We start from the raw sequence: 61,752 nt of genomic DNA, 5'->3' as shown, positions 1-61,752 counted from the left end.
TCCAAAATTTGTTGAACATTTTGTTGTTTTAACATATATATCTATGTTGCATATCGAAAGTTGATAGTGAGTTCTGTTGAACCTGTTGAAGATAGGCTTCATCTGCCTCTATGCTAGTACTTCCTCCGTTCACTTTTACTTATCCACTTTTGACTTTTCACGTTGTTTAAGAAATAATAAATAAAGTGTGTATTTTACCATGATGTCCATATTAATTGGTATATAATGTTATTGTTTTGAAAAATGATTTGAAATGAGTAATTAATGTTAAGGGTAAAATAGGAAAAAAGAATTTGTCTTATATTGATATGTGAAAAATGACAAGTAAAAATAAAAATCTATTTTAAGAATAGTGGACACGTAAAAGTGAACAAGGGAGTATCATGTAACCATTCGGCAAAATTTAACTAGTTGATTTAACATATCCTTTGGATTTCAATATATTTATTTGCAACTAACGCCGTAGTAAGCCCTAGTTAGAGTAAAGAGAGTGAAAACAATTTACTATTAGGCTTCTTGTTCTTTTCTCTACGATATGATCTTTTACCTCAGTTTTTTTTTTTTTTTTTTTTTCATAACGTTTCGCCGTAAAATTATCATGTCTAAAATTAATACTTTGTTGTTTTTTGAAAAAAATATGATGCAGGGTTTATGGATGGGCTTGATATGTGGTCTAGCTTGCCAAGCTTCTGGCTTATTGCTACTGACATTGTGGATCAGATGGGAAAAAGCAGAGGTATAAACACAGAGAAATCTAGAAAATGAACTTCTAGCTTAAGCATGACTTCATAAGAATCACTTTCTTATTGGGGACACTAGTTATTATTATTAATTATGTGCATGGTCTTTTCTTTTTAGATTTCAGCATGTGGTATTACTTTACTTTACTTTGCTTTTTCACTTTACTTACTTTACTAGTATTACTTTACTTTAACTTTATTACTTTACTATTACTACTACTCTCTTATGGGGAGTTACCTTGCAGCACTCCGTCAACATGCCGTTTAGGCAAAAATGATTGGACAACTTCCTCTGATTATGTGGGCCCCACCTAAACATGTGTGCTTGCATTAGGGTTATTTTTGAAATTACAGGTTTATCTTGCTGAGCTGTATTGCAGCGTTTTGTTGTAGGGACTTAGTGGTCGTTTAGTAGATAGTCAAAATTATCCCGGAATTATAATTTCGGGACTAATTTATCTCATCTCTTGAGGTTATTTTATACCATCTTTTAGATGGTATAAAATAATTCCGGGATAAGTGGGATAAGAAGAGATATCTCATCTTTTAAGTTGGGATAAATTTATACCTTCTATTAAATATGATATAAAAAATTAATGTTTGGATATCTCAGCTTATACCATGCACCAAACAACCCCTTAACGTTTTTCTGACTGAAAAATCAGGGATTTTTCGTGTTATTTCCATTGCACCCTTATACTGTTGATTGACTAGCAAGCTTTTTTCTAAAGTTTCATTTTGTTCCTACTTTTGCACTTTTTTACAATAAATACATCTGTACATTTTTGTAAATCCAACAAAAGTTTGAGCCTTCTTTCAATTCCCAAAAGGCACAATAGCTGCTGATGTCACATGAAAGTGATGGCTGCTCAGACAAATTCACACTGCTTTCAATTTTCTTCTACTTAACGTGGACTTCCTCTTCATATGGAGTAGTATCTAACAAAAAAGGCTCCTTTCTAAAGAAAAATTAAAATACATCTAACTTTACCATATTCATTTGTAAAATCTTAAATAAAAATAATAGTAAAGTCCTTTTTTGAGTTAACAAGAGAAGCTCATTTTTGTATATTAAAATTCATCTTTACATTAAAGTTGATCTAATTTCAATTTTTTTCCACCTACAGGAAATTTCAAGGCAATAAGTCAAAAGTAAAAGAATTTAAACTATACATTATCTCTGACCTAAACAATTATGAACTATAGTATAATTGCATATTGAAGTGTTGATATTTGGAATAACCATATCTCCAAAAGATAAAATTGTTCCAAATAACACTCAAGTCATGCAATGCATTGAGGAAGTTGTTCCAAATAACGCTCCAATTCATGTAATAATGCATTATTGTTGTCTTGATTTTTTTGTTTTTTCTTTAACCATTTCTCCAAAGTGTTAAAAGTTATAATAATATTTAGCATAGTGTTATTGGAGCACGGGCTATTTTTTTACTAGTACTACCATATAAGAGAGAGTTTCAGGTGGTTCCCGTTGTCCTGATTGCCGACTAAAAGGGCAATCTGGGATTTTGTATATTTAAGGCAAAGGCTGCTATTTTACAACCAGCTTAGAATGGAGGACATCACATATTATTTGACCAAAAAACACAATAACTTTCCTTTCATCAACTGCGCCAAACCTTCGAGGTTTGTGCCAGGCAGAGACATAATTGTTCTTACTTTTTCTCAGTGTCTAGCTTATCTGAGGGGTAGCAATCTGACGTGGCAGTTAAAAATTATTTCTTACTGTTATTTTCCATGTCATCCCATCTTTGTCTTCACCTTGCTTACAAATAAAGAGCATTATGTTTTCCATTCACAAATTGCTTCCTTTTCACATGCAAAATAAACTTACACGTAGGGATATCCTAAACATTACAATTCCACAAGAAAGTGACGGACAGAATTTAAAATCTTTCGTCCCTTTTCTTTAGTTTAATTGTTAGCTGTACTTCTACTCTTCCCATAACTCTAATCAGGTTTCAGGACTTTTGAAACCTCAAATGGTCTGATGTCAAGTATAAAACATCGTTAAATAAATAACTCTGATTTTCGAAATAGTAAAAAAGCCACATAAATTAAAGTTAATATTTTGCTATTTACTGTAGAATTCTATACGAAGTAAGATATCTTCGGAAGTGTCTCTTATGGTTAAGCCATTAAACAACTTTGATGTTTAATTTAAGAATTAAAAGAATGGTCATTTATTTTAATTGATTATAAAAATATATTTTAATAGTCATTTCTACATATCTCACAACCCACAATATACCATTGTCAATTATTATTAATTTAATAAAGTTGTTGTTAGCCTACTTAGTATATTCAGCTCCTAATGGCTTCACGGAATGCTCTGTGGTACACAATCAAACATGTTTAATAGGATCTTAAAATTATGGGTTGGCACTCTATTATAATGATTTTTGGATTACAGATTATTCTTTATATTTATTTAGTAAGTTTCTAACACATATATAGAATTTGAGTAAATATTATTAAATTCGGATGAACTCATAAATTATTTATTGCATCTATCCATGTTGAAAATAAAAGGGAAGAAAAAATTATCTCGAGCTTAAAATCAAAATAGTAAGTAATAAATTCAGTAGGCGTTTGGCCATAGAAACCCAAAACAATTTCACTTTTTTTGGAATTTTTGAAATTGGCGTTGGAGTTGGAGTTGCTTTTGGCCATAGCTTTTGCAAATAATATTTGGTTGTTGAAATGTATTTTTCCTAAAAAACATGAAATATGATTTATACCCCCAATTTCTAAAACTAACAAAACCACCCAAAGCAATTAATAAACATAACCAGTGCGAGAAATATAGCAATTATCCTTGAGATCAGCTTATGGAGTGCTCAAAACTAATGGTTTCTTTCCATCAAAAGGCTGCAATTGGGAGGCTTACTGGTGTGCACAAAAAATATAGTATATCTAAATATGATTTTGTTACAAAATTCCCACCTGTTTCTTTTCTTTTAGAGGCTTTTTAGCACATGACGTTCAATGTTGTTGGAGTGAAGACAACATAAGTTGCCTCTGACCAGTGGAAAAAGTTGTATGACTTTTAGGGTAAAAATGAGCAACATAAAAACTTTTGGCTAAAAATTGAAAGAAAAAAAATAAAAGTAAAGGCCCAAGACTGAAAATGGAAAATTGAAACAAATGAAAAACAAGGTTTTGGTTGTTTTCCAAATTTAAAAAACAGTATTTGAAATTTTTATGACCAAACACCATAAAGTGAAAGAATATTTCGGAAAAAGTGAATAATTATCATGGCCAAATGGGTCCTTAGTTTTTTGTGTAAGCTTGAGCACGGGCACCTCACCACTAGTCGTCTAATAAGTTCAAGTCCAAACTTTTTCTAAAAAAATAATGAATAAATTTTGTGTGTTCCGTCGTTACTGGATGAATGTATTGGGTCAAGTTGAAATAATTACTACTTCCTAAAGAAGATATATGTTGGTCGAATTTCTGTAAAACTTCTACAAAGTATTATTTTCATTTAATAATAACTTCCTAACATATGCGGTGGTGAGATGGAGATCGTAATTTTTTAACTAAGTTGTGAAATATTTGCAACCATAACCGACACTGCTCATATTCACTTTTAAATTATGTTGCTGAAATATCTAAAAACAAGGAAGTAGTTAGGCTGAATATTCGGTCGAACATTTCCTTGTTGCATTGAGTTTTATCTTCAACACTATATATATATACACACACACATATATAATGGTAAACTAAAAAAAATTAACCAAGTGAGGAATATAATAGCAACTCAATTGATTGTGTACTGCTATAGCTATAACGCTAACTAAAGTGGAAAATAGTACTTTCAAAAGAATCATTTCTTTCTCCCTATATTTAAAGAATCATTTCTTTCTCCCTATATTTAAAGTTTGATTATTCATCTTTGTAAGTTTAGACGATATACAATCAATTTTGGCCTCAATAAACAATTCACTGTATGATGATTCTCATCGTTCACTCACAAAAATTTATACTTTATTTTTTCATGTATAACTCATTATTTATTTGCTTATAATTTTTTTTAATAATATTAATATCATTTTACAGTACCTTATACTACAAGACTTGGTATACATGTATAACGGAAATGCCGAAAAATTAGTTTATTGAAAAAAACTTTTATTAGATCCTAAAGGTGGTCCAAGTCCAGCCTATCTGACATGGACTAGGTTAGGCCCATAATCCAGCTTGTATCTAGTCCACTAGGCTGATAGACAGCTCCAAAATACGGGCAATTCGTTGCTCGTTTTGTGAGCTTGATCATACCCCCCCAAAATATCGGGGGACTATACAACCGGAGGAGGTGGTTGACCATGAAAGGCTCGTTCATGTTAGTTGTAAAATAACAGAGGAGTACAATGATCCTCTAAAACGAGGGGTGGATCTGACCGAGACAGATCTCGTACCTCTTCCAAAAGTCCACGACCACCGGGTCGAGTGGACCAAATGTGAAGGGGTATGTATAAACACTCAGATACCCCTCCACATGGGTCGTTATGGCTTCTGCGTGCTCGGGAATAATGACCTCCATGTCTTTCCAACTGCAGTCCTCCTTGATCTGCTCTAGTTTATTCCGGGAATCGTGCATATGTAGTCTGATATTTCAGTACCCTGATCCCCTTGCTGAGAAGGCCTCTCGACCTTGAAATTTCTAGTCGTTACGTAGTCAGATGGGACAAAATCTGACAACTTCGGTTCCCATTTTGGAGCCAAAGAAGTCTCACCAATTTTTGGTTTCGAAGACTTAGTCATTGTTCTGGAACTAGCAAGATTTGAAGGTTTGGTATGAATGTTATGAATGTTTGAAGGTCTGGGAAGATTTGTTGATGATATGACGTTGGATATATGAATTTATGGACGTATGAATGTATAAAGGTATGCGCATTCAAAGGCACGATGGTAAAATTTTGAGAGTAAAAATTCTGAAAGTAAAAAATGAAAGGAAAAATTTGGCTTTTATAGAGAGAGGCCGAGACGGTTGACATTCCGTAACCGACTTCTCACCCAATCGGGTCATGACGCGTGGCTGGTGTCAGAGCAACGTGACGGATGGGACTCTGATCTTATCCATTCATATGAAGCTTACAGGGGAAGGAATCGGACCTATTTCCACTTCCTGCCGCTTCAAGCTACCTACACACTCGTATACGGATGAGGTCAAAGCCAAAGCTGCCCTCGATTCCCAGTTATGTTATTAAAAAAAAATCTGTGGGTTGAAGGCCCCATAGTCGAGATTTCAACATGACGAAGGATAAGCATCGATATTGATTCAACCGAGATCGGGTATTGTTGAGTAAACCCAGTGTCGATCATAGCCAATTGTGGTTCGAACGGGCCAAAAACGTCGAGATGGAACGAGAAGCAGATGAATATGAGGGTCGATAGCAAGACATTTTGATTTTCCCCATGTCACTTCAAAATTTACTGGTTGAAATAACCGTGAATCCAACATTACAAAAGCATAAACGAGGGTAAAAAGTTCAAACGGAAGATAGAAGTCGAATGCATTTAATAAAGCCCGGTATAAGGCCGGTCAACGAAGTTCTACTAATTTATTTCATATAATGAATTCCCGATTTTCTCAGGTACATCAGTCCAACAAAAGGAAAAAAGTCCTAACTTATGGCCCTAAACTAGGACAAAAGAGATTCCCAAACAGGTATAGTGGGCCAAAGGTTGAGAACTTCGGCCTATACCTTTGGGCACTAATATAATATGAAACATCGACTAGACGATCCCGGGACGGTCCTTGGGAGCAGCCAAAATAGGGTTGTTTGGGTCCAGTAGATCTTCCTCATCGAGAACGATCGTCGAGGGTGGTCCACCATGGGGTATTTCCCGCCTAGTCTCCATGATATAGCGCGTTCTGACTCGAGAGCCTATCCCGGAGGGCATGGCCGAGGTGCTTGTAATGACTCGTCGGCTGGGCGTCCTCACCGACGCAGGTGAAATCTTTCTCCCCCGAATGGTATCCTTGACGCCCTCTTCGACCATGTTTTTTCCTTTTGATGACCTTTTTGTCGGGAGCCCTGAAAATCGAAGAATCGAGGTTAGAATATGAAATATAAAGCTAAAGAATCCCACAAACAGATTGAAAATTACCATGATTTTTGCCTTTCCACCCTTCGGGTGCCATTCTCCTCTAAGAAAGGCCCATTTGACGAGAAGTGACTAAAAGCGCAGCTACCCATTCAAAGATAGTGATTACAAGCTCCGGTTCGATCGAATTCGGGTAGGGTTCCACATATCTAGGAAATCTGCAGGTAAAGAGCGGTGAAGTTGGACCGTACGAATCATCACGAACCGATGCAGCCATCCCCGATCATAATCATCTTCTGAATTTATGAGACTTCAAGTTCCTCGAGGAAGCAGATGAACTATCCGTCTTCGAATTACTCGGGGCCGGGGTACATATATATGTAACAAATGATCGAAAATGAAGGGAACCCCGGCTATGTTAGCTAATATTTTGAAGCAGTACACAAGCCTCCAAATCTGCGGAGCGATTTGGCCAATACAAACACGATATCGGCGACAAAAGTCCTCGATCACTTGAGAAATGGGAAGATAAAACCCGATGGCAAAGGAATAGATATAGATCATCGAATAACCGACAACGATGATTGATCCTCACCCCGCTTTCAACATAGCGGACATCGACATTCGTACCAAGGTTGCAATCCTCCCTAATTACGGGAATGGTAGTGTCGTTGATGAAGGACCCGAACTATTCCAAAAAATTGAGGTGAGAAGATATTTTACAGTCATTCGCGTATCTGAAGCTGGCAAGAAGAATGTCCGCAGCAAGAAATTTTAACTCCTCCTCAGGACCGATCGCCCCCATCGCTGACAGGGGCGATGAATGTGGTGGAGACGCAGAAAGGTCCTCACCTTAGGTTAACAGCGGTAGAGAAGCCATGTCTAAGACTGATGCGCAGTGTCAAGCGAAGGAAGATAGTGTTCTAAGAGAAAAGATTCAGAACTCAAAAGAAGATATGGAACTTGGCAGAAGCAAACAAAGGATCTTTGAAAAAATAAGGTTTAGGGTTTAGGATCAAAAGTGCATGGCAAGAAGGGGATATATGGGCCTTATATAGTGGGCAGTGCAAAAGGTTTTTGAGGGGTTCAAGAATTCTGACAAGGAGCGGTTTCCCAAGAGTGAATTGGCGGTTGAAATAATTATGAGCTGACATTAGACAGAGTGCAAGGATTTGATGGGAATGTCTTTTCCTAAGCGGCTATATACGGCCTACTCGGCTTTATCCGGATCCATTTCCCGAATAATACTTCCCTTCGAAAAATGGGGGGACTATCTGTATACAGGTAAAATCGAGGACAATGGTATCTTCGATTTTCCGACATGGGAGTTAAGTTCATGATGATCCTTAGAGGGTCGAACTCGTCCCAGTCAGGTCTGAAGTCGGGCATCGGGTTAGAGCCAGATACTGAGATACGGAAAGAAGGCGGTTAATCACGATGGGTGAGGGATCGAAATATCAGCTATCAGCCAGATATTACGGCGCCGATCTCGCCCATCATTTACCAAAAGATTATGTACCTTATTTAGACTTATACTAGGATTATGACTCCTCTACTATATAAAGAGGAGGCACCCCTTTACTTTGGGCAGTTTTTTTTACACACACGCATAACCTAAAGAGCAATTCAATTAATAGCAAGTGTTCATCCATATTTCTAAGTTTTTTATCATTGTTCATTATTCATTGCACATTCACTCTAGCACAAACTGGGTTCCCAGAACTTGAGTCAACCGAACGGCTGCTTCTCAAGGGCAACCGTTGCTTTTTGGAGATGACGATGGTATTTGTGAGTATATTTTTTGTCAAAATCTTTTGAGTGTACATATATTCACTGTTTCATTCTTGTGAGTGTTCAAATATTCACCATTTCGCTAAGAGGATGTTTGGAAAGCCACCATGTAATTGGATTTGAATATAAATGAGTGTACTTTCAGCATTTTGGCATGTTTGTTTGACAAAGTAATTATTTGGTCAACATATAATTAGGTGATATTGAGGGGGAGTAATTACACACCTCAATTCTCAAAGCGAAGGTGAGAATTGTTGATCATTACATGGTGTAATAACACTGTTACATTTTATTTTTTTTCTTTAGTTTTTATTATAATTTCTTTTCTTTTTTCATTTATTCGTTATTTCTATTATTTTATTTCCTTTTTTTTTTTAAACTTTTTGATAGTTAATAAACTAAGGCTTCTTTCTTCCCACCGCATATATATTAAGAAGTTGTTATCGAATAGAGTTTCTTAACTAAGCCCTGAAATATTTGCAGGCATAGCAAGTATTGCTCGTATTCACATTTAAATTGTGTTGTTGAAATATCTAAAAACAAAAAAGTAGTCAAGCTGAATAGTTCATAGATGAAAAGAACTGCTACCGGTCTAGATGTTCAATTCCCATTAATAATTAACTAATTTAGTTAACAATTACTCAAAATTCAGATTATATAGAAAACCCCCAAATTTGGGTATAAACCCTAGCCTTTAATTCACAAATTAAGCTTTAGAAATGGAAGATTCAAGTTACTATAGCTATTATCCATCAATTCCATGCTTACCCAAGCTAAATTCTACAGCAAATCAAGGTTTTATAACCATAAGTTCATTATAGGAGAAAACCCTAAAACCCACTTAGCCTTCATACTCTTAGGAAGAATCTTAGCATAGATTAATGGTTAAGAGAAGTGAATAGATAATTCTAAGGTCAAGGATATTACCTTTGTGAAGAACTAGTGGAAACCCTCTCAAAATCGCCTCCCAAGCTTAGAGATATGAGAATGAAATAATGACTTAAGGTTGGGGCTTTTAAAACTTAATTTGGGTTTTATCTTCAACATACACACATATACATGCATAAATACATGCTTGAACTAGTAAAAAGAGGACACGATGGTTATTACAAAGGGAAAAGGGTCAAATTTTCCCTACAAGTATGGTTTATAGTTCAAATTTTCCCTCCGTCAAAGTTTGGGATCAAATTTGCCCTTTCCGTCAAAGTTTGGGATCAATTTTGCCCTCATTGTTAGGACACTTGATAAATTTGCCCTTATATGGATAAAAGTATGACTTGGACTCCACAACACAAAAAATTTAGCCACATCGAATCCACATAGGTTCCACGTAGACTCCCAAGCCCAATTCTCTTTTTAACCTATTTCCTAATCTCAATTCTCTTAACCCGTCTCCACAACCCTACTGGTGTTATGGTGTTTTCATGCCAATGGTGCTATGCTACTAGTGCTATGATAAATGGGGTTACTCATAGGCAAGGAACTCTTCTTGCGTAATATAAATGAACAATTCGACATTTTTTTATTGTTTCTATCTTTTGATTTCACAGACGACATAATATCTTGGCATCATGCATACCTGACAAGTTTATCTTTCCATTTCTTCTCTAACATACCCTACTCAGAAATGCACGGCTTCATCAACCATTTTGTAATACTTGCTAGTGATAGCTGCTCTATTTGGTCCTATAAAACATTCTATTATATTAGTATTTTCTATTATATTAGATATATTAGACTATTATATTAGATTAGTATTAGTTAGTGATCCCGACTTTCCCAAAAGCTCAACAAACATTTAACTAATTTGCCACATTTCAATTGAAAATATTCAGTAATCTATGTTATAATAAATGCATCGGTAAATAGATATCTTGGTCAATCTAAATATGCCATATTCACCATATTTTCATGTTGATACTAATTAGCAAAATGAAAAAAGATGTTCCAAGACTGCAAATTGACAACAATTTATAAACCAACTGATGACCCTTTTCGATGGAGAACTATATCGTTGATTGCCCTTCTGTTCTCTCTTGAGTTCCCCCTCTTTCTAAAATAAAATGAACTAGGGTTGTGGAGACAGGTTAAAAGAATTGGGATTAGGAAATGGGTTAAAAAGAGAATTGGGTTTAGGAGTCTATGTGCATGGAGCCTATGTGGATCCGACGTGGCTAATTTTTTCGTGTTGTAGAGTCCAAGTCAGACTTCCATCCATAGAAGGGCAAATTTATCAAGTATCCTAACGGGGAGGGCAAATTTGATCCCAAACTTTGACGGAGAGGGCAAATTTGATCCCAAACTTTGACGGAGGACAAATTTGAACTATAAACCATACTTGGAGGGTAAATTTGACCATTTTCCCTATTACAAATGGTTTTTAAGAAAATTGGTAACTTGAACTATTAAAAGGAGCACACGAATTTTTGGACTACTATTTATTTATTCTTATTGGTCTAATTTGCTGCCAGTTGATGGGGAAATACTCGACCAACGAAAAGAGTGCAACAAGTATTTTTGAATTTTTGTCCACTTCTACTGGGGATCGGTCGTCCTTCTAGCTAGTCTCAGTCCCAGTCCTTCAACCTAAGCGTTAATGGAAAATAATTAAAGAGATGGGTTGGAGGTTCATACCTGTATCTTTCAAGGTCGCACGGTGATAGCAAAGTCGTCCAAGAAACCCGGCAGTCCCTTCACATGTGTTGATGGGTGATGTTGATATGCCAGATCGTACTCACTTATCTCGACGGCCTATTTAGATAGCCGACTTGTGAGGTTCTCGCCTTGTAACGCTGCTTGCAACGATGCCATCGTAACTACTATTATCGGATGGCAACGAAATATGGATAAAGCTTTCTGGTGGCCAGGGCTAGTTTTTCTAGAGCCGGATATCTAGATTCTGCCTCATTCATCATTCTGCTGGCGTAGTATATGGATAGCAAATCTCCATTGGCTTCTCGCCCCAGCGCAACATTGATTGAAATTGCTGAAACTGTTAAATATGTCCTTAGGTCTCGCCATTACATGTTGTTCGGACAGATGGGCTTTAAGGTCTTTCAGGCTTTGGTGGCACTTTCACGTCCACCTGAATCCATTATCTTTTTTCATCAGACAGAAAAATACATGGAACCGATCTGAGGAGCGAGATACGAACCTTCCCAAGGCCTCGACTCTTCCTGTTAACTTTGCCCAACATGTCCAGCATTTCCTAAATAGCCATGACTTTATCCGGGTTCATTTCAATGCCCTGGTTGGAAACCGAAAAACCCAAGAATTTCCCCGACCTGACCCCGAAGGCACACTTCTTCGGGTTCAACTTCATGCCATGCTGATGGAGAATCTCAAAGGTCGTTTGTAAGGCGGATAAATGGTCTTCTTCTCTCTAGGATTTGACCAGGATTTTATCTATATACACTTCAATGGTCTTGCTGATCTATCCTTTGAACATTTTATTCACCAATCTTTGGTACGGCGCACCTGCATTTTTAAGACCAAAAGGTGTTACGTTATAACAGAAATTACCGTGATTGGTCATGAACGATGTCTTCTCTTGTTCCTCTAGGTGTAAACTAATTTGATTGTAACAGGAATATCATTTAAGAAGCTAAGTAATTCATGCCCTGCTGTAGCATCAATTGACTGATCGATGTGCGGCATTGGGAAAGAATCCTTTGGACAGGCCTCGATTAAGTCCTTGAAATCCACACACATCCTGAACTTGTTGAGTTTCTTGGGCACCAACACGTTGGCCAGCCCATTCGAATTCTCTACCCTTCGAACCGATCCTATATTGAGCAATCATGTCACCTCTTCCTTGATGAACTGGTCCCTAATGGCTGAGATCGGCTGTTTCCGTTGTCTTACAGGGGGATGGTCAGGATTGGAGCTCAGCCGATGCATGGCTATCTCTGGGGGAATTCCAGTTATGTCGAGGTGAGACCAAGCAAAGAAATTTGAGTTAGTTTTTAAAGAATTTAAAAATCCATTCCCGAGCCCTGGTGCACCTTCTTTTTGGAAAGTTCTTCAAAAAGCTCCACGTGCTCCATCTCTTTTAGGACCTGTGGTTAGATTATGTTTGCCAAGCTCCCTGGATCAATAAGCACACATTTAATTAAAGAATTAGCGATTTGAATATATATTACCAGGGCGTCATTGTGGGATCCGCTTTCACTTTCGGAAGGTTCCCAGGCGCGACTCATGGTTGTGATGGAGACTTTCGATTTTCTGAGCGACGTGTATGTTATTTAGTTTATCATATCACCTCCGAAAATCATGTTGATAGTGTGAGTTGGCTGCGGCATCTTATCTGGTTTTTATCTCGGAACTCGATTCAGGGTGAGCTTCGCCCTGTCACTAATGTACTCTTTCAGGTGCCCCGCTCATAATAGCTGGGCTACTTCAATTCTTAAGTTCGCACAATCCTTCGTAGCATGCCCATGGGTGTTATGAAAGTGGCAACAGATCCCCGCGTTCCTCTTATCCAGATTGGTCCGAATCTCATCAGGGAACCTTGCTTCCTTCGTAGTTCTTATTATCGCCACGAGCTCTGCTGCGTCAATATTAGAATTGTGATTTGCCAACTATAGGGGTCCAGTTCCTGTTGTCGCCGTTCCTTCAGAGTGTGGGGGCCCCCTCCGGATGAGGCCCCGATTTCTTCTATTAACCCCCTGGTTCGTGCTTTGGCTGGGGAATCCGCGAGCTCTGTAGGCTTGAATCGTCCTCTCTAATTCACAGTATTTGTGCCGAACCCCGAATCTGGTCTTTAAGCGGGGCTATTACCCCCCTCTATTGGTTCGGTTGCTCGCTGATCTTCCTCAATTTTTATTTTAGCCATGTACCTAAGGTTTATTTCACTCTATGTATTGGCAGAGAACTCGCTTAAGCTTTCCTTCAATTTTTTGGATGCGTCTGAGCTGTTCGGGTTTAGACTATATTCGAAAGCGGCCACGACCCAATCCTCTAGATCACAAGCAATAACATCCTTTCCCTTTGGAATCTGTCTACAAATTCTCTTAGCAGCTTCTCTCTTCTCTGCTTTATGGAAAATATATTTTGCTTATACTTCTTGCCCCTCCGGGCCCCCACGTGTGCTTTGACAAAAGCATCTGCCGTAGAAGCGAAAGAGTCAATGGAATTTTCGGGTAAATGAGTGTACCGAGAAAACACTCCTTTAACGAGTGTATGTTGGAATTTTTCCAGCATGACCGATTCAATTTCGTGTTGCTTGAGGTCGTGCCAGGCGATGGCATCTTCAAAGGTCATTATGTGCTCCTCTGGGTCTGTGGTCCCGTCGTATTTAGGCATGTCAGGCATTTTGAACCTTTTCGGAATAGAAGCCGGTGCTGCACTCTCCGAGTATGGTGATATCCCGTATTTTCGAGCTCCTACGCCCTTCACAATAAAGACCGCCCTCAGTACCTGATTTATCCTTTCATGTACCTCATTTTCAACCCTTACGAGCGCCTCATTGAACGCATCCAGTCGTTGTTCCGCACTGTCAGTTTCCCCTCTTTTGACCTGTAGTGTTGCGGAGGTTTTTTCTGCATTTCGGTTGGACGCCGGAGTCCCAGCCCTAGAATAGTTGATCATGGCGGCCATATCCATCTCCATTCGCTGCATTATCTAATTTTGTGACTTGAACGTGGCTACAACTTTGTCATTTGTCAGGGAGCCCTATTCTGATGGCCTCCCCTCCGCACAGATTTCTGCCTTCTTGCTCAGGACTTGGGCCGAGCCCTTTGTTTAAACAAGCACCTCCGAGGCCTTTCTGACTTCTCCGCACTTGAAATTCCTCCATTCCGCTCTTTACTATGTTGTCTTCGTGAAATCCCACCCCTGCCGTTTCTTTGCTCCCGAACAGACTTATCGTTATGTTTAGACACTAGCACTTCCACCAGGTTCGTCACAGCTCGCGTGTTCTCAGGTTCACTAAACTCGTAAGAACTACTGCTTACCCTCGACATGTTTGGTTCAGTATCACGATTACACCCGCTTTTCTACGGGTGAGCTCTTGCTGCAGATCAGGATGACACCACAACTGTCTATACCCACAAACGACACCAAACTGTTTTCCGATGAAATCAGATTTAACCAAAAAATCAGTTAGAGATTTGTTTTATAGGGTTTATAGACAAGTGGGACGTATCCAACGATAACTCTTTTTATGAGCCCGGTCCAGAGCAGTTTGGATCGTAATATAGTTTAGCAAGCAACAAAGATCATATAACAAGATTCAAGTAACTAAAATGACAAGAAAAGTGATGATTCCGTGTATATTGCTCGTTCTTAAAGATAAAAACAATGTTTACAAGAGTATGAGAGAGAAGGAAGAAGGTGCCTTCCCTCCACCCCAAGCTAAGTTTATATAAGCCAATCCTCCACTTTTTAAACCCTAAAGAACGAGTGATGTGACTTCACTGTAGCCCCAACATTCGTATGTAAAGTGGCATTCTGATCGAGGCGGACTGATGTGGCTTGAGTAGGTGAGAGTAGAAGCCAACTGGGTAACACCTCCGCGCTTCTCAAGTAACCGGTCACGAGTCTTCACCCCGGATCCATTTTTTAGCCAATACAGAAATATTATTATTATTATGAGAAATAATGACAAAAATGTTTTAGGTTTAAAAATCGTCTTTTTAAGTGTTCCTCGAACAGTTTGGGCCTATAAGTTTATCAAAAGTGAGCATTTTTTATCTCCATCATATATTTATTAAGTTCTGATTGTTATTAATCAAAACTGTGAAAATAGAAAATATCTAACGGGAACTTACATATGGAAGTATAGATTTTGTAGTTTATGCTATTTTTGGTCTATTTCAAGAGTCTATTGTAACTTTTTGAGGTGTAAATTCTGTTATTTTTGGGCTATTTTTTGTGTATGGGTAGTTTTTTTATGTTGCGGTTTCTGAAATTTTGACAAAAATTTCTCGTACAACTTTTTTTACTTGTTCGAGTCGTGGAATTAATTACTGATGCTTGCTTCAGGGTAGACTATGTACATTATACCCTCATGTTCTAGTTCGGTGACCGGAAAAACAATCTCTTGAAAAATTGATCAAAACCACTCTTTTAAACTTGAAACTTATCTTAATTTCAAAAAATTAGTCTAAGATATAACCAATTACTATTTTAAATTCATGTCAAATGAGCTTTTAAGAGATTTTTTTGAATCTACCTCCAAAAAATAAGGGAATATTTTTAGCATTTTCTCCTCCTTCTTCTACCAATTTCCCTAACATGTCCTAACAAATGTGCAAAATATTGGGATCAGAAATTACTACTACAACTACGTCTTTGACTTCCCTTGCCCATTAGGAGATAATTGTATAATCAATGACTATACTTCTTGAAGAAAAAAGAAAAAAAATAAAAGAAAAAGAAAAAGAGTATTTGCTTACGATACTGTACGTAAAGGCAGATATATATATATATATATATATATATATATATATATCAAATAGTGGTTGTATGTACATGGATGATGCAAATTTACCTGGCTATTAATTAAGTCCAGGATCATTCTGTGTATTTTTGCTATGCCATATATTAGTAACTATTAGTAATACTATTTAGGAGTCGTTTGGTTGGCGGGCAGTGTTATCCCGGGATTATAGTCTTTAGATTATAATTCTCAGGCTAATTTATTCCACCTCACAGGTAGAATAAAATCACATCAAGTTTAATGGAATAAGGTGGGATATCCCTATATAAATTTATTCTAGAATTTGTTATACTCCAACCAAACAAATTACTCCTCCGTCCCAATATATGTTGCACCTTTCAGATTTCGAGATTCAACCAAGTCTTTTTTTACCGTAATATTTTTCATATGTCTTTTAAATATTTTGAATCGTTAAATATTGTGTCTTATAGTATTTTTATTTACGTAGTTTCCAAATGTATAAATATTATTTCAAAAAACTTAAAGATTCCATGCGCCCGAATTAACGGTCAAAATTAAATTGTTTGACTCTCGAAATCCACTGCCTCATAATTTAAGACAGAGAGAATAAATTTAATCTCAAACTTAATCCTGGAATATCCCACCTTTTTCCATGAACCAAACGATCCCTTACAATATTTTGCATATGTGTGAGAACTTCAAGCAAAAGTAAGTGAATTTTAATTATATGTAATGAGCTTCAGCCGTATAAAATTTCAAACACCGTGTACCTGAAACTATTCCGAAATACGTAAACTTGCATTTCAATACACACTACAAATATAACTAAAATCGGGTAGTTTAGGCAATTCTTCACGTGGCTTTAGACATATAATCGTTACCATCATGTCATCAATGAAGTGGCATCCAGGTACATCTTCAATGACTACCACAACAAATAAAAAATAATTGCATGTAATTTCATGATGGTATAAAAAAAATTCTATTATATATAAGTGGCTAAGAGGGACCAACACCGCAATACCTTATTGTAACATCCCGTAAATCCGAGTTAGGTGTGAATGTTAAAAATCTAGTGTTAACATGATATTATATCTATATGAATCCATTCTTGATGAATTCGGGTGGAAGATGGTCGTTTTGAAGCCAAACCAACAATTGAAGTTCTTAAGGGCTCTTAACTTCGCATAAGTTTTGGTAGGTCTGTCTTCTGGGCGATTTTCATGAAAATGTGTTGCGAATTTGGAAAAACTTCCTTGATGAAAGTTGTAGATCTTTGAAATAGATTTCCAACGGTAGGTCGCCCAGCCCGAGAAAAGCTATGTACAAAAAGTTATGTCCGTTTCTTGAAGGGCACAAAAGCTGGAGATTTCGCCCAAAGTACGCCCAGAAAGTACGGGCCGTACTTTAAAGTACGGGACGTCCTTTTGGACGTACTTCTTCCGTTATTCACTGGTTTTGGCAGCCTAAGTACGGGACGTACTTCAAAGTACGGGATGTACTTGTAGGCCGTACTTTCACCATTTCTGGCAGAAATTTTGAGTTTAAAATGGGTATGGTCTTATTTTATTCTCATTTTTTTCATCCTTCCAAACCCTAAGCACGAAAATCATCCCTGCAAGTCTTCAAATCAAAAGTAAGAACACCCTTAACATTACTAATCTATTCTAACATCAAACCCATGATTCTTGTGATCAAAACCTTGGGTTTGCAGCATAATTCTTCCTAAAGTGATTCAAGCTAGGGTTTGGGTGTTCTTCATTAGAAAAGTGAATTATCAAACTTTGTTTAACATATTAAGGTATCTCTCTTTTAAAAATCATTTTTTGACTATAAGGATGATTTGTATGTCTCTCTTTTTGAAAAGTTATTTTGAATGAAAATCACGTTTGAACCTATTGTTAAGAGTATAAATTTTATTCAAGATTCTTTAATGAATGGAAGGAAAAGTAATCTTTTCATGTTTCTTGAATTCTAATTCATGTCTAAGTAGTGGTTAATGTGTGTGAGGGGACAAACCCACATTAAACCTAGATTGTAACAAACCCTATATATGTATAAAATATTATGAATGTTTTCCTCTATGAGAGATGCTTAATAATGATGGTTAAGAGTTGGTAATGACATTATCCTTGATGAATTGGGACATGGAAATCTTTTGTAAAGAGGTTATAAGTTTTTAAAACATTGATTGAAATGACTTAATCTTTACGATATGGCATAATGAATCTTAATGTTAATTGATGGTGTGACATACCTTGAGACAAATTGTGAATCAGGTTCTATGCTATGAACTTTGTTGTTGTGTTTGGCCTAGCTACTCGGGAGGAAGGGTAACCACTATGGATCCTAGTATGGTAATTGCCTAGCTATTCGGGAGGAAGAGTGGCCACTACCGGGTTCGCTACCCGGAGTGCGGTTAATGCCTAACTATTCCGGAGGAAGGATAGCCACTGAGAATTCCATATTGCGGTGTGGTGCGCTGTGACAAGGGAACCTCTACAGTCACCCCTTCGATGTGCTTGATTCTTCGGCCTGTATTGGCATGTGTGACATTCTTATTTTCTCATGAATTTGTTGTCGTTAATTATGATCAATTGAAAGGCATATTTGAAGTTGTACCTTGACAAGAGGCCTTATAATCGGTTTTAATAATTCTTATTGAGATACACAAACTGAATAACTGCTCTTACATTGGTTTCACATGATTTTCAGGACTGATTTCTTTATGTATTATTTTACTTTATTTTCGTATTACTTATTGTCCCCGAGACACTCACTGAGTGCGAAGTAATCAGGCATACTATTGTTGTTTTTGATGGTATGTTAGGTAACAGAGAAGAGCAGATTCTTGATACTCCAGGCGTTTAGGAAGGACTTGCTGTTGCGGCTAATTTGGTGAGCCCACACATTCGTTCGTGGGACCCCTATTGATTTATTTATTCATTACATTTGTTTTTAAATTTTAACGCATCCCGATGAGTCAGACTATTATTCCTTTATCTTAGAAGCTCCCTAGTATACATTTGTGGGTAGTTGTTGAGTTATTGATTAACTCTTGGGCACGTTGTTATGTTTGACAAGTATAGATAACTAAAGACTTCCGTTGATTTAATTCTTATATGCATGATTTGTTTACCTTTGTTTTATAAACTGTTGGAGGCGAATGTTAAACCTGGCGGGTTCAAGTGTTATTATTGTATCGTTTAGGTTCTTCCGATGTTGTTCATGACGTCGGATGCCGGTCACGGCTAGGGTGGATTTTGGGGCGTGACACTTATTTTACCAAAAGCTTTATAAATTGTACATGCAATGAATGCTTGTACCAAAAGCTATATAACGTGTACACTTTAACCAACTATTTTTTTATCCCACGTGAACATATGTCATAGTACTTAATATTTATTTTTCATATATATAAGTGGCTAAGAGGGACAAACACCGCAATACTTTATTGTACCAAAAGCTTTATAAATTGTACATGCAATGAATGCTTGTACCGAAAGCTATATAACTTGTACATTTTAACCAACTGCTTTTTTATCCCACTTGGACATATGTCATATTACTTAATATTTATTCTCTTCTCATGTATAGACGTATGCACTTCAATTTTAATTTTTGACACATTTATTTCCTCTGTGCACTTTTACTTGTTCACTTTTGACTTTTCACGTTCTTGCTGAATATTTATTTTCTTCTTATGTATAGACGTATGCAGTTCAATTTTAATTCTCCTACACAAATTTATTTCCTCCGTGCACTTTTACTTATTCACTTTTGACTTTTCACGTTCTTTAAGAATTAAAGAAATAAATTTCACATGGACATATGTCATAATACTAAATATTTATTCTCTTCTTATGTATACACGTATGCAGTTCAATTTTAATTCGCCGACACATATTTATTTCCTCCGTGCACTTTTACTTGTTCACTTTTGACTTTTTATGTTCTTGTTGAATATTTATTCTCTTCTTATGTATACATGTATGCACTTCAATTTTAATTCTCCTACACATATTTATTTCCTCTATGCACTTTTACTTGTTCACTTTTGACTTTTCACGTTCTTTAAGAATTAATAAATGAAGTACTCCCTCCGTCCCATATTACTTGGCCACATTACTTGACTTTTCACGTTCTTTAAGAATTAATAAATGAAGTACTCCCTTCATCCCATATTACTTGGCCACATTACTATACTTGACTTTTCACGTTCTTTAGGAATTAATAAATGAAGTACTCCCTTCGTCCCATATTACATGGCCACATTACTAAAAATATATGTCTATTTTACTATTCTATATTTTTTTATATTTCTATTATATATAAACGCCCAAGGTGGACGAACATATCAACAATAAGTTGTACAAAAAGCAACTGAAATTGTACTCTAAGCAGGGACTAACGTGTGTACATTGAAGTTGAACATTACTTCTACCTCTTCTGTGTTTACTTTTTAAGTCCCCACGGGTCCGCAGTGTCTCAATTGTCCTTTCATTTCTTTCATTTTGCATATACTCCCTTTGTCTCAATTTAAGTGTTTGGGTTTGACTAGACACGGAGTTTAAGAAATAAAAATAGACTTTCAAATCTCGTGGTTCTAAATTAAAAATGTGTATAATAAAATAAAATATCCTTTGAATCTTGTGATTATAAACATGACATGTAGGATATTTAAATTGTCAACTTACTAAATATAAAAAGAGGTGGACATAACCAAAATAAGATAAATTTTAACAACAATTGAGAAATTAAGGGGAAATATAAGAGGAAAAGAAAAAAAATGGAGACTCATTAAGGAGAATCGCAGTATCATTTGCAAAATATACAAACCATAAAGACTAACTAAATTGAGTAGCTAAATTAATCATGTTGGGTCTCGTGCATTGCACCTGCATAGTTTGCTAGTCTTTATATAAACAGGTTGCTTAAAAACTAATTGCATGTAATTCTATTGAGTTTTAATCATATGTATTGCGTATCAATTATGCTCCATATATAAAAACTAGTGTATTTGTCCGCGCTTCGCGCGGCGTAGAAAAAATTCTCTTATAAATCATAGATTATAGATTTAACACGTGACTCTGAGTGACAACACTCTCTTTTAAAAAATCTCCACACTAGTAATGATATGAGCAATATCTTGTACTTCCTTTGCAAAAAAGTTCTGAGTAAAAGAAAACAAAACTAGAAGTAACCAAAATTGTAAAAAAAAAAAAAAAAAAAAAAAAAGAATTGCTGCCATGAAAAATTTCCTCAAAAAACCAATAATTAGAACATAATTGTGGCATTTAATTAGAATCATAGCAATCACAGAAAAATAACATACAAAATAAATACTTACAATTTCTTAATCAAATCAGTAATTTATATTTTTGATACATTTTGAAGTACTTAACAATGATATAAGTTATTTATATTCATTTTCTTAATTTAAAACTTAATCCAAACTTAAGTGAACTCCTTATAAATTACTTATGTTCGTCAGCATGTACGGCATAAGATTATAGGAGAAAATTAAATAGAAATTACTAAATGGACGAATAAAAATTAAAATAGCAAATGATAAATGATAAATAACATTAATAAATAATAAAGAGTATTATAAGAATAATATTTTAGTTCAATAATTAAGCCTATATTTCGATAGAATTGAATGACATGATAACTCCTTATGTGTTTATAATAAATTCTTAAGGAAAAACATAATTTGAAATAAGTTTAATATTATTTCTACATAAAAGATTCAAATATGTATGAGTATGCTTTGTGGGCCTCTATAACCTTTTCATAGCATCATCATTTTTAGGGGCATGAATAAAGTCCTTAAAGTTCTCAAAATTTACCAAAATGTGTGAAGATTCACAAAGCCATTGAAATTTTAATTAGGGGTAAAAGTGTCAAAAAAAAATCACGTGAAGACTAAAAAAAGGGAGGTATTCTCTCTAATATATAGTAGTAAAGTAATAAAAAGTAGAAAATAAAATTAAAATTGACCTTAAAAAATAAATTTGAGACCTAGAAGTAATTAATTGAAAATTTGATATTAAATTGAAATTTTTTGTGAAATACCCCTTGATTGTCTCTTATATATAGTAGTAATACTACGTGCAAACCCACTAACAAAAATAGTAGATTGTTCAGTGGTGAGGAAGATGCTTTAAGCTTACTCTTTTCATGAGAGGCGGGATCGAAACCCAACTCCAGCATTTCTTTTTTTTTTTTTTTTTTGCTATGTGCTCTTATTTGTTTTTTGAAAATGAAATAGAATTTTTGCTATGTGCTCTCATTTTTTTTTTGAAAATGACATAGACTCATTAGTGCTCAGTTTGGGTTTGTAAACTCAGATATTGTATCTGGTCGGTGAAAAAAAAAAATCTATATATGGGCTACCTAAGTAAGGGATTTCCCACTCTTGATAAGGAAAATCATTAAAGGTATTTACTCGGCCACTACTCACTCCTGTTGTCCTGCATCAGTGGGTAAGTTATTTCCTTTTCCCTATAACATAGATTCTTTTTTTTTTTTTTTTTTTTTTTTTTTGTTTAATAAAACAAAATACAATTTGCTGAGTGAAAAATCAAAAAGAGCACGTCCCACAAAAAAGTGGACATGGAGAACACAGATGCCAACATAAGTTCTGTCTCCGGTAATAAATTCTCTGGTTCATTTGTTATACATAATCAATCCATTTTTAATTTAACAAGTAATTCATTTTACAAGTAGAAAAATAGCACATTAATTAGGCTCATACCGAGAAATTCAAATTAGAAAAATCGAACTGAACCGAACTGCTTCGGTTCGGTGTTCGGTACACACATTTGAATAACCAAAAACCGACGACTCAAACCGAAGTTTTAAAAAACCGAATCGAAGAATCGGACCCCACCCGTACTTGTTCATTAGTTTGACGGTTGTTATACACTAGCTTGAGGTTGTTGCTCTGTCTTAAAATTTCGAACCCACAAACCTCAAATCCTGATTCCGCCTCTGCTTGTCTACCATACGTCTTCACGTGATTTCACCATACTTCCCTTTCCATCAATAATCAATTTGGCAATATAATAAATTGACAAACCTCACACGCCTCTCTCTCATTTTGGAAAAAATGTCAGGACTTTACGCCTTCAATAACTACCACAACAACATGGTTGGGCCTCATTAAGAGGATGTGTTTAATTCTGTGCATGGCGTATTTTACAATTAATTTACTTTGAAAAATAATTATATAAATTATATGGTGGTGTGAAAAATATTTTATTTAATAAGATCACTTTAAAACTAATCGCATGTAATTTTGTTGAATTTTAATTCTATGCACTAATGATATAAGAATTATTTACCTACTAGATATCGAAGCCCGTGCTAGTACGGGCCCAAACATATGTTAATAATTTTTTTTTTCTATGCAATTATAAGAATCTTTCAACGTATTTTATGATTTGGGAGCAAAGATTCAACAATTTGTGTTATATAGTGTATCTATTTGTTTCAAGTAATGTAACTTTATTCTTATGTTTAGAAACAAATATGTTACTCCCTCCGGATAAAAAAAAGAGTCCACTTAGCCTTTTTTCCTTGGATAAAAAAAAAGAGTCCACTTAGCAAATCAAGAAAGAATTAACCTTATTTTTCCATATTTGCCCTTATTAAGTGTTATATGATCAAATCCCAATGCCTATTTAATTAGGGGTAGTTTAGTCAAATTACTTATTTTTGTCTAGGAGTTAGTATTTTCTTAAGGGGTGTGCAAATAGCTAAGTGAACTCTTTTTTTGATCCGGAGGGAGTAATAATCATTTTTTAAACCGCTAATCAAACCTTAACTGACATTTCAAAACTAATTGAACCTTAATTACTTTTTTTTAGATCCGAAAACATCATTTGAACGATCATACTCCTATATTAAAACATGAAAATCCTTAAACTTCGCACATATGCATAACTTGAAATACAAGGACTACATAAAATATTTGTGGAAACAATATTAACACGGTTCATACTCCAAAAATTATTTACAAAATTTTAAATATGCAGTTCAAACTCTAGGTATTTATTATAAATCAATGTCTCATATATAGGGTAATTATATGAGTCTATGGTGTCATATAACATGGGAAATGTGATATAAAATACTCCTTCTATCCTTTATTTTTACTTGAACTATCATAATTATGTATTTACTATTATTTTTTTTTAGCTATTTTGATGCTTTATAATTAGAAACTTAATACATTAGATATTTATCTTTATTTCTTTTTAGAACATTAAACATTGCAATCAAATTGTAAACATATTACGTTAAGTGACATTACTTAGTTTAAAAAGTAATTTTGATAAAAGCTGATATATAGGATATTTATTAAAAAAGCTATGGAGAGATGGACAACTAAGACCTACAAACAGAAACTTTCACATAAAAGTTTTAGAGAGGCCCATATTTTTTGATGAGTCATTTGAAAAGGCAGCAAATGCAGCGTGTAGCATAACTTTAGTGTGGACCCATCTTTCAGCAAAGTAACTTAAGCACTTTATTGTCCAAGAATGAAAAAGTTCACACATGTAACACCTAAGTACAATGTCTTTTAACCACAAAAATTTTGAAATGTCAAAATTGCCCCTCATCAACAAGCAGGCATGACGACCCTCAGCAGCTTCAGGGCTCTTCTATATATTAGGAAATTGGGTCATTGATACAGTAATTATAAATATATTCTCATAATAAATGTAATTGGTAATCTGATAAAAATGATAACTAACTTGTTACAGCAAATAACATTGATTGTGTTGTAATCCTTACACCGTCAATATATATAACTTAAATTCAATTCTTATATTTATAGTGAGTTTTACCTTGTATATATGCATCAATGATATGATACAGCTATCAGATCATTCGAAAGATATTTGCAGGTAATCCTCCATAAATATGAAATTTATAATCACAAAAATAAGATATATTACTTGACGTGACAAGTGAAGATGACCGGGCTAAATTACTTACACCATTAGTGTATATGTAGTATAGTTTAACTTATCTGCACCAATGATATAACCTTTTTTTTTTTTTTACACGATTAGACAAGTTACCAGTTACAACAGATGATTGTTATACAATCGTGTAAAACATTTTAAATGAGTATTATTATTATTATGCTAGCATTAGCTTATTCTTCAATTTTATTACTAATGTTTCTTGTATTTTGGTTATCTGGACTATTTTTACTGTCTGTACTTTTCTTTCTTTAGTATATCATCATAGCTTTTTACTCGTGCATCTTTTTCCAACCTGTTCCAAAACACGATTTTTTTTTTTTTTTTGAGACGAGGGTCTATTAGATACAACCTATCTACCCATAAAGATAGGATAAAAAGTCAAATATAACACCTAAGTACAATGCGTAAAACCCTCACCTTCCGCATCCCACTTGTGAGACTACACTAGATTGTGTTGTAATCTTACACCGTCATATGTTATTGTATGTACATAAGTTACATCAAATCTAAATATTGAGCGATTAACCTAAAATAAATTTATGATAGGTTACATAAGTTACATCAAATCTAAATATTGAGCGATTAACCTAAAATAAATTTATGATAGGTAAGAAGTTACTGCATAACGGACAACTTAAACAACACTACAGTCAATATATAGAGATAAGCTTTCTTTAATACAGTTGATAGAGAAAGAAGCGAACAATAATAGTACTAACAGGAGAGATCATAGTAGAGTTTAGAGATAGAATATGGCTATGGATAGCTCAAGATCAAGCAGTCTCAAAAGTCCCATGTTGCCACCAGCATCATCGGACACAAACAGGTGGTGTTTGATTAATAAGGTAATAGATGTTGAAGAAGCCAAGAATCAGATATTGTTCTCTTTGCCAATGATTGTGGTGACTACTTGTTTCTACTTCATCAACATTGTCTCTGTTATGTTTGCTGGTCATCTTGGCAAACTTGAACTTGCTGCCTCAAATCTTGGTAATTCTTGGGCTGTGGTCACTGGTATCTCTTTCATGGTATGTACCCAAATTCCTCGAGTCCGTTACGTTTTGCACCCCTAATTTGCCATTCAAACCCTATCCTAATTTTTTTTTCTGATTCGGAGGCTTTTGCAAAACAATGAAAACGCTCTTTTTTAAAAAATTTCACAAGGGCAAAATTGGAAATACAAATAATAAAAAAATAAATGGCACAAAATTAAGAAAGAATAAGAAAAAGATGGTCTCTGATTATGGTTATATATAACAATCTTACCATTTTTCTTTTGAACAATCCCTCCATCACTTTAGACCGCAACAAAATCATTTGGGAAATTCAGGGGAGAAATCCCAGATCTTTACCTTTCCCATAACAACCTCACTGGACCAGTGCCAACATCTTTAGGTGAGTTGAACTTTACCATACTTTCATTTCTCATTTTCTTGCCTTTTTGCTTTCTTTTGAGGCTATCTGTTTTTGTTTAATCATAAATTAATAAAATAGTTGGTGGGTCCTCCCATTGACCTTAACTTTAAAAAAAAAAAAAAAAAAAAAAAATTAAAACTTTCATTTCTCAAGGAACAAGCTTGAAGGTGATATTTCTTTCTTGTTTGGGAAGAACGAGACAATTAGATAATTGATTTATCGAGGAATACACCAGAGTTTGATCTATGTCACATTAGGCAATTAGAGAGACACCAACCAATGTACTGATAAAGGCCATTGAAAGTTTGGTCCATATGCTCTAATTAATGTCAAGGTGTCAAAAGTCTGTGTAAGCTGAGAGCAGGGCGACTTCATTTTCTTATTTAGCTTTTTCTTAGTTTTGTGCGTTTATTTTTGTATTTCCAATTTTGCCCATGTGGAAATTTTTAAAAAAGAGCGTTTTCATTGTTTTGCAAAAGCATAAAGATAGGATGCAAATCATAAAAAAAAAAATAGGATAGGGTGTGAATTGCAAAAGAAGACATAAGTTAGGGGTGTAAATTATATATTATGAATTTCATTGTTATATATACCATCACTTATTTTCAAAATTACAAATCTTACATCTTAAGGAGACTTAACTGTAGAGGTCATTTGAGTGACATGATAGTGTGAAATTCTTTACAATTTAAGGACTTTTACTCCATGGGGTCATTTTAACATGTTGTGATAGGTAGCTTGTCTTTTTCTTAAGAATAATAATCCCACAATTTAAGGAGGTTGTCTACATCACACCCCTTCAAGTAGGGCCCTTTCCCGGACCCTGCTAAACGTGATGCTTTTTATTTTTTTATTTTTAAGGAGGCTTATTTTTAGATATCTTTTGGACGATCTGATAGTGTGAGAAATTCTTTACACTAACATATAACATTTGAGTATTTTACTCCATCATGCTGATGCATACAATAATTATCAATTAATATAGGTTGGCCTAAGCGGTGCACTTGAGACATTATGTGGCCAAGGTTATGGAGCAAAAATGTACAGGATGCTGGGGATACATCTTCAAACATCATGCATCATATCATTCTTCTTTTCTACAGTAATTGCTATAATTTGGTGGTATTCTGATAGAATTCTGATTTTACTTCATCAAGATCCTGAAATAGCTAAAGAAGCAGGGGTGTTCTTGAAGTTCCTAATACCAGGATTGTTTGGACATGGTTTTTTACAAGATATTTTGAGGTTTCTTCAAGCTCAGTCAATTATAATGCCTCTTGTTGTGTGTTCAGTTGCCACTTTAGTTGTTCACATTGGCATTGCCTATGGCTTGGTTCATTGGACAAGTCTTGGTTTTAAAGGAGCACCATTAGCTGCTTCGATTTCAATTTGGATATCGGTCCTCACGTTGGGTATATACGTGCTTTTTTCGGAGAGATTTAGGCATATCTGGAGGGACGGTCTCTCATTCGAGCCGTTTCATTATGTCGTTACAAACTTGAAGTTGGCATTGCCCTCTGCTGCCATGGTGTGGTGAGTAACCTCATATATCTCTTAATTTTGTTGTTCTAGTTGTTAATTAAGTTCCAATAAATTGAGGAAATGAGTTGTGGTCTCCTTATACAATTTTGAAAAATTCTCTTTTCATAAACTAGCTTTTGGGATTGAGTTTGACCCAATGTCTATTTCTTCACATGGTATTAGAGTTAGACTAATCCCAATTCTTGGTTTACCCGATGTTGGGTTCACATGTTATATTGTCCGATCCATGCTCCAGATGTCCGGAGCACGCAAGAAGTGCAAGGTGTTAGAAGTCCCACATCTTCTGTGGAATGGAAAATTAGTTTCTATTTATGGCATTGGTCAATCCTCACATCATGAACTAGATTTTGGATTGTTGAGTTAGGCCTAAAGTCCATTTATTTACACTAGCAAAACTCATTGCAATCCAAGTCAAATTAAAGAAAACAATTATGTTGAAACGCTCCTCACCCACCACTTCCATCTTAGAGTTCGTGTATTATAAGTGATCTAAATGTCTACTGCCAAAGTCCCTGCATTGGTAAGTTGTCAATCCGTGGACTATGTAATGCACTTTATTATATTGAAAATGCTCCTACCTTAACTCTCTTCCTTCGTAGAGTTTGTGTATTGTAAGTGATCGGAATGTCTATTTCTAAAGTCATTGAATGGGTAAGTCATCAATCTTTGGACTATGTCATGTACTTTTTCTTGGATTACGTGTGAGCATTTAACAAAGATTTCTAGTCTACCCTTTAATGTAATTGTACTAGAATAGGCAGAGTCTATTTCCCCTTCTTTCTTGACTAGACGAATGAGATATGTTCTATTTAGGCAGATCAAGGCGTGGCTTGATCCTGTTCTCTCGGTTCAAATCCTAATTTTCCCCATTTGATGTATACAGTTTAGAGTACTGGGCTTTTGAGCTTCTTGTGTTATTGGCTGGTTTGATGCCAAATTCAAAACAACTACTTCTCTGATTGCAATGAGGTAATTAAGCTTCTTTGCTTTAAACCATCACATTTTCACATTCTTAAATGCTAAATGACACTAATTATTTTGGGTTGTGACTTTACAGCGTTAATACTTCAGCCATTGCCTACACTATGTCTTATGGTCTGAGTGCTGCTGCAAGGTAATGTCACTACTCTAAGGGGTTGTTTAGTTGGTGGATAAGAGATTATACTTACGGGCTAAATTGTACGATTATTTTACTTCATGTTTGGCACAAATTTTATCTCGGGATTATCAATCCTAGAATTGTTTATGGAACACCACAATAATGGTATTATTTTTGTACCACATTTTATGCAGGATAACAATCCTGGAATTATTGATCTCGGAATAAAACAACAAAATAACATAGTTACAATTCTCCAATCTTTTCTCCCAAAGTTTTTCAAGAAAGACATGGTTACAATTGGAAATAATAGTTTTATCCTAAATTATCTAGTTTAAACCAAACACATATTTTATATTATATGCTATATATCCCATTTTTAGTTCAATAAACCAAACATCTACCAATAAAAATATATCCACTAAATAATCACATCATTATTTTATATATTCTCGTATTATAGTCTCGGGATAACTTATTCTTTAACCAAACCACACCTAAAAGTTTTGTTTATTTCAAAAGGATTCTAAAATTTATTTGTACACAAAAGAATTTGATTTTACCCTACTGCAGAGTGTCATTTGGGAATGAAGGGAATTTAATTGAATCCTTGTCTTACATGTGGCTCTGTCACTACTGACAGTGTAAAGTACTTTTACATTATCAAGTTGATTTACAATAATTTCCACTTGTGATGTTATTACACTGGGTATGTTATTGTTGTTTTAAGTTGATTTACAATAATAGGTCACGTTGTATATCAAGTCTGATATGATAACTTGAGAAATTAAGTAATGACCAGTTAAATTGCAATGAAAGTATAGAATTTTTCGCACTATCAATATATATTACTTACACTGTTTTTTTTTATATTTTTTATTATCCCTCAGTTTTTTACTAATACCAAATGTGCATTTTAAAATTTATGTGCAGCACTAGGGTAGCAAATGAGTTAGGAGCTGGAAATCCTGGCAAAGCTAAGCATGCTATGGTTGTTACTCTCAAGCTATGTATTCTTCTTGCTCTTGTAGTTGATTTGGCTCTATTTTTTGGTCATAATTTCTGGGCTGGCCTCTTCAGTGATAGCACAGAAATAATAAACAATGATGCCACAATGATGCCACTTCTCTTAGTCTCATTTGCACTCGATTTCTTTCAAGGAATTTTATCAGGTCAGATTTTTGTTGTTGTAATGCATGATATCCTGCACATATCATATACTCTCATTCCATTTTGGATGTGTTTGGTATGGAGAAATGTCTTCCAGTAAAAATTGTTTTCCAATTTTTTCATGTTTGGTTGGTTTAAACTTTTGAAAAATATTTTCTCTAGAAAAACAAGTTCCTTAAAATGAGGAAAATGACTTCTCGATTGAAGTAGGGGAAACAAGTTTTATAAGTGACATTTCACTCCTCCCAACACGCCCCACCCCACCCTATAGTCCCCACATCCACCACCCACACACCGCTCCTCATCCCACCCCGTAGAGTCTGCCTAGATTATGTATAAATACTTTCAGGGCAATATTTTTTATTTGAACACTAGAAAATAAGTAAGAAAATAACTTATTTTCTAGCAAATTATTTTTCTGGAAAAATGTTCCGTGGAAAATATTTTTCCTCATACCAAACACACCCTTTATGTGACATTTTTTTGTTTGTTTTATTTTATAAAGAATTATAAATTTAGAAAGAAAAAAAACTAATATATTTTCATTTTACCTTTAGTGACATGATTTTATGGCCACTCAATTACCATGGCAAGATTAAAATCGCAAGTTCTAAAAATCTGTCATTCTTAAACTTCGTGTTCATTCAGTTAAACACCGTTATATAAAATAAAATAACAAGAGTATTAATTTTGCATTCAACATAACCTTTCTAAAAGAGATATTGTAAATGAATTGATCATTAGGGGTGGCTAGGGGATGTGGATGGCAACATTGGGCTATGTGCATCAACTTGGCAACATTCTATTTCATTGGCATGCCAATAGCTGGCCTCCTTGCTTTCAAGTTCAACCTACTAGCTCAGGTAATTCAAGTGCATGCCATGTTTTGTTATTGCCCTCGTACTAAAAGGATTTCAGAATTTAAATTTTTCTATATTAAACTCCTTGTGTTTTGAAACTATGAGTTAAGAATTTAAAATTTGTTGAAAATTTTGTAGTTTTAACATGTATATCTATATTGCGTATCGAAAGTTGATAGTGATTTCAGTTGAACCCATTGAACATAGGCTTCATCCGCCTTTATGCTAGTATCATGTAACCATTTGGCAAACTTTAATTAGTTGATTTAACATATCCTTTGGATTTCAATACATTTATTTGCAACTACGTTTAACGCCGTAGTAAGCCCAAGTTAGAGTAAAGAGAGTGAAATCAATTTACTATTGGGCTTCTTGTTCTGTTCTCTATGATATGATCTTTTACATGCGAATATTCTTTTTCATAACGTTTCACCGTAAAATTATCATGTCTCAAATGCTAGTGTTGTTTTTTTTGAAAAAATATGATGCAGGGTTTATGGATGGGCTTGATATGTGGTCTATTTTGCCAAGGTTCTGGCTTATTGCTACTGACATTGTGGATCAGATGGGAAAAAGTAGAGGGCTCAACAAAGAGTAATAGAGAAAATGAACTTCTAGCTTAACCATGAGTTCATGAGAATCACTTTCTTATTGGGCCACACTCTTTATTAGTGTATGGTCTTATAAGTTTTAAGTCCAAATTGAAAAGAAAAAAAAATGAATAAATTTTGTCCGTTCCCGTAGTTTACTTGATGAATGTATTTGGATAAAGTTGAAATAATTACTACTTCTTCCTGAGAAAGATATATGTTGGTCGAATTTCTATAAAGCTTCTACAAAATCTATTTTTATTCGATAACAACTTTTTTAATATGTATGTGGTGGTAAGGAGGTCATAATTTTTTAACTAAGCTGTGAAAGATTTGCAACCATAACATTGCTCATATTCACATTTAAATTGTATTGTTAAAATATCTAAAGACAAGGAGGTAGTGAGGCTGAATATTTGATATATTAAGAGAACATTTATCAGTCGAACATTTCCTTGTTGCATTGGGCATATCTTCAACACAATAGTAACAATATATAGAGGACAATACATAATGGTAAACCAAAAAAAAAAAAAAAAAAAAACCAAGTGAGGAATGTAATACCAACTCAGTTGATTGTGTACTACTACAAACTATAATGCTGACTAGTAAATACATAAATATTCTCCCAACGTATACTCGGATTAATTATGATGCACCCAACTTTTGCGGGCGACCTATTACACCCCCAGTCTTATTTTTTCAGTATTTTAGTGACCTTTTAGTGGGTATTTTTTAGTGACCCCCATTTTTTTAACTCATGTGTAGTACACGCGCCTTTTAGATTTCCAAATCAGCATTATTTTTTAACTCGCTTTTCATTTCACCCCCTTAAACATAAATGAAAATTTATTTCCACTACTAAAAAAACCGGGATTTTCGGCCAAAAATTTCGACCACATGAGGTCGAAAAAGCCTTTATTTCGACCAATTTTTCGACCACACGCGTAGGTCGCTAACAGGTAGGTCGAATTTTTTTTCGACCACACGTGGTCGAAATCACATTGGGTAAAAACTGTTTTTGACCACATGTGGTCGAAAAAATTATTTTTATATCAAATTATATATTTAACATTTTCAACTACGTGTGGTTGAAAACATTATTTATATTTAAATATAAAAAGAAATTTATTTTCACAATTTCGACCACATGTGGTCGAAATTGTAAATTGGGCCCAGATTTTCGACTACATGTGGTTGAAATCTGTCAACCATATTGTTAAATTTCGACCACACGTGGTCGAAATTGTATTTTTCAATTTCGGGTACAATTTCGACCATTTGCAAAATCATCGTTTTTGGCATCCCATCCCACGCCAATTTTCAAATAACCAAATTCATCAACCAAAACATCATCCAATTCATCAACAATGCAACACAACAACCATAAACAATGTTCAAACACTTGAACACTTAAACATTGTCCATTCAAACACTTATAAACAATCAAATTTAAACGCTTAAACATCATAAACCACGTTCAAACACTTAAACATCTTAAAATTAAAAGTACTTCTAGTTCAAATTAAAACTACATTCAAACCCTTAAACATAATATACATATCCATTTAAACATAGCAGAATTAGAATCCAAAAGCACACTAATAAAAAAGGTCAACGTTCGGTGTTAGAGACATGATCCGTATCCTCCCCACTAGACTCATCGACAAGAGCATGATTTATGTCTGACCATTCTTCCTCATCGCTTGTTTCAATTTCATCATTTTCTTCGACTACATCAGTAACTTCTGCTACATCGACTTCTTCTAATATATGTTCTGGATGCTCCAGTTCAGTTTCTAATTCTGAGTCGACTACTTGGTTAACATGTGATATGTCGTCAGTCTGAAAGGCAGCAGGCAAATCATTCTCAACTTCCACACGACCAACCGGCTTGGTTTTAATAACCACCCACCAATCAGACTTATCTGGTCTCAATGGATAAGGGACATAGTACACCTGCTTAACATTGTGTGCAATGATGAAAGGATCATAACCTGCATACCTTCGCTTGTGCTTTACTTCAATGATATTGCACTCTTTCAGTACCCTCGTACCTCTTTTTGGGGTTGGATCAAACCAGTTACGTAGGAAAAGAACAATCTTTTTGAGAGACCAACCAGAATAATCTAACTCTAATATCTCTTCAATTACACCAAAATAATCAACACCATCAGCACCTTTAACCCACACACCACTGTTATTAGTTTTCATATGGTTAGCACATTCTCGGGTATTAAATTTGAAACCATTAACCACATATTTGTCCATACAATGGACACTAGTGGGTCCCCAAGATAAGTCCCTCAAAAATTGTTATGAAAATCACACAGATTCTTGTAAACCTATTAAAAGTTAAGAATTAGAAAGTTCGAAATATTAGAATTCAAAACTTAGTAATGTTGCTAGCATTAGGTTAGAAAATTATATATAAAACTTACATAATTGTTAAACCAAGGTGCAAATTGGTCGGACACTATTTCTTGGCCATGTATCTCCACAAAGAGACTGTTTAACAAAATGGAATTTAGGTTAGCCCCTATTCTCAATTTAAATGATGAATTTTTGCAATTTTTGGTAAACTTACTCATAATAAGGTTGAACTTCTGGGCAATTTAACAAGATATGTGTCGAAGCTGATTTATACTTCATTTGATTCAATAGTCTCTCACGTTCTTTGGGTCCATCACCTGGTCGATCGAAGATCGATATCGCCTTTAACAAAGAGTTATTCACACCTCCATCAGAGTGTCGATTAGGCCTGTTTCTCAAACAAGGCACATCGTTCCGAAAGTAGTAAGAACAGAAATGGGATGTTTCCTTGGCAAGATAAACTTCGCACATTGAGCCTTCCACTTTCGATTTTTGCTTGATAGCCCTTTTTAACTTACCAATAGACCTGCATTTATATCGTGGTCTACTTTTAAAAATTTTAAAAAATAGATTAGATAGGAACAAATAAAAAAAAAATTGACTCATTACCTCTCGAAGGGATACATCCACCTATATTGAATTGGGCCTCCGAGCCGGGTTTCGTATGCAAGGTGAATTGGAAGATGTTCCATCATATCAAAGAACCCCGGTGGAAGAATCTTCTCCAACTTGTTTGTGATAACAAGAATATTCTGATGCATCCGACAAAGGTTATCCTCCCTCAATCAAAAAAGTCCCAAAAAAATAGTCCAAAAAACAGTCCAAAAAAACAGTAAAAAAAAAACAGTCCAAAAAAAAAAGTCCAAAAAACCAGTCCAAAAAAAAAACAGTCCAAAAAATAACTAAAACAGTCCCAAAATCTGAACCAAAACAGTCCCAAAAAAAGGAACCAAAATAGTCCCAAAAAAATGCACCAAAACAACCCCAAAAATACACCAAAACAAATTAAAAAATTGGACCAAAACATAAGAAAGAATTTTGAGTATAATCCAAACTATGGAAGAATTTTGAGTATAATCCGAACATTCAATATCAATATTTCATTCAATTTCAATTCAAAATCTCAAAAAAATAACATAATATAAACCCTAAAACAAATATTGAACACTAAATAAAGTTATCAAATCTACTAAATATAGAAGGTAATGCAACTAATAACATGAGATTGAAATGCATGCTTGAGAACTAGTTCAAGTTGGGGCTTGTGTTCATGACATTGGAAAAAAAAAAAAGTACCTGAAAAACGGGGCTGCGCGCCGCCGACGGTGGACTGGTGGTGCGGCGGCGCTGGGCTGGTGGTGTGGTTGAGCGTCTGGGGTGGTGGGCTGGTCGTGTAGGTAGAGAGGAGAGGGAGAGAGGTCTGTGGGTAGAGAGGAAAGAGAGAGAGAGAGAGAGAGAGAGAGAGAGAGAGGGGAAAGAGAGAGAGAAGAAAGGTTGAAATAAAAATTAAAGACCAGATCTGGTCTAAATGTGGTCAAAATTTCGACCATGTGTGGTCGAAAGGAGTTTTTTTTTTTTTTTTTTTTAAATTAAATGTTTCCCATTTATTATTTGTACAAAATTAATTTCAACCACACGTGGTCGAAATTATATTTTCATGTTAAAAAATCAACCCCGTGTGGTCGAAACCCTATAAAAAATAAATTAAAAATTAAATTAAGAGAGATGAAATTCCGATGCCTCGTACGTGTGGTCGATTTTTTACATACCATATAAATGTGGTCATAACGTATTTCTAGGTCGAAAATGCCCTTTCTTTTTTTCATTGATTTTCAATGCATTCGCACTATTTAGAAAATACATAATATATATAAAGCGATCTTCCACCATATACACTAATATCGCGTAATACTTAGTGATTTCTTAGGATCAATTTTTGCATTCTCAAGTTTGGTGAAGTTTGTTTGTAAAATGAAGAAATGAAATAAGCTCAATTCGTGATTTTGCGGGTTAAGATTTTTTTAACCATAAGTGTCATCATCATAACCATCATAGTATTCTATCTTCTATCTCATTATCATCGTAAAAACATGTTTGCTTGTTAGGGCATGACACATTTAATTATTTGCTTGCATTTATGGTTTTGAATCGGGTTGTTTGTTAATTTTATGGATTTTTTAGTAGAATAAGGTAAATGAACGAGTAACTTTTCTTTCATGATTTTGTTAAAAATCATATGTTTTCCTTTGATGTTGCTTGTTTGTTGCTTTGTAATTTAGGGGTTTTTATACGACCATCCATACTTTGTAACTTTCGTATGGCTCGACTTTATTTATGTTAATTGAGATGGTTTTATGGTGGGGTATTTGATTTAAGTAGTGGTGTCCACCAATAACAACAACAATACCAACATCACAACAACATTATCAACACCAATATCCATAAAACATTCCATAGATGTTTTCGACTGTTCAACTTATTATAGGTTTTAATAACTTTGATCTCTAGTACTACATAAAGGAATTAGGATATAGTCCAAGTTGTGGTTTTATTCTTGCTAAGTCCCCAATAGTGACATCTTTCACTTTGAATCCAAGCATATACTTACCGACAATACTATAATCGTGACTATTTTTGACGTTGTCCTAAGTTTGAAAGATGGGGACATTGTGGAGATCCTCGCTTTTATGTGATATATAAGCTCTCTTGGTGAATTTTCTAGAATATTTTGGGAAATTTTTTTGCCTTTGGGGTATATTGCCCGTATACAACCAAACCTAAAGTGATGCTTTTAATAAAAACGGTGAGGGTTATATGTAATTTGCATACTGGATATGTCCAAAATTTCATACGCAACCATATAACTTATTCAACATCCCAAACTTAGCAAAATTATTTTTTTTTTTTCCGATTCGTTTAACCTCCAACCTTCGCTACACTTACTTATCACTTGTAACATCACCACTTCAAACATAACCCCTTTGAGCTTATGTGACTAACCTATGATGCACCCAAACACACGAAAATACGGGATGTAACGAGAGAGAGAGAGAGGAAAAGAGAGAAAGAAAGGTTGAAATAAAAATTAAAGACCGGTTCTCGGTCCGAAATACTCGTGGTCCAAATTTCGACCATGTGTGGTCGAAATGATGTTGAAAATTAAATGTTTGGCATTTATTATTTGTCCAACCACACGTGGTCGAAATTATATTTTCATGTTAAAAAATTGACCCCGTGTGGTCGAAATCCTATAAAAAATAAATTAAAAATTAAATTCTTGAAATTCCGACCATGTGTGGTCGATTTTTTTCAACCAAAAATGAAGGACTAAATTTCTAGAGAAATTTTTTTCATCGATTTTCAACCGCATTAGCACTATTTACCTTGATAATTTCACGATCTTCCACCATATACACTAGTTGAACAAGACATTTCTAGGATTTTTTGCATTCTCAAGTTTGGTGAAGTTTGTTTTTGAAGAAAGAGATTTTGGAAGGAAGATTTTTTCGTTTTGTGTATTTTGTAGTGTATTTCTCTGCGATATAGTTTACTTTAGTTGACACATTTAATTATTTGCTTGCATTCTATTTTGAGGATGAATTTAGGGTTTTTTTAGGGGAATAACCTTGAACAGTAACTTTTGCTGCTGATTTTGTTAAAAATCATATGTTTCCTTTAATGTTGCTTGTTGTTGAGAAGTTTGTTCTTTGTAATTTAGGTTTGATTTTTTCTTTGTAACTTTGATGAGTTTAGAGATGTTACGTTGAGATGATTTTATGGTGGGGTATTTGATTTAAGTAGTGGTGTGCCAAGATATGAGGGTTAATGTCAATGATGTCGATGTTGATAGGTTGTCATATTTTGAGCTTAGGGACTACATAAAGGAATGGATATAGTCCAAGTTGTGGTTTTAAGATTCCCCTAATAGTGACATTCTTGTACAATTCAACCAAGGATATTTTTGAACTCAAGTTTGAACATGGGGACATTGTGGATCCTAAACATAGATGTGTTCCTTTGGAATATATTGGTCGCAACAACCAAACAAAAAGTGATGCTTTTAATAAAGTTGGTGACTATATCCATGTGCAAAATGGTTCTCAAGTACCTAGCTAACCACTTGAAAATACAAAGATAGAATTTCCCACTAACAACCAAACATCAAAATTCACCCAAACAAACTGCAACTTAGGTGAAAATGCAAACTTAAGGTGACCACGTTGACTCTGTCAACAGATTTTGAGTTGAGAGCTGTAGATCTAAGGTTTTACTAGAGATCCAATGGGATGATCAAGTAAAAGAGTTTAGGAAGAATACTTGATAAGAGAAGGACTGAAGAGTTGAGAACAAATCCTTGATGATGTACCTTTAGTGTGAAGTTGAACAAGACATAGGATTTGACCAAACGAACCTAATAAAAGAGATTTGGAAGATGGTAGGTGGTGCCTTTTTACTTTTAGGTTTCTACATCTATTTTGATGCCTTGAAAAGGTCATTTTTGAGTGGTTGTAGAAGGTAGTATGTCGGCTTGGGTTAGATGGCTATTTCTTAATATTCACTTCAGGGTTGTTAGATAAGTTTGTTAATGAGCCTTTAAAGGTGACTGGCAACAACCGGATGTTGTCCTTGGTTAATTTATGCTAAACTGGAATATTCAAGAGAATTTTCATGAGAACAAAACCAGATGGACTTGGTTCTATGAAAATATTGATTGAAGACTTGAACTCCAGGGGACATGGGTGTCCACTTATTAGAGAGCTAGATCTAAGGTTTTACTAGAGATCATGGGTGATCAAGTAAAAGAGTTTGGAAGAATACTTGATTACGTGAAGTGTTACAAATCCAGGAAGTACTTGTGTGGTGAAAGTGTTCCTTTTTCAAGATGGTAGGCTTGTTCTTAGGTTTCTACATCTATTTTGATGCCTTGAAAAGAGCTTTTTGAGTAGTTGTAGAAGATGCATTGGGTTAGATATGTTTCTTAAATTGGTTGGCAGGAGGCCTTGAAAGTAAGGATGGTCGCCAATTTTTTTGTAAATGAGAACAAAACCACATGGACTTGATTTATGAAAATATTGATTGAAGACTTGAACTTAGGGGATGGACAAATTTGGACATATGCAGAAGGTCTTCAGGTGTGAGATTTTATATTGTTTATGTTGTTAGGATTTACTTTTTCTACTATAAGGAACACACTTTTTGTAAAGTATACTAGACACATCCTTGCAAAGCTTAAAAGATTGGGGAGGCTTGAAACTAAATGTGACACATTGATAATAATATGAGGAGAGGACTTTAATGCGTGAGATCTTGAGGATTTACTCTCTATAAGACACACACTTTGTAAAGTATGCCAAGACCATCATAACTAATATAGGCTTGGATCTTGGTCGCAAGAGATTAACTATCTTGGAAGAGATTAGGTGAAGGTAATGACTAGGATAGGTGTGATGAGGTCTTTTGCAAACACTTGGATGACAAGAATATCTCCAATGACATTAAGGACATTAGAAGAAAGCATGGGGTAGTCAATGAACTGTAATATTGTGTTTAATGGTGAGCATGGGTTTGAGATTCTTGATGGTCCATATCAGCACACTGTTGCTATTGTCAATGAGAAATGTAGTTGTAGGTCATGGCAGCTCAAAGGAATACCATGTTTACATGCCATTTGTGCCATGTTGTACAAGAAGTATGAACCTATTGACTCTGTCCATGACTACTATAGCAAGGAGAACTGGTTCAAAATATATTGTCACTACATTCAACCAATGACAAATATGGCAATGTGGCCTAGGTCTGCTAATCCTGCTATTGTACCACCAATCATAAAAAAAAAAAAATGCCAAGCAGGCCCTCAAAAGCAAGAAGGAAAGAGGCCAGTGAAACAAAGAAATCTGGAAAAATGCCAAGAACAAGCATGCTGATGACTTGCAGCCAATGTGGAGGTAAAAACCACAATAAAAGAGGCTGTCAGAGGGTATGTCCTTCCTACAATTTTCTTGACTTTGCACTGCACTATTGAATTTTTATGACTTTACATTTTACTTGTAGAGTGGAACATGAGTCGCTTTTGTCAAGCCAAACCATTATCTTGCATCTCAAACATTTGTTGCTTCTCAAACATTTGATGCTTCTCAAACCAATGATGCCTCTCAAACCAATGATGCCTCTCAAACCTTTGCTGCAAGCATCAAATAATCTGCTAGCACTTCAACAATGTCCCAAGGCCAAGGGGGAGACGAAGAAAAACACCTGTAGTACCTGAAACTCCCCCAAGACCAAGGGGTAGGCCAAGAAAAGAACCTAATGTGCCTAGTGCTCCTCCAAGACTAAGGGGAAGGCCAAGAAAAGAACCTGCAGTTGCTACTCCAAAGCCTAGAGGAAGGCCAAGAAAGGTAACAGAGATTGTTGCTAGTCCTGCCCCTGCTGTTCTCAAAAGAGTTGATTCTGAGGGTCCCCCTACTTACCCAAATAAAAGATCAAAAACAGTTGGTATGGGAGTCTTTGTTGCTGAAAGTGGTTATACATCCGCGAATGTAAGTTTAATATTTTCTTTACAATGGCATTAGTATGTGAAGTTGTGAAGTGACTAATTTTCAAATTTGTTTATTGCAGCATGGCATGCCTACTAGTAGAGTGCTAAATTTTGGTGGTAAACATCAAGCAAGTCAGCCTATAAGATCTGCTGAAGTCACAGGAGACCTTGGTCACAAGGCAAGGCAAGGGATGAGGTACAAAGGCAAACTATGCTACTCAAGAAGCATGCTTGATGAGATTAGAAGGGACAAACTCAACAAGGCCACTAGCAAAAGAAAAAGAGGCCATGGAAGTGATGACCATTATTTAGATGACTAGAATTAAGTTGTTTTTGGATATTAAACACTTTGTATGAATTAGGCAGTTTGGAAGACTTGAATTAGTTGTTACAATGACTTAAGTTAATGTTTTCTGCTTAATTAAGTGTTAGAATGACTTATTAATCATACTTGTTTGTGCTCTGTTAGCTGTGGTACTGCATATTGCATTTTGGTAAACATATATTTGCAGTGTGTCACTTGAGCAGTTATTTATGATTTGGGCAGTGTGTACATTGAGCAATTAAAGTTGTGTCTTGTGCGAGTGTGTGTACATATAAATGTGGGCAGATTTCTGTGCCGGCTTGAATTCAGGTACATTGACTGAAATGAATTCAGTCAGCCTTCATTGGACGATTCAATTCAATGTAATTGAATTCAGGTACGTTGACTGGTAGTTGGGAAGGCTAATGGGAATTGTAACCATTCAATATCATCAGCCTATAAATAGGCTATTAAGCTGTCCATTTCAAATCATCCCTACACTATTCTTTCTCATTCAAACAACGAATTTCATAGCAAAATGCCTCTAGGTGAAGATGAAGTGATTTATTTCGAGAAGAAACTAACCAAATCATTTGTTGAAAACGATGGCTTTGTAAGTGTTATTTTGCAAACTCATTTCAATTGGCGTGTTGCATTATTCATAATGCCTCAACACAACTTCGACAAACACAACTACACAAGCCATTGTTTTCTACGAGCAGCGTGAATACAATATGATGTATAAGGTTGGCGCGCATACCCGCCTCTGCCAAGGGTGGAAGGATTTCATTGATGCAAACCTTCTAAGGGAGGGACATGTCTTATGCTTTAATGGTTGTGAACATAATGAGAAAGTAACCTTCTTTGTTAATATCAAGAGGGAGGTTATTGAAATAGATTAGGTTTCTCCCTATTATGTAAAGTTTATGAATTATCAATGAAATCTATATCTATGAACTTTATCTTTATCTATGGTTTTTCTTCTCAAATTGAATGAAGACAACTTTTTAATTGAACATCCATGACAAGAAACTTCTTCAACTTACATATATAAAGTGAATAACAATCACTTAAACATCCTTTAACATACAAACATGTAATCCTACTATGGCAATCGACATTGGTAATGCTTGTTCAAGAACACCCAATAAACCAAATAACAACACCAAAGAAACGCAAAAACAAAAACTTGTTAATAGTAAAGCATCTACCCTTCTTCTCTTGTTCAAGCTTCATCACTTTCATCTCTTCTTTAAGCTTTGCCCTTTCATCTCTTCTTCAACCTTTAACACTTTTATCTCTTCATTTGTAGTGATATTCTCATTACCGATGGTCATTTCACTATTGTCATTACCAATATCTCCATCAATGCAAGAAGACTCTCCTTCTTCCATTTCATTTGTCAAACCAACTTCTTCCCCCATTTTCTTCTTCAATTCCACTGCTTGCTCTTCCATTTTCTTAATCAGTTTATGAATAACAAACTTAGACCTTTCATCAACAGGATCATCCCTCCATTCAAAGAACTTACATTTCTTAGCCTATAAAATAAATTCAACTCATGTTAGGCACACTGTAATGTGTGGCAGAAATAAGGCACGCAACATTTAAAAAAAAAAAAATTCGTACCCCATAGAATGGGCATGTCCAAAATCTTCTTCCGGGATTATTACGAGACCAAGAAATCTGCATTTTTAATAATACTCCATGCTGACATCGCACTTGACGCTTCATCTTTGGAGCGTCGGTTTTCGACAAAGATTGTTCAACTCCGATTTGAACTCTTTCATTAAGAACCCTAGAAAAAAAAATTAAGTGAAAGATATAACATATAAATAAAAGATGAGAATAATAATGAGATTGGAGAAAATAATACTTACCACTAGAATCCATGGCACAGATTTCAATTTTTTTTTCTTCAAGCTATGGCAACAATGGAGTCAAAATTAGAAAATGAAGAGAGAAGGAAGAGAAAATAAAGGGGGAGGGGGTGGGGTGGGTTTTTTTACCGTTATTTTTTATCCACGTGGACAAAAATAACAGGTCAAATACCCCCTCACGCGTTGCTTGTCGCGTAGTCACACACGGTGCCGCATCAACACTAAAAGGTCACTAAAATACCGAAAAAAATAAGACTGGGGGGAGGGGGGTAATAGGTTGCCCCGCAAAGGTTGGGTGCGTCATAATTAATCCGAGTATACGTTGGGGGGTATTTATGTATTTTCCCAATGCTGACTAAAGTGGAAAATAATACTATAAAAGAATCACTTCTTTCTTCCTATATTTATAGTTTGATTATTCATCTTTCTAAGTTTAGACAATATACAATCATTTTGAACTCAATAAACAATTCTCTGTCACGCTCCTTTTTTTTTTTACCCCGCTTAAAAGGATTTAAAAGAGTTTTTCCGTTTAAAGTGACGTTTTGAAAAGAGATTATTTTATTTATTACAGAGTCCCCACTTGTAATTGAGTTTTGGTGTTCCAAGTCACCTTATATGAATCCCCAATCAAAAGGAAAGTTTTGACTCCTAAAAATATGGTCCACAAACTAGAAATTTGGGTAAGGAATTATGTTGACCGAGGGGAAGGTGTCAGGCACCCCTCGAGTCCCGTGGTTCTAGCAGGATTGCTTAATTAACTAACATTTGGCTTAATTAGTTTTCGGATAAAATTGGTGTTTGTTTTAGTTGCTTAATTACCTAATTAAGTTGCTTGAAGGTGTGACATATCTTCGGCCTACGAGCGTAACCACACACAAAACCTTTTCATTTAAAAGAGTCGACCAAGGAGCGTACACGCACACGTAGTTAAACTCAAATGGATTGCACTCATCTCTTTTATTTTTTGCGGAGAGTCTTAAATTACAACTCGCCTCACTCCCTCACACATATTCTTTCCGCTTTTTTCTTTTACACCTTTTCAACGGGTTTTGAATTAGATTCACATCCCATCTCGATCATTCTCACTTAATTCATTAACTAGGCCTTGAAAATTTATATAAGTTGAAGGGAGTTTAATACGGACCATACATATTATGAGCATCCGAATAGAGCAATATTCAACCAAACTTTGAAAGAATCATTTAAATATTAAACCTCCGTTGAGCGATTTCAGAGAAAAGAAAGTGCCAGAAATTAAATGACACAAGAAGCAACTAACTAAAGACGTAACATAAGCTATTCACATTATTCAAATTGATGAGAAGCATTTAACAGATCTTTTAATTATTACATTTAAAAGGCTTAAAAAAACATTTAATCCATGACATGCGGATTAAGCCTCGTAGTAAATATTCTCTCAGTTAATTCTAAAAAAGGTATTAATCCCACGTAATTAGCTCATTTATTCCTCTTATCTTGTCTGCTCTTGATTTCGACGCTTATCTTGATTGTTGGTTTAGTGGAGGACATCCAGGTGAGATGAAAAAACATATATCAGGGTTAGAATTTGCATAGGGATATGATCTAAGCGTAGTGAAACTCTCGTATACTAGATGTTGTGACTTGTTGTGTTGAGTATTTAACTTTCTTGTTGATTACTACCTTGCCCAACTGTTGATTTCTACTTATTATATATGTTGTACTAATCATTGTCGGCCTATGATGCTTAACAGTACATGTGTTGTACTGATGCTACTCTTGCTACACCCTTCTCAGGTGTAGAGTTTGTTACAGGTTGATATCCGAGATTCCACTAGCTTCCGAGGATCTCACCGGGTTCATTACAAGATTTCTGTTATTTCTCATTCCAACAGAAGTTGTACTTAGTTTAAGGTTGTATTTCATCTTAATTTGTAATTTAGAATGCTCCTGTACGAGTCTAGACCCGGTTTTGGGATTGGTGTATTTATGAAAGTATGTTCTTGTTATTTTCTTTTCTCTTAAATTCAAGTGTTTGAAATGGCTAGCTTATTGTTCCTTTAAGAGTATGAATCTCTAGGGTTTTAGTTTGGGAAGAGTTTGCCTACCAGGTGGGATTGTGTAGGTGCCCGCATGACCAGCGATTTGGGTCGTGACAAAAAATTATGAATTTACACAATAATTTACTTACCTCGTCGAAAAAGGAGAAATTTGACATCAAAATCATATTTCGAGCTCTTGCAAATGGGTGACAAAATCGGATTTGGAGTTGATGAAGTATAGTGTGTTTTGGACAAATGGCTCTTCAAATAAATTTTGGGAGTGACTTGTGGCGTTTTCCCATACGTCACAGCTCCTTTTTTTTTAGTTCCTACGCGCTTGAGAGATTAGTTCTCACGCACTATTCCACGTCAGCACTAAAGGTGCAAAGAAAAAAGGAAAAAAAAAATAGTTTAGGGGGGTAATAGGGCCTCGGAAAAGGTAAGGTGTGTCGCTGGAACTTTGGCAAAAGTTCCGGGGGGGGGGGGGGTACTAGTAGGGGCGTCAATGGTTTTGTAAAAACCGACCGAACCGAACCGTACCGAACCGATTATAACGGTTTTTATATAAATTTCTAACCGTACCGAAAAATTGGGTAGGTTTTTTATTTTATAGAAATAAATCGAAAAAATACCAAACCGTACCGAATATATTTATATGTGTAATATATATTTTATATATTAAGTTTAAAATTAATAAACCATTAAATGTTTCGCCTTGTGCCTTGGATGATGGAAATGACTATAAGTTGGCAACAAGTAATTAACACTAATCGAACTACGAAACCTGTTATGTTACCCACGTTGAAAATAAATTAGTTCTAGCACCTCAAATAATAACTAGTTATAAGTTATTCCAACAATCTTTAGTAACAAGCTACAAGGTATTAGATATTTTTCCTTTCTTGTGATTTAAATTCTTTTATTGGATACCGAATCTTATTAGACTCAGTTCTTGTGTCTCATCTTGATTGATTACTTCCCGTTCGTGTGATCTAAATTTTTTGTCTTTATTTAATATTATCATACACTACTATAAAATAGTGGAATGGATCTCTACTCTTGTCGTGATTCATATTTTCTTAATTCTTCACCTTTTAAACAATAAAATGTATAGAGAGTTCTTGCCAAAGTCTTATACAAGTATGCATGGTATCGTGTACAACTTCTACTTGTGACTTTTATATGACGTTTTTAAAAAAATACCAAAAAATTAACTGAACCGTACCAATACCGAAGAAAAACCGAGATGATGGGACGGTTTCGAAAAGTCCAATTTTGGTTATACAAAATGAAATAACCGAAAAATTGGTATGGTATAAATTTTATAAAATAACTACCCGAACCGTACCATTGACACCCCTAGGTACTAGTGCCTTATCCCTAAATACTTAATTTAATATCATTTATAAGGCCACATATTTGTAAAATATTAACTTTTAATTTTGATAATTAACTTTTATTTTTAAAATTTAATCTACCTATGAATCAACCAAACAATACTCTTGTAATTATACTGTAATTACATACGTTATGACAAATAAATAGGTCATTATAACTACGATACTGTGTAATTACTGGGATGTGTAATTACTACCCTCGTAATTACACCAATCCAAGAGACGACTAGTCTCGTCGTCGGAAGACCTTCCATGGCATATGTGTCCTAATGCATATCTCTCTGCTGACAAGGAGGAAATAAATGGAGCCTAGAGGTGTTCAAATGAGACCGAAAAACCGATCCGAACCGGTAAACCGAGTCAAACCGACTTAATAAACCGAAAATCGGTTTGGTTTGACTTGATTTGAATTTTAAAAAACCGATAACATTTGGTTTGGTTTGGTGTTAAACCAAAAAAACCCGAACCAAAACCGAACCAAATCGATAGATACATACATATTTAAAAGATGATATATATATATATATATATATATATATATATATATATATATATATATATATATATATATATAATCTTCTTCAAAATTTTGGCTCGTACCAAGTCCAATATAAATTCAAATAATTAGAAAGAAAAGTGTAGCCCTAAGTTTAAGGTAAAATAAAATAAAAATTTGCTAAAGGTAAAATAAAAATTTCCCCTTATCCAGTTTTACGGTTCCTCTTTTACATGCCATCTGAATTACTACTAATAAACTAGCATTTTATCTGTAACAAATTAAAGGGAAGAAAATGGCAATTGGAATTTAAAAAGATTTGAAGATGACTTTGTCTTTCTGTTTATCATTTTCCGTTTTAATTTCTGTGCTTTCTTTTCAATGCTTCATAAACACGATGAGTCTAGAAAACAAAAATTCTGGAGGGCTGCGCAATATCAAAAGGCTATATGTAGGGAGGTAACTAGAATCATGAAATGTAGATGTTATGTTTCTGTAATTCCTATACCCATAGCCATAGGCCTATACCTAAATAAAGTTAATGAATTAATTAAGAAGATTCTTAGATTTGAATGGATCACATCAAAGCCGTATTTAGTTACCATTTAATTCAAACGTTCTTTGTATTAATACATTCTTAAAATCCGAAAAAACCGCAAAAACTGAACCAAACCGATAAAACCGACAAAACCGAAAAAACCGAAACCGATAAAATTTATACTATAATGGTTTGGTTTGGTTTGAATATTAAAAAAAACTGACTTAATTGGTTTGGTTTGGTTTTAATCAAAAATCGAGTCAAACCGGACCGTGAACACCCCTAGATGGAGGAAGGAAAAAAAACAAAGCAGATTTTGTTTAGGAATGAAATTCACTTTGCAATTTCTTGAGTACATCATGTTGTTCATTGGGAATTGAAGAGGGGGAACGAGCAGACATCGAATAATTAATTTCATTTCTTGTTATCGTGGAATTATTGGTATCAGTATCTCGGAAAGACAAAGAAAATGGAAAGAGAAAAGGGGAACCTAAATATAGAAATTACAACTGTTAATGATATTGTGCTTATAAGTTTTGTGCTTAAAAGGGAAAACATGATTTATGAAGATTCATAGGGCAACTAGCTTCTTATTGTTATTTTGTGATTTTCAAATTAGTTGGTCTGTCTAGGTATAGGCCAGCCCAAGTGCAAAGTTAATAAATTCAAAATATGTGTGATCTTATCACATGTATATATTTACATGTAAATTTTCGTGGTTGTTGGTATGTATGTATAATTTAAGCAGAAAATAATGAGTTCGCTTGAATTAACAGAATCTGTTCTAAATTCGCCTGGGTGTATGTAATCTCTTTATTTGTGATTTGTTATGCTTTCTACAGGATGGATGGATAGAATCTTGTCCGAAGGGCATTCAGCAAAATGTTTTTTTTTTAAACTATTTTTTATTGCGTATTATTTTATTACATAAAGGGAACTACTAGATCCCTACTTTAAAATTGTTTTATTACAGGGGGTTTAAAATGGGGGAGGGGATTACAGCGTGGGGATTCGAGCGTGTGTACTTGGTAGGTGGCAGTATCCAATTTGAACTCTCTACTATCACTTTCATATCTAAAATTAATGGATGCACTTAAACGTGTTAATTAGTTATCACCAACGTGTATCATGAGATTCAACGCGAAAGAATGGTAGTATTCAATTTTCTATTGTCAATGTTCAAGTTTTTTGTGTTAGCTTATCTTATTCTTCTTGAATTGTCTCGAATTACCTACAGAGTTTGAGGGAAACAAGAGACAAGAAAACATCTTTGGTTACGATTAAAAGGAACAGTCTCAAATAGACCGAGATCCAATTTCGGGTCATTTCTTGGTGCGGCGTAGATCCGGATGATTGATGGAAGATATACCAAACATATCCCAAACTTCTTGCTCCCACCGGCCGGCTGATGGAAATAGACTGACTAGAATGAGATTTCCCTACTCTTAATTAAAAATTTCAAATTGAAATCTTATTGGGAAGGAAAAAACCTGTGGAGATGGGCTAGGGACTTTAGCTCAGAGGATTAAAACACGTAGCTACCAACCACGGAGTCGAGAGTTCAAATCCCTCCTGGCCCAGAACTGGCTCAAAAAGAAAGTATCTCTCCCTTTGGGGTAGAAAAATCATGATAGAAATAGCAAACCAAAGGCTATGAAACTTGGGTGTGAATAATTTATCGAAATAAAATCATTAAACATAGTGTGCATAAAAGAAAAATCGATGATAGTTGAACTAGTAAAAAGGGGACACGCATTTAGGGGTTACTGTTTATTTATTTTAATTGGTCCAATTTGCTGCATGTTGATGGGGAAAGTTGCATCTGATAAATGTGAAAAACGGGTTTATAGAAGCCTACACAAAGTGAACTGGAAAACTGAAACTTCACGCAATTAAATGTTGTTATTATGAAAAAATGGTCTTTTATATCCGATAATAGATTTAAAATAGTTCCCTAAGTATCACTTAGATAGTTTTGATTCTTTAAATTTGTCAAAAGTAAGCTTTTATATCCGATAATAGATTTAAAATTGTGAGTTTAATCGGAACTATACATTTGATAGACATACTAAGTATCACTTAGATAGTTTTGATTTTTTAAATGTTGCCAAAAGTAAGCATTTTTAGTCTCCGAACCAAACCAACCCGATATTATCAAACTTTTAAATATTTTAAAAAATTTTATTTGTAATAAATTTTTTCGTATTTAATCGAACTATACATTTGATATCTATTCATTGATTTAGTTTACGAGTGAAAATACATAACTTAAGTTTTTTTCTTTGTCATAATTAATACTTATTAGCCGTGCTTATTTTAGCATGACTTAGTATTTTTAGATTATGGTCATTTTCTTTATAGCTTGTTAATTAGCAATATTTATTTTAACCGATTTTATTAGTTTTGTTGAATATTTTAATACAATGTCATCACTCTTCTCACATTTTGTGTTATTTTCTTAAGAAACACTTTAATTATATAGTTGTATCTTTGAGTATTTGAAGTAAAAGTTATATGTATTGTATTAAGACTATTTTTGTGCGGTTTGGTGTATAAATTTAAAAAGCGACGCGCGATTGGTTTGGTTTGGTGTTTAAAAATCCAAAACCAACCTTGACCCACGTTGTTACCCCTGTTGTCGTTATGAAATTTTGACGAGTCTAGTGCAATATTACACCCTTATCTTCAAGTTCTGTGAGTGAAAAGGCAATTCACTTGAAAATTTTAGATAAAACCACTCTTTTAAACTTGAACTCATCTTCAAAAAAAAAAAAAAAAAAAAAAAAAGGTTCAAAAATTCAGTCAAATGTTTAATCAAACATTATTTTAAATTCCCCTCTTGTTGAAAATAATTCACGTGAAATAAGCCTTTAAGCTACGTTCCAATTTAATCATTTTCTCCTTCTCCTTCCACCAATTTCACGGACATGACACGTGCTCCAAGGCTGAAGCTGGTCCAAATAAAAATGTGAGAAAATGTGGGGATCAAAATTAATTACTACTACTATCTGCCTCTTTCACTTTCTCTTTCAATTCCCATTGGGAGATGTTTAATATAGTTCATAAAAATAAAAAAGATGACAAAAACGCGTAGGAAATCCTCCAAGTTACCCTCTTGTTCCTTATGCTTTTTGGTGACATTTTTATTTACCAGTTCCTTTTATATTTGCTTACGATACTATGAAGGCAGACATATATCAAATAGCTTGTATGTAAATTTACCTGGCTATAAAATCCAGGATCATCCTGTATTTTGCTATGACATAGGAGTATTAGTTATTAATATATACTATAATTATCTTCTGAATAATTAAAAAAAAGAAATAAATGAGACAACGTTTATTTTTGCAAAGCCAAATTCACTATAAAAAAAATGAATTTTCGAAGGAAAATTCGTAGAAAACATTTCTGACAAGCCAATTTCCGATGAATTTTCTCAGAAAATTCTATCGGAAATTTGTGTTGTGTTAATAATGCTTAGATAAACCGACCTAACATAGATTTGGATATGTATTTGTCTAGTCTATGTAGTAAAACCATTAAGGAGCTAAATAAGCAAGTCAATTGACCACAATGTGTTTGAGTCTCTGTTTCTTGGACTTGGGACTCTTATTTTACGTGGATTTTTCACAATATTACTGTCTAGATTTTATCTCAGCAAATGTTAACATGAGAAAGGAAAATAATATACTTAATCTGAATCTTTGTCTCTTGTGCAATTTAATATTTATACTATGCAATTTAATATTTATACAACCTTCTTTTTTTGTCAAGAATAGAAAAACGAAACTACTTATTAATCTCGTCGATCGTTTCTTTTACTAGTTCAATATTAACTTTGTACTTCTCTTAAGAATTTATCTGACCAAATTATTCTTACAAATGGTAATTAAAATCCTATTAACAAAGCAATAATAAAAAGGTGTGTGTACTTAATAATAAGGCAATGTTGAAAGAAAATGATACATCTCTCTTTATTTGTTAAAATGAACAAGTAAAAGGAAAAAGATTATTTTTAGTATGCTGAACTTGTAAAAGAGAATGGAAGAGTAACAAGATATCTTTTTGATTTCATTGTAAATTTTTTACGAGGTATCTTATTTGGACACCGCTATTTAACATGAACCCAGTTTTAATATTTGTGTACGTCTATCCACTTCAGAATAACTTGTTCATCTGCGTTTGAAGTTTATATGGTGAAGTTCACGATTACTTTCTTTAAATTTTTGGCGAACTACACTAACTCAAATTATATGTGCATGAACTTTAGGAAAAAATGGATGAAGTTCAGACAAAAATGACGGAGTTCAGCCATATATGGCTGAAGCTCAAACAAAAATGACGGAACTGCAGCCATATGTGCCTAAAGTTCAAGCAAAAATAAATGAGTTTCAGCTGTATGTATTTGAGCTTCAGTCATATATATATATATATTACCTAAATTTTGATTTTGTCAAGCCTAACTTCAGATAAGTCATTCAAATAGAGTAAACTTGTAAATATTTACACGCGCTACTAATATGATTTAAATGGTGTTCCAAAATCTGTACACTTTTGGCCGATATACAATACGCCATGTGGCTTCTCGTGGATTTTCATAACCCTTATCATTTAGTTGTAAGTTACTTGGCGAACTTGGATGGTCCAATTCTTCACGTGGCTTTAGACATAAATTCGTTACCACTTACCATCATGTCATCAATGAATTGGCTTCCTCGTACGTCTTCAATATTGAGTGAACCTAAAATAAATGACAAGTAACATCTTATTCTATAACAACTTAAATTACGTACTGATAGTCTGATAATATATACTATATATATATAAGAAATTTATTACATCCTCAATATATATAAAGAGGAATAGTGGTGATCAAAGAAGGAAACAAGAATAGTATACTTCTATCGTAATATAGTGAGATGACTATGGATAGCTCATCATCAAGCAATCCCAAAAGTCCCATGTTACCTCCAGCATCCTGGGACACAAACAAATGGTGGATTACTATTAATAAGGTAATAGATGTTGAAGAAGCCAAGGATCAAATACTCTTCTCTTTGCCAATGATTGTTGTGACAAGTTGTTTCTACTTCATCAACCTTGTCTCAGTCATGTTTGCTGGTCATCTTGGCAAACTTGAACTTGCTGCCTCAAATCTTGGTAATTCATGGGCTGAGGTCTCTGGTTTGTCTTTCATGGTATGCATCCAAATATTATTTCCTCTTAATACATAATTTATATACTGAGTTAAATATCTCTATAACAGCGTCGTTTGTATGGATATTTTTTTTGTTTTTATTGCGAAATATTGTTGTTATATATATCAAACATATAGTATAACATGACATGAAAATTAAAATCGATTTCAAATAAAACTTGAGTGTTATAATAAAATGTGATTATAAAGGATTATTGTTATAGAGAGAGGTTCTGACTGTATGAGAGTGTTCAAGTTTTATTGGAGAACTGCATATATTAACAAATGGCTAAAGCACTACCTTAGGAACTTCTTTTTTCTCTTTTTGGTTGCATTTCACTAAAAAATCACTCTAGCGTCGAATATATTTCATTGCTAAACAGCAAAATTTACCACTAATTTTATTTACCGACTAGCAGGGGTTATTGGTAACGGATTATTAAAAAATACTATTTAGCGATACAAATTTATATACCACTAAATAGTATTTTTTTTTAGCAACTGATATTAGCTAATTCCAATTTATAGTAGTGCAGACGGCTTAGACAAAGCTTATAAAATCTCGTCGACACATATTATATTTTTGAGTTTCAGTTTATTATAATATATTATTATTTCAATTTATTTATTTATTGACTTTCTTAAATGTCGACACTGCTAATGAAATCTCTAACATAGGTTGGCTTAAGTGGTGCACTTGAGACATTATGCGGCCAAGGGTATGGAGCTAAAATGTACAATATGATGGGGATACATCTTCAAATATCATGCATCATATCATTCTTATTTTCTACAACAATTGCTATTATCTGGTGGTATTCTGATAAGATTCTCATTTTACTTCATCAAGATCCTGACATAGCAAAAGAAGCAGGGGTGTTCTTGAAATTCCTCAAACCAGGATTATTTGCATATGGCTTCTTGCAAAATGTTTTGGCATTTCTTCAAGCACAATCAATTATAATGCCTCTGGTTGTGTGTTCAATTGGATCTTTAGTTATACACATTGGCATTGCCTATGGCTTGGTTCATTGGACAAGTCTTGGTTTTTAAGGAGCACCATTAGCAGCTTCAATTTCAATTTGGATTTCGGTTCTCATGTTGGGCGTATACATGTTTTTCTCGAAGAGATTCAGCCACATCTGGAGGGATGGTCTCTTGTTCGTGTCGTTTCATCATATCCTCATAAACTTGAAGTTGGCTTTGCCCTCTGCTGCCATGATATGGTAAGTAACCTCATATAAGTTAATTTTGTTATCCTAGTTGTTAAGTCCCATAGCGGTTGAGAGAATGGGTTGTGGTCTATGGTTTTGAGCAATCCTCCTCTCATAAGCTAGCTTTTAGAGTTGAATTAGGTCTATATAATTCATTCCTTCACGTGGTATTAAAGACAGACTAATCTCAATTCTTGGTCTCCTCTATGTTGGGTCCCCATGTTATATTGTCTACGCTCAAGATGTTTAGTTAGAGGCGTGTGTGTGTGGTGTTAGAAGCCCCATATTGGTTGTCAGATGTGAAATTAGTCGCTTATGTGATTTTGGACAATCCTTGCCTCATGAGTTAGATTTTATGGTTGAATTAAGCGCGCGATCCATATATTTACACTAGTAAAACTCGTCACTATCCAAGTCAAATACAGGAAAAGAATTACATTTAAAAGTCTCCTAATCCGATCCAAACCCTTCCTTAGGTCGTGTATTTGAAGTGATCCAAATATCTACTACAAAAGTCATTGTATGGGTAAGTCGTCAATCCTTAATTAGACTATGTAGTGTACTTTATTATATTGAAAACGCACCTAACCCAACCCCTTCGTTCGTGAGTTTGTGTATTTTACGTGCAACATGATCCACATGTCTATTATCAAACTCACTGAAGGGTAAGTCGTCAATCCTAATTGGTCTATGTAATGTACTTTTTCTTGGATTATACAGGGCATTTTACCAGAGATTTCTAGTCTATCCTTTTATATATGATTTCTAATTTAATTAAATGTACTAGATGTTGGAAGACCAATTCAAAGTCGTAGGAAACCAAAATTGTTTACGTTTAATTTGTTATGTCTTATTAGTTTATTTATTTCATGTCTCAATATGATTTGTATAGTTAAATATATAAGAATAGATTTTCAAGTTTCTAGTTAAAGTAGGTTATGCGCCTTATTATAAGTTAAAGGGGCTTCTACCTATTTTCTTGGAGTGGATAATTGTGGAGTACATATTCAGAGAATTATGAGATTCTGAATAAAATAATCTCCTTCACTAGAATAAGCAGCTAGTTCCGCTTTCTTCTCGACCAGATGAATGAAATATGAATTCTATTTAAAATAGAGGTGCTTCTAACTATTTTCTTTTTGGTTGAAACCAAAATTTCCCAATTTGATGTATACAGTTTGGAGTACTGGTCTCTTGAGCTTCTTGTGTTATTTGCTGGTTTGATGCCAAACTCAGAAACAACTACTTCCCTAATTGCAATCAGGTAATTAAGCTTCATTGCTTTAGACCATAACTTTCTCACATTCTAAAAGGCTAAATTTAGTCTACCTGACACCAATCTCTTTGGATTGTGACTTGACAGTGTTAATACTGAAGCCATTGCCTACATGGTGTCATATGGTCTGAGTGCAGCTGCAAGGTAATGTGACCATGAATGTTGATAGTGTCATTTTATATGTTGATAGTGTCGTATTAAAAACAATTATGAATTTAACTCATATAATTCACTGATTGTATAAAGATTTTTTTACACTACCACACCACATTTACATGTTGTAGCGGGTGACTTTGCCTTAATTTCATGATTGCAAACCCCAATTTATATGATCTTTTGGGTGACCTAATAGTGTAAAAATGAGCTTGACTATTATATGCCGACAGCATAAGAGAACTTTTTACGTTGTCTGGTCGCATAAGAAATAATGATAGGTATCCCTATATCATAATTTTAGATACTTACTAAAAGATAAGGTGGGTGACATACTACAACTGATTAACATGCATAAATAATGTAACAATTATTTACGATGAATGCAATCGCGGAGCTAAAGGTAAACAATTAAGGGTGTTCAATTGAATCCTTCGTCCAGAAATCAAATTTTATAAGTAGGTAAAAATATTTTTTCTCGTACATATATAAACATTGTTGAATCCTTTTAATATAAAGTAAGCTTCAAAGTACTATATATCATTTTTTTCGTTTTTTTCAATCTCCTTATTAGAACTTCAGGCTCCGTTACTAGCTGTTGTTAACACCAAATTAATGTGCATTCTAAAATACATGCAGCACCAGGCTGGCAAATGAGTTAGGAGCTGGAAATCCTGACAAAGCTAAACATGCTATGGTTGTGACTCTCAAGCTATCTGTTCTTCCTGTTCTTATAGTTGATTCGGCTCTATTTTTTGGTCATAATGCTTGGGCTGGCCTCTTCACTGATAGCCCAGAAATAATAAACAAGTTTGCCACCATGACACCTCTTCTCTTGATCTCCTTTGTATTCGATCTCTTTCAAGGAATTTTATCAGGTCAGATTCTTAAATTTCATATCTAGTCAACTACTGTTATACAAAATGACAAAGAGTACTATTAGTTTTTGCATTCAACATATACATGACCTTTCTAAAGGATAAATTGTAATTGAATTGATCATTAGGGGTGGCTAGGGGATGTGGATGGCAGCATTTGGCTATGTGCATCAACTTGGCTACATTATATTTCATTGGCATGCCAATAGCTGGCCTTCTTGCTTTCAAGTTCAACCTACATGCTCAGGTAATTTAAGTGCATGCCATGCTGATATTCTTTCTATTTCCTCTCAAGAAATGGATTCAAAATTTAAACTTTTTATTTATAGTAAACTCATTATATTTTGAAATAATAATTTCAGATTATAGTATTTGTTAAAACATTTGTGGTTTTTTACGTAATATATCTATGCGACACAGTGAAACTGAACGATAAATAAAGTACTAAAGCCATTGCTTTAGGTCCCAAATACTCAAGGTCCCAAAATACTATACTATATTATTATATAGGAGTAGTATAATATATAATTTATATAACTATTGTCATTAATAAACGTTTTCAGAAGTTTAATATTTTCTTATTTGGTTGAGGTCGTACAGATGATCGAATAAATAACGAAAATTTTTCTTTCGCATTAATTAGTTAATATTCCGTCTTCAATTCTAATTTTCCTCATCCATATACATTCAGTTCTTTTCCATGTTTCTAACTTCCAATTTCTGATTTCAACCCATTTTCTCTTAATTAGATATTTGCTTTTATCATGGGCTGAAGTACATAGATACAATCTTGGTAACACAAAGTCATATCCGCGGTGCCTAAAAGTTTGCAAGTCTATCCACTTTGAAATAGTTTCAGATATGCAGTGTTTTGAAGTTAGGGTTGACAAAGCCTAACTTCATATGGCTGAAGTTTAGACACATATGACTGCAGTTCCATTATTTTTGCCTAAACTTTAGCTCTATGTGGCTAAATTCATTCATTTTTGTCTGAACTTCAGTCATTTTTATCTGAACTTCAGTCATTTTTGCCTGAATTTTAGGCAAAAATGTCTGAACTTCAGTCATATGAAACTTCAGGCATCAAGCCAACTTTGCGATGTCTGATGTTATTCCGAAGTGAATAGACGTGCAAAAGTTCTAATAAAAAGTAGGTACAAATTAAATAATGGTGTCCAAATAGGATGTCCCTGATATTTTTACTGTCATGCTAATATTGGGTTCGGTTGAACTTATTTCGTATCATACGTTTTTTTCACAAGCCTTCGGTGGTTTTATACTAATTGTTAGATAACTTAATATTGGGCTCAGTTGAACTTATTCCGTATTAAGGCTTGTGATATCACGTGTCTCATATCATATTTTTCACAAACTTTCAATTGCTTTAATAGTATCCTTTTGAGTTTCAATATATCTAATCGCAACTGAATAGAAATTGGGTTGTAGTTAATTGAACGAAGTATTAATTTTTGGAATTTTTACTTGGTGTAGCTTCTTCTAAGAGGTAATTATTGATAATAACTACCTTTTAATTTAATTTATTTATATATTAAAGTTGGAGTAATAGCTACAATAGCATTTTTTCTTACATAGCTTCTTCTCCTAATGTTGTTGCGCAAACAAGGAGGAGAGAGTCTCGCCCAGTGATTTTGTAAATTACCATTTGGAAAAGGTAGCTACATCAAAATACATAAAGTTGGAGTACAATTGATGGTTTTGTTGGGCACGAGGCTTTCATCCTTGCCCGCTCTTTAAAGGTTCAAAAAAAATTAACCCACCCCCAGCCACCCTCTCTGTTTTTTTTCTCTACATATTTTCCCTAGCTTCTTCTTTTTTTTTTTTTCTCTTCTTCTTGTTCTCAACTTCTCCACTGTACGTTTTCTTTTTTGTCTCTTCTTCTTGTTCTCCACTTCTCGCGTTTTCTTTTTTTCTCTTCTTCTTGTTCTCCAAGGGAGAGTTTTGCTTCTTCTTCTTCTTCTTCTTCTTCTTCTTCTTCTACTTCTTCATTATAACACATTTCTTTTAATTATTTATATAAAATTAATTTTTGAATTGGATTATTTTTTACCATCATTTTTTGTCATTTTTAGATACGAGAAAGTATTACCATCTTGTTCACCGGAAAAAATGAAAGTACAGCTACGAATTGTAATTTGAAAATGACTTTTTTATCTCACCTTTCATTAAAGGTAGCGTGGGTCTTGTAAAGACATTGATAGACTAATAAGGTAAAGAAATAAATTATTGGTGGGGTGGGGGGAGACGACAAGGTGGTGCGGCGGCCAGTTGTGTGGGGGGGGGCGGGAGATGAAAATGGTTATTATGAGATCCGCCACGTGTCACGTTTTCATTGGATAAAGTTGTCACGTCATGGAGAGTTAATACACTCTCTTAATTTTTTTGAAAAAAAAAAATTTAGATCGATTTAGTAATGCAAGGTTTATGGATGGGCTTGATATGTGGTTAATTTTTTTGAAAAAAAAAAAATGTAATGCTAGCTTGCTAGCAAGCTTCTGGCTTATTGCTATTGACATTGTTGATCAGATGGGAAAAAGTGGAAGCCTCAACAAAGTGCAATAGAGAAAATGAACTTCAAGCTTAAGCATGAGTTAATGAGAATCACTTGCTTATTGGCCATTGGTGGGCTTGTTGCCATTATTGATTGTGGGCGTATTATGTGCGGCCCAATAAGGTTAGGTCAAAGAAAAAAGGAAAATTTATGTGGTGTAGAGAACATATAAGAGGTATTTATATTTAGTAACTAAACTTTATTTTAATTACATCTTGTAGCTAAATATTGTATTTCAATTACACAATGTAACTAATACAAAGAACATACAGTTCCTTTCCCTGCATCAAAATTCAAAACCCATAATTCCCAATTCCTCTACTCCTCGTCAACCGAAGCGGCGCTTCCGCCTCTTCCTCCTCCACCATCTTCGCAACTTCCATCTATGCGCAACCACAGCCGCCAGCCTGGGTACTGCCCTCCACGAAGGATTTGAGTGTATTCTCTAGAGACACGATCTGAGTGTATTTCTCAGATCTGAGTGTATTTTCCGGTGACGTGTTTGCCGGAATCAAAAGTTTGGGAGTTGCCTGCTGGAGATTATCATTGTTGTTGCTTGAGATGTATTTGTATTTGTGTTGAATATATAGAAAGAAATGGTTTTCGGTTGGATCCTTACCGAACGACGGAGACGATGACAAGCAGGGGCAGACGCGACAACATAGCTGTAGCAGATTGTTGCCGTTGCCGGCGGTGTATTTTACATCGAGTGTATTTTATTTCTTGTATCTCAAATCTGAGCGTATTTTATTTCTTGTATCTCAAATCTGAGTATATCTTATTTTCTTCTATCTCAGATCTGAATGTATTTGAGTGTATTCGTTATTTTTTTAGTGTAAAATTCAGTGTTTCTTTATGTATTTTTCGCCTGTATTTCGAAGGAGGTTTTTTTGTATACAAATAAATATAGTGAATTTGAATACAGCTGAATATCCCTATATTTTTTTGCACTTATGTTATTTGAATACAACCGAATTTAAATACAATAAGTTGAATACATTGTAAAAGTAGCTACGAATGAATACATCCAAATTAAAAACACCCAAATTGAATATAGCGAAATACAACCGAATTTGAATACATGTTATTGTAGCTACGAAATGTAATTAGCAAAAGTGTAGTTATCCCTAAAAAAAAGACCCAAAGTATAGTTATTTGTGAAAATTCCCCAAGAAAAAAACAGAATTAATGTCGTCCGTTCATTCATTTACTTGATGAATGTATTGGATCTAGATGAAATACCTACTATTTCTTCTTAAGGAAGGCATATATTAGTCGAATTTCTATAAAACTTCTACAAAATACTATTTCTATTCGATAACAACTTCTTAATATATATGTGGTGGGAAGAAGGAGGCCTTAGTTTCTTAACTAAGCCGTGAAATATTTGCAATCATAGCAAGTATTGCTCGTATTCACATTTAAATTGTGTTGTTGAAATATCTAAAAACAAAGAAGTAGTCAAGCTGAATAGTTCATAGATGAAAAGAATCGCTACCGATCGAACATTTCTTTGTTGCATTGGGTTTTATCTTCAACACACTCATATACTTGAACTGGTAAAACGAGGACACGATGGTTATTACAAATGGTTTTTAAGAAAATCGGTAATACTTGAACTAGTAAAAGGAGCACACGAATTTTTGGAGTATTATTTATTTATTCTGATTGGTCCAATTTGCTGCCGGTTGATGGGGAAAGTTGCATCAGATAAATGTAAAAAATGAGTTTACAGAAGCCTACCAAAAGTGAACTAGAAAACTGAAATATCATTATTGTGAGAAATAATGACAAAAATGTTTTAGGTTTAAAAATCGTCTTTTTAAGTGTTCCTCGAACAGTTTTGGTCCTATAAGTTTATCAAAAATGAGCATTTTTTATTTGTCGTCTATTTATTAAGTTCTGATTGTTATTAATCGAATTGTGAAAATAGAAAATATCTAACAGGAACTTACATTTTGAAGTATAGATTTTGTAGTTTATGCTATTTTTGATCTATTTCAAGAGCCTGTTGCAACATTTTCAGGTGCGAATTCTGTTATTTTGGTCTATTTTTTTGTGTATGATGTAGCTTTTTTTATGTGTGTTGATGTTGATATTTTGGTTGTAAATTTTGACAAAAAAAGTTTTCTTTGACGAATTTTTTGTCTTAATAAATTATGGAGAAGAAGAAAAGGGAACTATCAAGTTCGAGTTAGAGTGGAATCCGTTAAAGGTGAGTGCTCTATGAAAATGTGTCGTGTGGGCATCTATGATTTTATGTAGAGAAGATGTGATATGTGTTGATGTTGAAGTATGGTTATAACTTAAGAGTATACATAAAATCATGATTGATGTTGGAATGTTGGATGGGACTGGTGATAATGGACTGAAATTATATGAAAATGTTGTTACATACAAGATGTATAAAAATAACTATATCAGTATCCTCATGTTCAAGTTTAGTGGATTGGGGCTATTGTGAAGATGTTGTGGTAGTGGACTGTTTTGGACTTGATATTTTGATTGTTATTAAGTTGGAAAAGAATAATTAAAAACAATCACTTGAAAAATTGATCGAAATCACTCTTTTAAACTTGAAACTCATCTTAATTTCAAAAAAATAGTCTAATGTATAACCAATTACTATTTTAAATTCATGTCAATGAGCTTTTAAGAGATTTTTTTTTAATCTACCTCCAAAAATAAGGGATTTTCTCCTTCTCCTTCTACCAATTTCCCTAACATGTCCTAACAAATGTGCAAAATATTGGGATCAGAAATTACTACTGCAATTACGTCTTTGATTTTCCCTTTCTCATTGCGAGATAATTGTATAATCAAAACTATACTTCTTGAAAATAAAATGAAACAAATGGGTATTTGCTTACGACACTGTACGTAAAGGCAGATATATATCAAATAGTGCTTGTATGTACATGGATGATGCAAATTTACCTGGCCATTAAATCCAGGATCATTCTGTATTTTTGCTATAACCAAATATTGGTAACTATTAGTAATACTATTTAGGAGCCATTTGGTTTGTGGGCTAAGTTATCCCGGAATTATAGTCTTTAGATTATAATTTCTACTCTTCGTGGCTAATATTCGAAACTATTTAGGAGCCGTTTGGTTTCATTCTGGGACATGATCTTTTAGGCTACTAGTTATTATTATGATTCGAATTATAGTCTTTAAATTATAATTTCTCATTATTTCTATATTTCTTTAATTTATTTCTTCCGCTTTATT

General features: G+C 34.3%; 2 protein-coding genes, 1 long non-coding RNA gene and 1 pseudogene across 3 annotated transcripts; 3 read left to right on the top strand and 1 right to left on the bottom strand.

Moving 5' to 3' along the window:
* The first annotated feature begins 3 nt into the window (after window positions 1–3).
* On the top strand, window positions 4–864 carry LOC132053261 (uncharacterized). The gene is made up of 2 exons (XR_009414102.1): window positions 4–70; window positions 380–864. It is a non-coding gene; the product is annotated as an uncharacterized LOC132053261 (long non-coding RNA).
* A 24,774-nt stretch (window positions 865–25,638) lies between these two features.
* Window positions 25,639–31,849, top strand: LOC132053259 (protein DETOXIFICATION 19-like). Its single transcript, XM_059445211.1, is given in 8 exon segments — window positions 25,639–26,035; window positions 27,409–27,956; window positions 28,849–28,901; window positions 28,904–28,934; window positions 29,023–29,079; window positions 29,998–30,236; window positions 30,979–31,097; window positions 31,586–31,849. Coding segments are annotated over 8 exon segments (1,455 nt in total). The 5' UTR covers window positions 25,639–25,759; the 3' UTR covers window positions 31,718–31,849.
* A 2,141-nt stretch (window positions 31,850–33,990) lies between these two features.
* Window positions 33,991–34,836, bottom strand: LOC132054099 (uncharacterized). The gene is made up of 4 exons (XM_059446163.1): window positions 34,667–34,836; window positions 34,272–34,583; window positions 34,126–34,192; window positions 33,991–34,029 (listed from the first exon to the last, which is right to left on the bottom strand). The coding sequence occupies exons 1-4, from the start codon at window positions 34,816–34,818 to the stop codon at window positions 33,991–33,993; spliced, it is 570 nt and encodes a 189-aa protein (XP_059302146.1). The 5' UTR covers window positions 34,819–34,836.
* Window positions 34,837–52,114: 17,278 nt separating this feature from the next.
* LOC132053260 (protein DETOXIFICATION 18-like) lies at window positions 52,115–59,271 on the top strand (annotated as a pseudogene).
* The last annotated feature ends 2,481 nt before the right edge of the window (window positions 59,272–61,752 follow it).

Source organism: Lycium ferocissimum, chromosome 4 (genome assembly GCF_029784015.1).
Source record: "Lycium ferocissimum isolate CSIRO_LF1 chromosome 4, AGI_CSIRO_Lferr_CH_V1, whole genome shotgun sequence".
Taxonomy (NCBI): Eukaryota; Viridiplantae; Streptophyta; class Magnoliopsida; order Solanales; family Solanaceae; genus Lycium; species Lycium ferocissimum.
This window is presented reverse-complemented; position numbering and strand designations above follow the sequence as displayed.

Bases quoted from the DNA above. Each gene is read 5' to 3' on its own strand.
- LOC132054099 (XM_059446163.1), bottom strand. From the start codon at position 34,818: ATGCATCAGAATATTCTTGTTATCACAAACAAGTTGGAGAAGATTCTT. The intron at 34,193-34,271 runs GTAAGTTTACCA...TTTGTTAAACAG, and splicing joins GAAGTTCAACCTTATTATGA to TCTCTTTGTGGAGATACATG. The intron at 34,030-34,125 runs GTAAGTTTTATA...AACTTTTAATAG, and splicing joins CACCTTGGTTTAACAATTAT to GTTTACAAGAATCTGTGTGA.